Here is a 71,242-nt window from a genome sequence, read left to right as displayed (position 1 = left end):
CCATAATTACAGTAGACCCTCGTTTTAAGCGGGAGTTACGTTCCTCGGAAATGCCGCGAAAATAGAAACCGCGGAAATTGAGACTTAACAGTGGTGTTAAAATAGGGGTTAGGTTCCGTAGATTAAAAAAAAAACCTACTTCATTCTAGTGATGACTAATTGTATAATAAGTTTAATGTTTACTTATATGGATTTTTTCGCACAACATGCATAAAGAAAACATAAATTAATTTCGTGTTCTGTTCATGAAGAGGAGCTGGCAATTGGCAGTCATTAAGAATTTTTCTCTGTTATTCTTTGCAGAGCATTAACGCATCCATGGTCACTTGCGTCATTTCCATGATGTAATCTTTCTTCACTAACAAATCAGAAAGATCATTTCTATTGTCTGGGAATGGCTCAACATTTTCAATGTGAACGTTTTTGGTTGTGCATCACCGACGTCGGTATCCTAGTTGCTTTTGTCCTCCTTTGTCACTCCTAAAAGCTCTTCTTCCAGTGAGTTCTGAACTGTATGAGTTTAATAACTTTACTTCTGGAAAGAGCTCTGGAACCCATCGCATAAAATGTTTCCAGGGGTCCAAGTTCGATTATTAGCACGCCAAAATGCTGTTGATTACGCGTCATCTGCAATTTTCCGGAGTTTGGATTTTGAAAGAGAGGAAAATGTTATCTGTTTGAATTGCCGCATCCGCGTAAAACCGAAACTCATCCGCGTAAAATAAAATAAAGGTGACAAATCGCGTATAATCGAAACCGCGTAAAATAAACCCGCGTAAAACGACTGTATCTAACATTTCACCGAATAGAATCCGTGCTCCCGACTCTGTCGTCCAGTTGTTCCCGCCATTCCGTGAAATTCTCAACGTATACATTCCCAACGCAGTGAAGCATAACTGATAAGAAGCAAAACACACGAGCTTAATGACAGCGATAAAATCAGTCATTATGCGGCGTTGGGGAGGTAACTCGGCTTTATTTTTTCATATTCTATCAGGCAGACGAATAGTGGACCGCCGACAATATATTCAAGCCGAAATGGAAAGGCATGGACGTTTTCTTGGCCATTGCTAAATACGTGTCCTACGTAACTCATCACGATTTGTTGTGCGGTGGGCCTCTTCGTCGTCCTATTATCACTGCTGCGAATTTATTGCCGATTAACGTTGGGACGATGCGATACCGACCAGGATATGAGTGGAAAAACCGTTCTGATTACCGGAGCTTCAGATGATGAGAAGAAACCGAAGTTTTATTTATTGTGTTGCTATCTGTTAGTGATGGGCATAATCGAGTTCTCATAATCAAATCACTCGATTATTCAAGATCATTCGAGAAATCGATTATCACGAGTTCTCGATTGTTACGACTCTAGTTCTCGATTATCACAGCTCGAGCACTCGATTATCACAACTCGAGTTCTCGATTATCACATGTAGAGTTTTCGATTATCATATCTCGAATTCTCAATTATCACATCTCGAATTCTCGATTATGACAACTCTCGAGTTCTCGATTATCACATCTCGAATTCTCGATTATCACAACTGGAGTTCTCGATTATCACAGCTTGAGGTCTCGATTATCCGTCTCGAGTTGTCGATTATCACAGCTCGAGGTCTCGATTATCACGTCTCGAGTTCTCGATTATCACATCTCGAAATCTCGGTTATCACAACTCGAGTTCTCGATTATCACAACTCGAGTTCTCGATTATCACAACTCTAGTTCTCGATTATCACAACTTAATTTCTAGATTATCACGTCTCGAATTCTCGATTATCACATCCCGAGATCTCGATTCAAAATAATCGAGAAGTCAGTCGCTCGAGTTCTCGGTAACGGAATCTTATCGAAGATGGGGGAAAACGTATGGCAGAAGAAAAAATAAATAGTTGGAATTTTTAGCAATAGATGGAGCTGCAAGTGTCATAATTCATAAATCAAAACACCTGTCATGCGCACAAGTCATTGAAGTTGTTATAAAAACGCCAAATACACGTTTTTTTTCCTCATTTCGCATCTGAGAAGTTCACTATGACTGTCTCAATGAAAGGCCTGGCCGCCCCGATCACCTGATCTTAACACGTGTGACTTCTGGATATGGGGCTATCTGACGACTGTTGTGTTCAGTGCTCAAACTTTACTGAGCTGAAGGCATGCATCGCGCAACACATTCTAAACGTGACACGGAAACACTTCAATCAGTCGTAGAACATGCTGTTTCTCGATTTCAACTTGTTACAGAAAACGGGGTACATCATACTGAACATCTTTAGCGCCAGTCTCACGAAAATTAAAGACCGATTTGATTTTTACGGATGCTTTTTATGCGGTTTTCGACCTCAGGACAATTAAAAACCGATTTTTCCCATCCGATGTGATATGACCTTGCCGTGTTCGATGGGCTTACTTAACTAAGTATCACACCTGTACCCTCGAGCACGTTTTTTAAGTATAATTTACACCTTAGGTAATATTTTATGATTTATTTGTCATTTGTAGTCGACCACAATTAAATTATGATGCTTACAGCGCCATCTGTTGCTAAAAATGTTAACTATTTATTTTCTTCTGCCATCAAGTCCCCCCCCCCCTTCTTCGATAATATTCCGTTGAAGTTTGACGTCATTCTGACCAGTGGTTGTATTTTTACAGCGTTTTGAAAATAGAACTTTAATTATAGTCACCCTGTATGTATATATATATATTAGGGTGGTGCTTATTTTTGAAGTTGCAGATATTTTACGCGACGCCCCCTCAATTTGTTCCATTATACAAATAAATGATTCTTGCAAAATTTTAAGTCAATCCATGAATATTAACACGTGCTCCTAGGGTGTCCTTTTTTGAGTTTCGAAGAAAAAATTGCGGATTTTCTAATTTTTATGTAAAAATAATTCTAACGTTTTATATTTAAAGTAATTTTGAACCTCAATAGGTGCTGCTACTTCCAGACCGACCATTCTCTCACCTTCATTCTGTAAAATTTAACATGTTACAGAGGGTACATGTACAGCAATGGCCTTGGGTCAAGCGTACCGCTCTTCTGCGCTTGTTCGAACCAAGCAGTAGGGGAACGATTCTTCCCACCAAGATGGACCCAACCCCAGTAGCACCAGAACGTTCAAATCTGGTACAGAAATCGTGTTATTGGTCAAATGACGGTGTTAAGTGTTACTTGCACGTAAAATTAGACGTACAGCCACAGTGATATTATCACGGTGCCAGTCTAGTTCTGAGGGGACGTCATATTAGACGTTCAAAAAACGTTCTAATGCCACGGTGTTATTCCCGTGCTAAAATGACGTAATATTTGACGTTCAGATGTCACCGCATCCGAGCGCCCTCTATTTCTGTTTACCGTGGAATAGTTACAGAAACTTTCTTTGCTTGCCAACTTCAACCATTTTCAGAGCAACTGCTGAAAAACAATACGAGCAAAGGATTATTCTTTTATGAAAAGTAAGTGATTAATTTAATCATAATTACTTTTAACACTTTCACATGTAAATTTTGTTTATCAGTCGAATTTCATTTAAATTGAGTTAATTGGGTTTTTTTCTTAGCTTCGAACATTCTGCTAAACTTAATTGTTCCATTTGTATAACTTAATATCAATGAGTATTTCGCTAAAGTTTCTTTGTGCAATTTTCATTTCTGATCTGAATTCGAATTGATTGCTACATTTATTTTCCTTAAAGTGGTTGTTTTAGTTATTCTTGTTTTCGACTATGAATGTTAAGTTGCAATAAGTATGTACAGTGGCTCCCAAAAGTGTTCGTACACATTGACATTTTTTAGTAAAACCAAAATAACTCAAAACTGAATTCGAATATGGAGTCAAATATTTTTTAACATCATTCCTATATCATTCTAATTACAACCTATTGGTTTTTTTCAAAATATTGACGGATCTTCTTTTTGAAATGGGTCAGAAAACGAAGATGCAGAGAAATAACACGCCACAAAAGTCATCGTACACTCAAATATTTTCGAATAAATTCATGATTAAAATTATCATATGCCGTTTTATTAATATTTTTGCATTGTGTTGACCCTTTTAAGTCATTTGGCTTTAATTTTTTGTTTATTTATTCCTTAATAGTGTGCTTATTTGTATAAAATGGCTGGTATTCGTAAAAAACCGCAAACACCATTCAAAATTTGAATTTTTTTCCCACAGCAGTGGTAAATTGGTTTGAAATGTCTCTAAATTAGTTAATTTATTTGTTTGTATAGTAAAGTGCTTGACAAAATGCTTTAAAGAAAGGAATCGGACCGAAAACAAGGTAAGAAAAGGTCAACCGGCAAAGTTGACAAAACGTGATTGGTGATTTAAAGTTAAAAAAATTATGAAAAATACACATTTGAGTGCTGTAAACGTTTCTGCAGAATTAAATGAAACATATTACATTTAATTTTCACCTAAAATTGTTCGCCAAGTTCTCTGATTAGCTGGATTAAATAGGATCTCTTCCCGCAGAAATTTTCTTGGTCGTGCGAAAAACAGAAAACTTACGCTTTTCGTCGCAAAATCAACTATAAATAAACTAAAAATGTTTTAGAATCACGTCTTACTTACAGATAAAAATTAATTTAACATTTTTGGTTAAATTGTTATAACTGTAAGTAGAAGAAAAAATTAGACACTTAATCTTAAGAACTTATTTGGATCAGTTAATCAGGACGGTGGAGGTGTTCTAGTGTGAGGGTGCATATTAGCATCATGACTTGGAAGTTTGTAATTGTTTGATGAAATAATGAATCATGCTGTTCCTTTAAATATTTTAAAAACCAATTTTGAACTCTTAGCCAAAAATTTGGTTATTGGAAACAACTTTGTTTTTTATCAAAATAACGATAAGAAGCACACGGTTTTCAACATTTGCGTCTAGTGCCACGGAAATTGTCCTAAAGTTTAGAAAAAACCCCCAAATCTCCAGATTTTAACTTAATGTAACGTATTTAGAGGTATCTGGGGGCTAGATTACGAAAATAGGGCTTTAAAACGAAAATAGAGATAGAAACAGTAAGACTCGAAGTGTGGTAGAACACTTACTCAGAAATTACGCAAAAAAAAGAAGGAAAAAAGAATGAAATCTATTCCCAGACGTTTAAAAGGTGTTATGAATACTGTTCGATATTCTACTAAATAATAACTTAATCAAAAGTTAGATTATTCAATAATATATAGACATTTTATAAAGTGTACGAAGACTTTTGTGAGATAAAATTTCCGGCACTTTTTGGTTTTTGATTTTTAAAAAATTAAGTTTTAATATTTTTAAAAAACTTTTCATGTAGTTTTGTTAAAAATTTATCATATATCTTATAATTAAATACCTATTTCGAAATATTAATTCTAACCAATTGATTTTGGCATATTTCGTTGAAAGTCGTAGGTGTACGAAGACTTTTGAGAGCCACTGTATATATTTTGTTTTCGCTGAATCTCAGTTTTTGATGTATTTAAAATGAATATACTTTTAAGGAAGTAGACGGCTCACATAATGATTCTGTTACTGCAATTCCAAAATTTTTATTAAAAATATGTTGTTGCTGTAAAATAAGGTACATACTGCAGAGAAATCAGAAAATTAGTATTCTTAAATATTGTCGCAGAAAATGAGTAATTATTTAAAGATTTTTTCAATTTAAAATATTCATGATAAAGAATCAATTTTATCAACAGAAAAGGTCTCAATCAAAATTGTATCTAAAAAATTTATGGCGTTGAAAATAGTCAAGATTATAAAAACAAAATTCGTTTTTTTCAGAAGCAACTTGAAATAAATTGCTAGGTTATGTTTTCGGTTTTCAAAAATACGAGTAGAATGCGTATTGCTTGTTTATTTTATCGCAGCAAAACAAAATGGCGAGCGACTACCAGCTGTTAATTGTCATCACCTGGTGCTTGAAAGTTTTCTGCTTTTAATATTCCCGCACAGATTTAACAAACAAAAAAAACAACAAATGTTGGCAAAAATCAACTAATGAATTGAAAACGGATGGGAAAGAAAAATAATATTAAATAGGTGACTTTTAGAGTTAAAATTGTCTCCCAGTGTTGTCAGTATTACAGAAATATTCGCCCTGTAACGAATTGTTTGAACTCAGTTTTTTTTTTTTTTTTCCAAGTCTTTATTTCGAGTTTTAGGTTCAAGTTTTGAATTTTTAATATATTTTTGACGAAAAAAACCCAGCCTTGCTCTTGCATCAATCGGCATATTATAAGTGGAATTAAATTGTATTTAACTATGAGTAGAGTACGTTTTGTGTCATTTTTAAATGCGATGGAATGTATGTCGAATCAAGGAGCAAAAAAATCCTGAACCTGACCTTTTCATATTTTCATGAAACTTTCAAAAATCTTACTCTTCCACATCTTAAAATTGTAAATAATTCTGAGAAAGAAATTAATCATTCATAACTTATGATTTTGAAATTCGTTAAAAAGTATTTGTTTTGCTGGTCGGCAGTGCTTTCAAATGCTTGACTGCACTTCTATGGGAACTTCAGTCTTGTAAAATAGCTACTAAAAAAACCTTTTAAAGTGGTACTTTTCAAATGATTTCAAATGATTTTTCTATGCATATTTGACGAGTTTTTTTTTCACGGGGAGAGGGTGGGTAAAGGGGGGCAACTTCCAAAATGTCACAGTCTCCAGAAAATTTTACTTGAGTCTACCATCACCCCTGGTGCGAATCCCTTAACGGTTCCACTCTGAAAATCTTTTTTTTTTTTTTTTTCAAAATCTCTAAAAGACAATATCTCAAAAAAATTGAGATTTTTTTTCTAAATATTGAATTATGCGAAAAAAAATATTTTCGAAGAGTATTTAAGTTACTGAACAAATTACAGTGCATGTAATTGTCAGCTATTACACAATCCTGATACTCTCATAGTTTTAAGATATCATTTCAAAGCACTGCAGGAAAGCACATTAATAAACCTTAATATTTCATTACTCACTAGCTGCGTCGCCTGGCTTTGCACGGTCTACTTCGAAAACAAAAGATATGTCAAGTGACGCGTGTTCAACAATCACACTGGAACAAAAAAAATCAATAAAATTTTGCGGCAAATTCGGGAAAAAGAACCAAAGAGGAAACATTTTAAGTGTCATGATGACAGAAAAGCCTCAAAGCAAAACCCAGAATTTTATTTGTTCATGTTCGAGAAAAAAATGGCAACAGATCTTTCTTTTCAATGATTTACTTCACCACAAATTTCATTAAACGCATTGTTACGGAAAGTTGAGATGAAGCACTAATAATTTGAATGGAGGAAAGCCTTCGAAAAAGAGGGATTTTATGTAGAAATCTAAATATTATAATTAATAGTTTTTAATTGATATCTGCGCTAATTATTATCGAAGGATCATGTTAAATAGGCAAACATAAAGACGGGAAAATTACGAATCCATCGATACCTGGTTCGATGGTCAGTTTACTGGCGTTCGGGAGAAGTAACTCGAACATAGATAGATATATAGATTAATACATAGATATATAGGTACATACTCTCAGTTTTTAATTATGTAAGATGAATTATGAAAGATAGATTATTTTTAAAAACCATATGTATCTGATGATATAAAAGAGCAAAATTTCTGAAAGTTTCACGTTAGTATGAAATGGTTAGGTTCAGTTCCTAGTTCATTTAATATGAAGTGACCCAATACGAAATAGAACACAAACAAATTAAAACAGTAACAAATAAAATAAGCTTATTAATATGTTTTGAATTATATTATCTACAACTCCCTGACATTAAATTCAATGACAGATCTTTGCATCTTTCGAATTCTAAACAAAATAAAATAGCTGAAGGGTAAAAGCTTCTGAGTACTCATTAATGCACTTGCTATAATTCGTTACTTAATTATAAAATAATTGGAAGACAAATGTGTTAAAGTACTTTATAGCGTGAATTTGAACAAAAAAGAAAAAACTAATATTAGACATGTGTGATGCTCGTATATAATTTTCTTTCTTGAAAATATGAAAGTAAGATGCATACAAAATAATCAAAACAATCATATGTCATACCAAATAATCAAAATGACATTTTCTCATTAAACCCCGCGTATTCTCAATATAAAAAGTACAGTATGTGCTTCTCTATAGATAATGGGTCTTCTACAACTTCAAAATAGTGAATAGTATCAAAAAGAGAAAATTACTCCCTACAATCATGAAGTTTTTTAGTGAAAAGTTTAAAAGGTTTTATTTGTCTGTGTTTTATTGGGAATGTTTTTTAATTCTTCAGAAAAATTCCGGATTAATTTCGGAAAAATAGCTGACTTCTATAGAGACAAAAACTTTTCTGTTTTTTTCAGGATATGTTTCCGGAGGTAATTAGATACATTAGCTGTCCGTTATTTTCCAGAAACATTTCGTTTTTTTTTTTTTTTTTTTTTTTTTTTTTTTTTTGAGCAATCACGATTGCTTATTGCTTTCATTTGACTGTTTTTGGCGTCCGTGCCTTTTTCAACTTGGACTAGAAGCCTGTGCAGCACCACCGCCCACCGTCCTCTGCTGGCGGCGCGGCGCGGCTGCTCCGGTTTTGAGCTATCCGCCTCTCCTGGTCGGAGGCGTCCATGTCCTACACACACGCACGTTCACACACATACACACACACGACTTCACACACATACACACACACGACTTCACACACATACACTCACACACGCCTACGTGCATACACACAGATCTACGCACGCACACAACTATGCACACGTAACCGCCCAGGAGGAGAGGCAGGCTTGGGAGGGGGGGGACAGGAGCCGTTTCTAGAAACAATAACACAAATGAGTAGGGTCCTGTCTCAGTTCGTGATTGCGAAAAACATAACTTGAATTCAAAATTTAAGAATTCAAATTAATTGTTTTTTTTTTACAATGAAAAAACCAAATTATTGCACATCTCTTCTTTGTCCGACAACTTCCATTTCATCCTTTGTTATAAGTCTTAATAAACGCGATATAGGAAAAATATCAATGAATATTTTCATGTTTTGAAAATAATTCTAGTAATATCTCTGAATATATGTGTGGTACATTGATTCTTACGTTTCTTCATTACTCACTGTGAAATGTGCACAAAACGGATAATAATTAAAGGAATGCAACTAGCATCTTCTCCCGAAAGCATCAGGCCATGTTTTATATGTGTGCAAACTAGTTTTCCTATGTAGAATTAGAATCAAATTATCACACTTAAAATTATTACCCAATTAGATTAAAAATGCTAACCAATTCAAATTCCATATCAAACGACAAATAAACACGCAAAAATGCAGCGTAACTGCAGAAATAAAGTCTTCAGATCAATTTATTTTCAAAATAATGAAAATATGTTTTTTTTTTGCAGTGCCTAATGGTGGAAAAAAAGTACTATCATAGAAAATGCATAGAACTTTCTTAGTGATTTTTTCCCCCGTTTGGACAAATTAAGGGTCTTACTCGATATATAGCAGACAAGTCACAAACATGGGTACTTGAGTTGAATTTTGAAATTTTTTTAAAAGCAGCATGGTACTTCTGTGATTAATACTAAAAAACTAGAATCCTCTTTTATGTTTTTTCTTTTTACATACATCATTATATTATTTTTTTCATTAAAGAAAATTCTAGCACAAGTCAAATTGTCATTTATGTATAAATAAATGTATTGCCTCTCTATATAACTATTTCTGAAAATGATGCACATATTGGGCTCCCAAAGTATGATATTTATCAACGGTTGGGTATTGTATTATTGGAGTTGAACACTTCGGGTTACATTTTTTTTTCGACTTATTTATATAGTTTATTTTGTATCATTCAAAAAGTAAGAATGTTTATGTCAACCGATTTCTGACTGTATTTCAATTTTTTTACGCACTTAATCTTATTGTTAGCTGTAATTTTTGTCTATTTATTTGTATTTTAATTTCAGGCAGCCAAGGTCATAAATGGCACAAAACGATCAACTCCTTTCTTTTTAATTCCTTTTTGGTTGTACCTAAAACCAAAATATGTGTAAAAGTTTATCATGTAAAATGAAAGGTATTTTGTGATTAAATTTTTTATTAACTTTTATGTGTTACTTAATTGATTTTTTGTGTGACTTACGTGATTCTTTTCGCAACTAACTAAGGAATATAAGAATATAATTCACATGAGTTTTTCTGAGGGATAAGAAACATACTTGCATTTTAGAGAGAGAAAAGGGGGAGTAGGAAATTTAGGGTTTTAACCATAAAATTCTTTAATCAATCAAAAAGTTAATACCATAAAATGGCTTTACTAGGAAAGTCCATTGGAAATTTCAGGCCCTTTTCAAGTAGAATCATAAAATGATTCAATTACAGTGAATTTTTTTTATCACCCAAAAATTAGTCATCACAGACCAACTAAAAAGAAACAGGCATTTAAAAAAAAATCCCTAGCAAATTTTTACATTTGTGATAGTTGTACTAATGCTGCTATATTTTATTTTTAAAATTTATCTCTTCATATGTAGTAGACACATCTTAGCCATTAAAGAACATCATTTGAAAATTGCAAGAATTTTAAGGGGAGTCCAGTACCCTAAATACTTTCAAAAATTCGATTTTTTGATTTCTATACATTTTGAAAATCCATTTCAATACTTTTTAATGATACAAACATCTTTATCGTGCTCATATTAGAAGTAAGTTAAAAAAAGCTTTTAAAAAATGTAAACTTATTTTAATAAGGTGTGATTTTCCTCTTTCAATTGCTATATCTCAAAATGGTATTTTTCAAACTAAATGTTCCTTTCTCTCAGAAACTAAATTGTGTTAGGCTTTGAAATGTTTGCCACGAACTCCATACATATAATTAGAATTTAAAAAAAAAAAAGCTCTCTTTCTATAAAATTTTACTTCAGTATAAAGAAAAGAGTCTACTTAAGATACAGAAAAAAAATCATAATTGTATCTTTAATAGATTTTCAAAAAAAGTACATGAACCTGTGCAAATTAATATTGACGGTATAGGGGGTACTGATTCCCCTTAAAATATGTATTTTATTTATTGAATTATTTTAATTTATTAATGTACAGGATTCGCCAAACCGGGCCCAGAACGAAAAAAAACAGTAAGTTTTTTTTAGCACGGGCCACTTGAAAAAAAATGAACTATCTCGGTAAAATGGATTTTTTTTTTCGAAATTTACTGCATATTGAAACAGTTTCTTCAGAAATAAACTAAATATTAGAACTAAAATAAATAATACCAAGTACGAAAATTGGCATCTATCTTTCTGAACAACTTCTTAAGTTTTAGGAATTAAAACTGCATATAGATTTCACGATTAATTAAAAAATATATTTTTACCTTGGAAGCCAAACTAAGCAATTTACTTGATTTATTTCAATCACTTTTGCAGATTTTATTTTATCTTATTTTTTGTTTGTATTCTTGGAAAAAATGCTTTGATAAACTACAGCAGGGAATCTCTTTTTAATAAATGCTTAATGCAAGATTGCAAAATAAAAAGGTAGATTACAATAATCACATAAAATTAACCAACCTGCGTGATGACTACTCTAGATTCCATAAACTGTAATCATAATTGAAAATTTTCTAACATATTTTGAACTATAGCCTGCAAGATTCTTTTGTGACTTAATAATTACTAATTTTAATACTGTTCAAATTTTTATTTTCAACTTCTCGTGTACAAGGATATATAATATACTTGATATGATTCATGTTTATGGTTCATGCGGCTCTTTTTAACGTGAAACTTGATGAGGGGTTTTTAGAACAAACTGAAGGAAAAAAAATACTACTAAATGCCTTTTGTCACTACAAGCGGAGCATTTCTCAAAATGTGACAAACTTGTTTCCGTATGGATGAATCTGTTTTCTACTTATTGTGTGGTTATGTTTCAGAAGAATTAATTTTGATAATATTTCACCTAAATTCTAAATGTTTTCAGTTTTATTTTCAAAAGTTAGCTGGCGGTTTATGTAATGCTAAATGGTTTTCAAATTCATTTTTTTCTTCAATTTTGGCGCTTTTTGTAATAAATTTGAGTAGAAATAAATTCAGGATTTAAAATTATTCATATCTCTATGAAAAGTAAAAGTAACAAAGTAGTACAGTTTAAACAATGTTAAAATAGTGATCAAGTTTAATTTTTTTTCTTGTAAAAAAGTCCGCAATTTTCAACAATGACCAGGGTACTTGATAAAAAAAAATCAGGGTAGCTAAAAGGTTTTTAAAATTATCCCGGGTTTTCTTCAAGCCCTGTTCATGTATTCATGGGAAATTACTTCTGAAGTTATGTTGTAATACATCTTTAATAAGCCCAAGAGTCGACCCTCGAAATTGTGGTGTATCTGCAAGACGCACTGCTATTAACTGCTCTAGGGAGTTGCTTTTCAGGACAGTAAAGCCTCTACAAGTGTTCATTTAATCAAAATCTGTAAATTAATAGGTATTTTTGTAAATTTTGTGTTATTATTTAAGTCTGCAGAACAGAAAATATAAAACCCTAATTAACAGAAATTGTACATATTTAACAGAAATTGTACACATTTAACAGATATTGTACACATTTAACAGATATTGTAAACAAAAGGTTAAAAAAAACTACTTTAAAGAAAAAGTGCACAACATCTGAGCATTGTAATTCAAGGTAGTATTTACGGGAGGAGTCGAAGGACCCTGACGCCTCTCAATGTGCCAAATTTTGCAAAACGTTAAATTTATATGTATCAAATTTGGCTAAACTTTGATATTAAATGGATTTTTGTATATTTTTGCGTTTTACTAAAGGGGCGAAAACTCCTCTACTTGAGTTTTCGAGCATCAAAACACTTCTGTACTAAATTTGGAAAAGATCCGTCGTAAACTAGAATTGTCAGAGAAAAAACCCTTTATGAAGGGAGGCTAAACTCCCCCCCCCCCCTTGTAAATTTTTGCGAATAAAAGGAACTATGTGCCAAATTTGGCAAAGATCATAAACTCGATTTGTAAAACGAAAACGCTCTATGGGGTTTTTACTCCTTCAGGGTGGGAAGAAAACTCCCCTATCTGAATTCCTGAATATCAAAGGGCCTCTTAAACGATCCAACAAAAACTGAATTTTGCATAAGGGCAAACTTCTTTGGAGGAATTTCCAGCCCCATAGGGAGGCGAAAACTTCCCTATGTGGATTTTTCAGCATCAAAGAAAGCTATGTGCAAAATCTGTCAAAGGTTCAGTGTAAACTAGATTTTTGTAAGAAGGAAAACCATTTATGGAGAGTTTCGCCCCTATAGAGAGGGGCGAAAGCCTAGATTTTTGTAAGAAGGAAAACCATTTCTGGAGAATTTCGCCCCTATAGAGAGGGGCGAAAGCCTCTATGTGAATTATTGAGCATCAAAAGACCTATGAGCCAAATTTGGCAAAGATCCGACGTAAACTGAATGTGTACAAGGAAAAACCTTCTATATATTGTTTCCCATTGGCAGGGGTGAAAACCCCAAGGGAGTTCTCGAGCATCAAAGAATCTACGGGTCAGATTTGGTAAACTCGATTTGTAAATGGAAAAGTCCTGTATGTGGGCATCTGCACACCATAGAAAGGGGGCGAAGACTCCACTATGTGACGTCTTGATCATCAAATGACTTGACAAAATTGATTGTGCCGAATTTGGCGAACTTCCGAGATAAACTGGACTTTTTTGTAAAGAAAAATCCTCATTGTGGTGTTCTTTGAGGGGGGGGGGGTCTTTCTATGAGGAATTTTCAATCATTAGAAGACTTCACTACGAAATTTGGCAGAGATCTGACGAAAACTGAATTTGTAAGTAAAAAACCCCTTTATGGGGTACACCCTTAATTTTTTCGAATTTTTTTACCTGTGAAAGCAGAATATTCAGTATTGTTTTGTTAACACCAAAATGAAACGTCATCCTACCACTTTAACATAAAGTAATATTCCACGTTAAAAATTGGTGCAAAAGCGGTGGTACAGCACCAGATTTCGACGTACTATACGACATCGATCGACGAGACACATAGACGCTTTTTAGACCGTTCTGAGAGAACGTAATTTGAACGTGTCGGCTGGTGTGCCCTGAACGTGTTATAGAACGAGCTTTGAACTCCTTTGTGCTGCTTGGGAAGGGATTCTACCCCAGTAGCACCAGAACGTTCAAATCTGGTACAGAAATCGTGTTATTGGTCGAATGACGGTGTTAAGTGTTACTTGCACGTAAAATTAGACGTACAGCAACAGTGATATTAACACGGTGCCAGTCTAGTTCTGAGGGGACGTCATATTAGATGTTCAAAAAACGTTCTGATGACACGGTGTTATTCCCGTGTTAAAATAACGTAATATTTGACGTTCAGCTGTCACCGCATCCGAGCGCCCTCTATATCTGTTTACCGTGGAATAGTTACAGAAACTTTCTTCGCTTGCCAACTTTCACCACTTTCGGAGCAATTGCTGAAAAACAATCCGAGCAAAGGGTTATTCTTTTATCAAAAGTAAGTGATTAATTTAATAATTACTTTTATATCTTTCACATGTTAATTTTGTTTATGAATCGAATTTCATTTAAATTTTGACTTAATTGAGTTTTTTTTTCTTAGCTTCGAACATTCTTCAAAACTTAATTGTTCCATTTGTATAATTTAATATCAATGGCTATTTTACGGATATATTTTTCGCTAACGTTTCTTTGTGCAATTTTCATTTCTGATCTGAATTCGAATTGATTGCTAGATTTATTTTCCTTAAAGTGGTTGTTTTAGTTATCCTTGTTTTCGACTATGAATTGAACTTGCTGTAAAATGTGATACATACTGTACAGAAATCAGAAAATTAGTATTCTTGAATGTTGAGACAGAAAATGAGTCTAAATTATTTAAAGAATTTGTCAATTTAAAATATTCATGATAAAGAATCAATTTTATCAACAGAAAAGGTCTCAATCAAAATAGTACCTAAAAAAATTATGGCGTTGAAAATGGTCAAGATTATAAAAACAAGATTCGTTGTATAATGCATTCAATTTGTTCTATTCTAAAGCAATATTTCCTGTTGGTAAAGATATTATGTCTGACTATGCTTTTTTGTTTTTATTCATTTATTTTTTTTCAGAAGCAAATTGAAATAAATGCTAGGTTATGTTTCCGGTTTATAAAAATAGAATGCGTATTGCTTGTTTATTCTATATCAGCAAAACAAAATGGCGAGCTGCTACAGGCTGTTGATTACCATCACCTGGTGCTTGAAAGTTTTCTGCGTTTAATATTCCCGCACTGGATTTAACAAATAAAAAAGACTGGCAAAAATCAACTAATTGAATTGAAGACGGATGGGGAGAGAAAAATAATATTAAATAGAAGTGTTGGCTTAAGGAGTTAAAATTATCTCCCAGTGTTTTTTGTATTAAGAAAAATATTCTCCCTGTAAAGAATTGTTTGAACACAGATTTTTTTTTTTTTTTTAAAGTCTTTATTTCGAGTTTTAGATTCGGCTTTTTAATTTTTAATGTCGTTTTGACGAAAAACCAGCTTTGCTCTTGTATCAATCGGCATACTATAAGTGGAATTAAATTGTATTAAATTAAATTATGAGCAGAGTATGTTTTGTGCCATTTTTAAATAGGATCGAATTTATGTCGAATCAAAGGGCAAAAAAATCCTCAACCTGACCCTTTCATATTTTCATGAAACTTTCAAATATCTTCTCTTCCACTTCTTAAATTTGTAAATAATTTTGAAAAAGAAAAAATCCATCATTCATAACTTATGATTTTGAAATTCGTTAGAAAGCATTTGCTGGTCGGCAGTGCTTTCAAATATTTAACTGCATTTCTATGAGAACTTCAGTCTTGTAAAAAAGCTCCTTTTGAAATACAATTACGTGCTCTTTAATTCGATATGTAAATTGAAAACCTTTCAAAAATATGTTTCTTACGAAATTTCAAAAATACTTGAGATAGTGTTTTTCATCTCAAAAAATTAGTGCTAATCAGGGGTGTTTGTAATCCCAAATTTCCGAAAATTTTGGGCTGACGCAATCTAAAACTAAAAAAGTGTTTTAAAATTTTTTTTAAAGTGGTACTTTTCAAATGATTTCAAATGTAAAGGGGGCAACTTCCATACATTTCACTGTCTATAGAACAAAGTACTTGAGTCCACCATCACTCCTGGTGCTATCCCTTAATGGTTCCACTCTGAAAGTTTTTTTTTTTTTTTTTTTTTCAAAATCTCTAAAAGACATTTATCTCAAAAAAAAATGAGAATTTTTTTTTCTAAATATTAAGTTATGTGAAAAAAAAAATTTCGAAGAGTATTTAAGTTACTGATCAAGTTAAACTGCATATAATTGTCAGCCATTACGCAATCCTGATATGTATGGCTGACATTCTCCCATAGCTTTGAGATATCATTTCAAAGCACTGCAGGAAGGCATATTAACAAACATCAATTACTCATTAGCTGCGTCGCCTGGCTTTGCACGGTCTACCTCGAAAATAAAAGTTATGTCAAGTGACCATTGTTCAGCAATCACTATTGAACAAAAAACTAAAAAAATCAGTAACATTTTGCGGCAGATTCCGGGAAAATAACCAAAAAGGGAACATTTTAATTAAGTATCTCGATCACAGGAAAACCCTCAAAGCAAAACTCGGAATTTTATTTGTTCATGTTTGAGAAAAAAAATGCAACAGATCTTTTTTCTCAATAATTTTCTGCATGCTATAAATTTCAATAAAAGCATTGTTACGGAAAGTTGATGAATCACTGATAATTTGAATGAAGGAAAGCCCTCGAAAAATAGGGATTTTATGCCGAAATCTAAGTATTATAATTAGTAGTTTTCAGTTGATATCTCCGCTAATTATTATCGGGGGATTATTTTGAATAGCCAAACATAAATACGGGAAAATACATCGATACCTGGTTCGATGTTTACTTTACTGGCGTTCGGGAGAAGTAACTCGGACAGAGATAGATAGATTAATGCATAGATAGATAGATACATACGCTCAGTTTTTAATTATGTAAGATGAATTATGAAAGTTTTTTTTTCATATGCATCTTAATGATATAAAAGAGCAAAGTTTCTGAAAGTTTCATGTTAGTCTGAAATGGTCTGGTTGAGTGCCTAATTGATTTAACATGTGAGTGATCCAATACGAAATAGAACACAAAGAAATTAAAACTGTAACAAATGAAATAAGCTTTTTTTTTACAATGAAAAAACAAAAAACAAATTAGTGCACATCACTTCTTTGTCTGACAACTTCCATTTCATCCTTTGGTATAAGTCTTAATAAACGCGATTTTGGAAAAATATCAATGAATATTTTCATATCTTGAAAATAATTCTAGTAATATCTCTGAATATATGTGTGGTGCTTTGATTCTTACCTTTCTTCATTATTTACTCTGAGATGTGCACAAAATAGATAATTTAAGTAATGCAACTAGCATCTTCTCCTGAAAGCAGCAGGCCATGTTTTATATGTGTACAAACTGGTTTTCCTATGTAGAAGTCGAATCAAGTTATGACACTTAAAATTATTACCCAATTAGACTAAAAATACTAACCAATTCAGGTTCCATATCAAACAACAAATAAACACGCAAAAAGATGCATAAATGCAGAAATAAAGAGTATCAATTTATTTTTAAAATAATGCAAATATGTTTTTTGCAGTATGAAATGGTGGAAAAAAAAATACTGTCATAGAAAACGCATAGAACTTTCTTAGTGATTTTTTTTCCGCTTGGAGAAATTAAGGGTCTTGCTCAATATATAACATATAAGTCACAAACATGGGTACTCGAGTTGGATTTTGAAATTCCTTTAAAAGCAGCATGGTTTTTCTGTGATTAAAACTAGAATCATATTTTATGTTTTTTTTTACATAAATCATTACGTAATTTTTTTCATTAAAGAAAATCCTAGGTCAAATTATCTCTTATGTTAAAAAAATGTATTGCCCCTCTATGACTATTTTTAAAAAATGATGAACCACTGGGCTCCCAAGGTATGATCAACGGTTGTATTGTACTATTGGATTTGAACACTTCGGGTTACATTTTTTTCCAACTTATTTAGTTTAATTTGTATCATTCAAAAAATAAGAATGTTTACGTCAGGTGATGATTTCTGACTGTACTTCAAATTTTTTACGCACTTAATCTTATTATAAGCTGCAATTTTTGTCTTTTTATTTGTATTTTCATTTCAGGCAGTCAAGGTCATTAATGGGACAAAACGATCAACGCCTTTCTTTTTAATTTCTTATTGGTTGTTCCTAAAATCAAAATATGAGAAAGAGTTTATCATGTAAAATAAAGAGTATTTTGGGATTAAATTTTTTATTAACTTGTATGCGTTACTTCATTTATTTTTTGTGTGACTTACGTGATTCTTTTTGCAATTAACTAAAGAATATAAGAATATAATTCACATGAGTTTTTTTGAGGGCTAAGAAACATCTTGCATTTTAGAGAGAGAGAGAGAGAAGGGAGAGTAGAGGAAATTCAGGGTTTTAACAATAAAATTCTTTCATCAATCAAAAAGTTAATGCCGTAAAATGGCTTTACTAGGGAAGTCCATGGAAAATTTGAGACCCTTTTCAAGTAGAATCAAAAATGATTCAACTAAAGTAAATTTTTTTTGTCATCCAAATATTATTCATCACAGACCAACTAAAAAGAAGCAGGCACTTCAAAAAAAAAAATCCCTTGCAAATTTTTACATTTGTGATAGTTTTACTACTGTTGCTGTATTTCATTTTTAAATTTATTTCTCCATATATGTAGTAGACACATCTTAGCCATTACAGAGCAGCATTTGAAAATTGTAAGAACTTTAAGGGGAGTCAGTACCCTAAATACTTCCAAAAATTCGATTTTTTGAATTCTATATATTATGATACTCCCCATTTCAGTACCTTTTTAATGATACAAACTTCTTGATCGTGCTCATATGAGAAGTAAGTTAAAATAAACTTTTAAAAAATGTAAACATATTTTGATAAGATATGATTTTCTTCTTTAAATTGTTATATCGAGAAATGGTATTTTTGAAACTAAATGTTCCTTTATCTCAGAACTTGAATTGTGTTAGGCTTTGAAATTTTTGCCAGCCAATTCCATACATCTAATTAGAATTTTTTTAAAAAGTTTTCTTTCTGTAAAATTTTTCTTTAGTATAAAGAAAAAAGTCTACTTAAGGTACAGAAAAAATTCATAATTGTATCTTTAATAGATTTTCAGAGAAAGGTACATGAACTTGTGCAAATTAACATTGACGTTATAGGGGGTACTAACTCCCCTTAAAATATGTATTTTATTTATTGAACTATTTTAATTTATTAATGTACAGGATTCGTCAAACCGGGCCCAGCACGAAAAAAAAAAAAAAAAAAAAAACTCGTGGGTTTGTTAACACGACCACTTGAAAAAAATTGACTATCTCGATAAAGTCGATTTTTTTTTTTTTCAAAATTTGCCGCATATTGAAACATTTATTTCAGAAACAAACTACATATTAGATCGAAAATAAATAATACCAAGTATACGAAAATTGGCATCTGTCTTTCTGAACAACTTCTTAAGTTTTAGAAATTAAAACTGCATATGGACTTGATAAAAAAAAAATCCAGGGTACCTAAGGTTTTTAAAATTACCCCGGTTTTTCTTCAAACCCTGTTCATGGGAAATTACTTCTGAAGTTATGTTGTAATACACCTTGAATAAGCCCAAGAGTCGAATCTCGAAATTATGGTGTGACTGCAAGGCGTACTGCTATTAACTGCTCTAGGGAGTTGCATTTCAGGACAGTTAAGCCTCTACAAGTGTTCATTTCATCAAAATCTGTAAATTAATCAGTATTTTTGTAAATTTTGTGTTATTATTTAAGTCTGCAGAACAGAAAATATAAAACCCTAATTTACAAAAATTGTACACGTTTAACAGATATTGTAAACAAAAGGTTAAAAAAAAACTACGTGTAGGAAAAAGTGCACAAAATCTGAGCATTGTAATTCAAGGTAGTATTTCCGGAAGGAGTCGAAGGACCTTGACCCCCCTCAATATGCCAAATTTTGCAAAACAATAATTTATATTTTCCCAAATATGGCTAAGCTTTTTTTTTCCTGGATTTTTGTATAAGATATTTTTGCATTTTACTAGAGGGGCAAAAACTCCTCTATTTGAGTTTTCGAACATCAGAACACTTCTGTACTAAATTTGGAAAAGATATGTCGTAAACTAGAATTGTCCGAGGAAAACCCCTTTATGACGGGAGGCCAAATTCCCCCTCCCCTTTGTAAATTTTTTGTGCATCAAAGGAACTATGTGCCAAATTTTGCAAATATCATAAACTCGATTTGTAAAAAGGGAAAACGCTTTATGGGGTTTTTCCTCCCTCAAAAGGGTGGAAAGAAAACTCCCCTATGTGAATTCCTGAACATCAAAGGACCACTTAAACGATCCAACATAAACTGAATTTTGCATAAGGGGCAAATCTTCTTTGGGGGGAATTTCCACCTCCATAGGGAGGCGAAAACTCCCCTATGTGGATTTTTCAGCATCAAAGAAAGCTATGTGCAAAATCTGTCAAAGGTCCAGTGTAAACTAGATTTTTGTGAGAAGGAAAACCTTCTATGTGAATTATTGAGCGTCAAAAGACCTATAAGCCAAATTTGGCAAAGATCCGACGTAAACTAAATGTGTACAAGGAAAAATCCTCTATATATTGTTTCCCATCGGCAGCAGCGAAACCCCAAGGAAGTTCTTGAGCATCAAAGCATCTACGAGTCAGATTTGGCAAACTCGATTCGTAAAAGGAAAAGTCCTGTATGTGGGGCATCTGCACACCATAGGAAGGGAGCGAAGACTCCCCTATGAAACTTCTTGATCATCAAATGACTTGACAAAATTGACTGTGCCAAATTTGTCAAACATCCGACATAAACTGGATTTTTATGTAAAGAAAAATCCTCATTGTGGTGTTCTTTGAGGGGGGGGGGGGGGGTCTTTCTATGAGGAATTTTCGATCATCAAAAGATTTCAGTACGAAATTCAGCAGAGATCTGACGAAAACTGAATTTGTAAGTGGAAAACGTCCTTATGGGGTACACCTTTCATTTTTTCGAATTTTTTTACCTGTGAAAGCAGAATATTCAGTATTGTTTTTGCTAACACCAAAACGAAATGTCATCCTACCACTTTAATATAACGTAATATTCCAGGTTCGAAATTGGTGCAAAAGGCGGTGGTACAACACCAGATTTCGACGTGCTATACGACATCGATCGACGAGACACATAGACGCTTTTTAGACCGTTCTGAGAGAACGTAATTTGAACGTGTCGGTTGGTGTGCTCTGAACGTGTTATAGAACGAGCTTTGAACTCCTCTGTGCTGCTTGGGTATAGGTCATTAATGAATGGCCTAGGCCATTAATGACAGCAACAAATTGCCTCCTCCAGGCTTTGGGGTGTGTTGATTTACGAATTTCCCTGTGTATGTAATAGGTGTGGCAAATAGAGTCGCAAGGTTTCAATGATATAAATATAAGTAATTGCAATTATATTTTAATTCGCTGTTCTTTAATTATAAACATACCTAAATGCTCATACAATTTTTAATTTTTAAACTATAAATTTCGAAAAATCCTCGATTCTTCATAACATAAAAATATACCGTATTTTCCATAGCTAAAATATAAGTATTAAAAAAATATCCAGATCAGGACAATGTGGAAATCTATACCTTAAATTAATTTTCTTCTACTTCAGTACATAGTCCTTTATTATCATCAAATTCTTGCGATTCACAAGATTTAGAAACCGAAATGGATACCTATCCTAAACTGTTGAACTTTTGTTTTCTACAGCTGGTCTACCTCAATGCAAAAAAAGCTTGACAACTATTGATATCTGCTCGCCTTTCATCACTGTTAGACAAATGCCATGTTAGGGATAAAGATGTTATTCATTTATTTGCAGCCTATATAGATGCAGTAAATTTGAATCCTAGTGATCAATGGTACATTCCTTAAGAGAGCAAGAGCAAATCTTCAAGAGGTAAAATTAAATTTCATAAATTTAAATCTAGATTTTGTAGTTATTCACTGGGATACAAAGTTACATCCAGATGTAACTGGAAAAAGAAAGCCGACAGGATTACCGTGATAGCTTCAGGTCCTAATATTGAACAGCTACACGGAATTCCTTAGATATTTCTTCAATTGCTTATGATATCTATAAGATATCATAGCTAGCTAGAACAGTTAGTAATAAAGAGCTATCATATAATGATAGTTCTTTATTGCTAACTGTTCTAGCTGTAGTGTTTGATATAACGACTTGCAATACCAATGAATTGTGCATGCAATTTTTAGAGCGAAAACTGAACGGTGATAGGATTGCCATCATCATGCTCTTGAAATCGTACTGCAGAGTGTGTCCTTGAATAAGTGTTTCTTTCTTAGTTCTAGATCAGATATTTAATTATTTAAGCGCTTCAAAATTTTGTGGAAAGATCTCCATCATTCAGAACTTATAACATTTCAATCAAGTACACATACCACTCAAATTCTAAAAGACGAAGTTGATGACCTATTATTTATTGTTCGTAAAAAGCGGAATTGAGAAAGATTACAGATAATTCTCATAACTTGTAATAATATTTTCCTGGTGAATTTCCTCCTACAGGGATATGTTTTCGGCAACCTGGAGCTTATCCCTGAGCCACATAGGTGGCAAAAGGAATTTTTGTTTGAAACTTTTTATATTTAGGAAACAATTTAAATTGACCTTACATGAAAAGAATGTCCTTCAAAGCTGTTTTACAATTAAATGCTGTATGAAAATATGGTCTTTTCGCAGCAACCCAATCGAGGGTCCTTTGAATAATATAATATGTCTTAAAAAACTAGCAGCGTACAAAATGACGACAAACATGCAGCAGAAGCAGTGATTGGAAAATTTATAAATCACTTATAGTATTTAGGGGATAAACTAGTAGCTTTGTCCGTATTGGATGAAGGAATTAACTTTGAAGATAACAAAAACACTAGTCCAAAAAATGCTTGTGATAAGGAAGGCGTATCTGGTGACTGTTTAACAAATTTCAGATAACTGTAGATGATTTAAAATACTTTCTTGGTAAAGATCTTCCTCTTCATAGAATCAATTACGAGTCAATAAAACTGTTTGATAAGTTACAAATACTAAAAAAAAAAATTTTCTATTTGATCCTGATTCACGGCAAAATGAAGGAAACTCTTTAAAGGGAAGAAAGATCGTTAAAACACTGAAAATTGAGAATGATACAACTGAAAGAGGAGCACAATTAATCGAAGAACATCGCAACTAATTTACCGAATATGAGTCCCAAAAACAATTTATTTTACAGACCGTTCAAGACTATCGGAAAAAAATACATACTATCGAGATACATTGAGAAAAGCGTACGATTAAGGAAAGTTTCTAAAGCATTATTTCATTCTTATTCAACGTAAAATCTTTAGATGATATAAAGTAATTAAAAGTATTAATTTAAGTGCTACCTCACTGCAAAAATACTTTTTACAAACCTAGGAGAAACGATGTACTGGATCTGAAGTAAAAACTGGAAGATTTGAGGGGAAAATTATCAAAAGTGTTAAATAGTCCAATCACCTGGTAGTTTTACCTGGAAAGTTTTCCGGGAGTTTTGAAAATTGGTAATTTTATAGATTTTGATGTGCTCTTTTCGAATTGCCACTTTGCCACCTCGTATCTTTGCCGCTCGCGCCGCCATATTGAAAAATGGCGTCTAAAAGCGGTATTTTGAGGATATCTCCGTTCTGACTTATTTTACGATAAAAACATGTTTTACATAATTAAACTAGAGAAAATTTCCTACAATTTATGTCTTCACAATTTTTTTCGTAAAATAATGAGTTTCGACTTACGAGCGTCGTAAAGCATTATTTAACACGCGTTATCGCAGAATAAGTCGTTCCCACACTACTTCGAGGTTTAGTTATCGTAACACATCGAGGAAACGCGGAGTTTAATTAATAAGCATATAGTATAAACATAATTCAATCGATTTACAAGTTGATTTACTAACTGCATAAATGCTAACAATCCACAAACTAAAATTCTTTTTGTGGTATAAATGAGCGACGGAGCAATACAGAAGTTAAATTCTATTTCAGTCATTTCTTCCTATCTGGCACTAAAAACACCGACTCTTCCAACTATAGGCGCCACGTGGATTCGATTCCAGGGCCTGCGTGGATTCTCCCTCTCTCCCTTTCTGAAATTTCGACCGGTAGAACTCAATAGAATATTTTAGTCTGCGTCATCAGTGTAGACTCCCGATTATCCGCGAGCGGTTTATCCGCGGGGCGGATTATCCGCGAATCAATCAACAATCACGAACATGTATTTTCGCAATAAGAAGCTAATACCAGTGGCTGTTTTTTTTTTTTGAAAAATTGTAAATTTACACTCAATTGTTTTTTGCTTGATTGATTGATTTGATTTAATTTTATTATTATTATTATTATTATTATTATTATTATTATTATTATTTATTATTATTATTGTGCGTTCTTCATCGTACATACACTTGTTTGTTATTGATGTTAAGTTCAGTTGTGCAAAAATACAAAACATTTGTACTGTACTCTATATATATTTTCACTGTTTGCAGAAAGTATTATGCATCAATACAGTTAAGAATTTGAGATAGGACAATTTTTTACTAGATTTGTCCCCCATTTTAGTCTTTTTGCGGTTATCCGCGATTTTTATTATCCGCGGCATTTGTGCCACCCAATTCCACGGATAATCGGGAGTTTACTGTACTACGTAATTGTTGTAGGCGAAGATGTAGATCTTCTTATTCTTTTGACAGCTCTATCTAAACAATCAAACATATATATGCTCAAACCAGGAAAAGGAAAAATTTCGCAACAAATATATACAACTGACAGTATCATAGATAAAACAGCCGCAGATCATATTTTATTCTTGCATGCCTTTAGTGGCTCTGATTACAAACATGTGATCTTTTCAATCAAGGAAAAACGAAATTTATTAATGTACTTCGAAAGAATTCAAATTTGAGCGAGTCTATTAAAGCATTCAAAAATCCAAATGCCAGAGATCTTTGATAAAGCTGGAGAACACTTCCTTTTAGACTTACAGTGAAGTGAAAAGTAAAAAAAAGCAAGAAAACATGACTTTAAACGCCTACAGATATGAATGCTTTGTAAAATCCGCATATAAAAGTAAACTTAATATCTTGTCGCTACCTCCAAGAGAAGCAGCAGCAAGACAACATTCTTTTCGATCCTATCACCAGATTTAGCAGTGGTGTGGAATGAAAAAAACCCAGAGCTGTGTGTAGGGGTGGAATAGAAATAAGAATTGGTTAATTTTTCTGTTATGACACTTGAATACCCAGCTCCACAATCCTTACAAAGACTTATTTCTTGCAAATGCAATAAAGGATGTCAAAAAGCCTGTGGATGCAGAAAAGTCGGGTTAAAATGCTCCGTTATGTGTACTAATTCTACAGGTGGTAATTGTGAGAATTCGCAAAGTTCATCACATGATGGCGGTGAAGAGGAAGAAAACGGAGACGGTTTTCGCGCAAACGAATGATGCAATAGAAAACGAAGAAGCTCATGATAAATTTGATGATCCCATCGCAGATGATTACCGAAGAAATTGCATGACGTCTCAACAGGGGCGGATACAGGATTTCATTTTAGGGGGGGGGGGGGTCATGCTCAAGGAACGTAGTCTTAAGTACAAAAATTTCTTCTACGAACAACACCTGTAACTATAGAACATAACTATAGAACATACCTATAGGTATAAAGAATAGCTATCGATGAGAAAACTTACAAATCAGTTTATACTATTTGCAGAGCAATAAAATTGTTAGTTAAATTATAAATGCAAATTGTTGTTTCGGATTTCTGCGGTTCGGATTACTGGGGTTATACTGTAACTGACTTATTTTACTTTAATACAGTGCTTTGAAATACATAGTAAACCATTCCTCAAGTGATTCCGAAAGAAATGGTTAAGATTTTGACTAGTTTAAATTTTATTTTAAAAAACGAAATTTTTATAGTTTATTTTAAAATTAAGAAGTTTCAAGCTATTTTGATGGACTCCCAACTTTAGAAAGCATAATAGAACTCCCAAAAGAAGACACAGTGGAAATGTTTCTTAATAGAAAAAAGGAAAAGTAATTTTGGATTTTTGAACCAAAAATGGCCACTAGGGAGGGTTTTTGGGGGGATTTCGAAATGCCTTAATCTTCTAAAAAATTTTATTAATACATTGTCTACATGCATACCAAGTTTCATGATTTTATCACAAAATGCAGTTTCCGCCTGTTTTCTACCATAGCCCACCCCCCTAAATTATTAGCCCCTCTACTAAATTATTTATTTTGCAAAAAAAAAGAAATATTATGATATAAATTGTAGGAAATTTTTTTCTTGTTTAATTTTGTATGTAAATTAATATATATATATATAATGCATAAATTAATGTTGTATATGATTTTTTTTTTGTTGCAAAATAAGTCAGAAAGGAGATATAGTCAAAATACCGCTTTTAGACGCTATTTTTTCAATATGGCGGCGCGAGCGGCAAAGATACGAGATGGCAAAGTGGAAATTCGAAAAGAGCACATCAAAATCTATAAAATATCCAATTTTCAAAACTCCCGGAAAACTTTCCACGTAACTCCCTTTTTTTCGACCAAATGACTGGACTAAAAGTTCAACGGCCTAGGGGCACGAGTTATTATTGACCGATAGAGTTCAAATTTTGCACACGTTACTTTTTATTATAGTGTCACAAAACTAGGGGGCGTCACTTGTTGAATTCCGAATTTTTTTTTACCCATATAAATAAGGACCATCCTAATATATATATATATATATATATATATATATATATATATATATATATATATATATATATACTATATATATATATATATATATATATATATACAGTCCAGTCATATTAATGTGATCATCTGTCAAAAGCCAGAATAACCACCTTTCGCAGAGCGGACTGCTGCGAGACGTGCAGGAAGAGAGTCACTTAGGTCCCTGAAGGTGTTCTCTGGGATGTTGAGCCATGCCGATTTAAATGCCGTGACCAGCTGCGCTAGATTAAGCGGTTGAGGATCCATGGCGCGATCAACTCGATCGAGATGGTCCCACAGATGCTCAATCGGGTTTAAGTCAGGTGAGTTTGCTGGCCAGGGGAGGACGGTAAACTCATCCTGGTGCTCTTCGAACCACGCACGTACACTGGCAGCTGTATGGCATCTCCCATTGTCCTGCTGGAAGATGCCATCATCCTGAGGAAAAATAATGCGCATGTAGGGGTGGACATGGTCCGCAAGGACAGATGCGTACTTGTATTGATCCATCGTGCCTTTCACAATGATCAGTGAACCCAGGGAATGCCAGGAAAACATTCCCCAGACCATAATGCTCCCGCCTCCAGCTTGGACCGTTACGGCAATGGTTGCAGGGCGGTTCCTTTCACAGGTTTCACGCCTTATACGCCAACGTCCATCTGTCCGATGGAGCATAACACGCGATTCATCTGAAAACGCTACCTGTCGCCACTCAGTGGATGTCCAGCTGCTGTACTGGCGTGCAAATTCTAGCCTTCGTCGTCGATGAACAGCAGTCAGCATAGGTGCACGCGTCTGCTTCGGAGGCCCAGACGCAGTAATGTTCGCTGAATAGTAGTTTGGGAGACACTTTTGGTAGCTCCTTGGTTCATTTTGGTGGTCAGTTGCTCAACGGTAGCCCGTCTATCTGCCCGAACGCATCTCCGCAACCGTCGTTCTCCTCTGTCATCTATGGCCCGTGGTGCACCACATTTGCCACGTCGCTGATTTTGGACAGTCCCATTTTGCCAAGCACGGTACACTTTTACCACGGCGGCACGCGAACAGTTCACAAACTCACTGTTTCAGAAATGCTTCCACCCTTGGCCCGAAAGCCAATGATCATGCCCTTTTGGACGTCGGATAAATCGTTTCGTTTCTGCATTACGCCAATGATTGAAATGTTTTCCGAAGCCCTTACACACCCTTTATATACGCTCAACTGCACTGTGCTGCCCCCTGCCTTCTGTGATTGGTTATTTAACTATGACGTGGAAAGTACGTGGTGGTCACATTAACGTGACTGGACTGTGTATATATATATATATATATATATATATATATATATATACACACACACACACACATATATATATAGTTCCAGGGGAGGCAAGGGGGGGTAAGATTTTTTTTTTCTCTTTATTTATTTTTTTGAGTAACATTAGTTGTAATCAGGACCAGACTTAGACTTAACGAGGTCCCAGGGTTGCCGACCTTAGAGAAACAATTTGAGGAGCATCTGTGCCGATTTTGAGGAGTAATTTAAAATTTTGCGGAGCAGTTCGGAATTTTGTATAAAAATCAATAAAATAACCTAAAACAACTTATCTGTTTTTTTTTAGAGCTTTAATAATTATTTAAAGCACTAGTATGAAAATAATTATTTCTTAATTAATAAAACAGCTTTATACACAGTTTCAATCTTTGAATAAAAGCATCTTTAGTTTCCCATATTTACATGTTTGATATGATGAAATAGCAAAATTTAAGCTGGAAAACTTCGGCAGGGAAATGCGGAGCAAAAGAACTTCTTTGCGGAGCCTCGGAGTTTCACCAATTTTGCACAGCAACTCCGCAAAATGCGGAGCAGTTGGTAACCCTGGGTCCCTATGGTATTTCAGGTAAGAGGTCTCTTTGTAGTCCTAAAGTCACGATAGTATTAAGTCTACAATTGAGGAATTTGATGCCCAAACTTTTCCCTTTCTAAAAATTCATTTTTGCATGCGGAGAATTGGTTGTTCCGATTGGTGCAACAACGGGTCACAAATGTAAGATTAGACTTCTGCTTTGTAGTAAATAATGAGGGAAAGATATTAGCCTTTCGATCGGACTAATGTTATTGGTCTAACCAAAAATGAGTGAGTCTGGACTTACCTGGTTCTTGGTTTTTGCATCAACGCCCAAGAAGGAAATTGTGTAATACAGATTTAAAATGGTCCGGGACACATCTTGAACAAAAAATTGGTATTAAACAATTTAGAATTTTGAAATTTTTTGCACTGATTCACCATCAGTTTGATTCGCAAAATGGTAACATAAATATTAAAAAAATATCTGAATTTAGTTATTGTTTTCTAAAAAAAAATGGGATTGCTTTCAATTGCTAAAACTCAAAATATTCTTGGTCAGTTTTCAAATTTTTTTGAAAAACTATGCACAAATATCGAAGTTTAAATTTTTATTCGACGATTTAAAAAATATTAATTCAATAAAAATAGAAAATATTTGAAGAAAAATTTCGAAAAATTCAAAGATACTTTTAAAAAAAAATCATATTTTTTGAAGTAATGGTTTTTTTCAAATTTACCGTATAAAAATTAAAGTGAACCGTTTGAAAAAGATATGCTCCAAATTTCATTACTTTATCTTTATCAGTTCTTGACTTACAAGAGTTTGAATGCGAAAAATGGGGAATAATTGCATCATGGAGAAAAACGCGTTTGAAGTTTTAAAGTTAAATATAATATTAGTTAAAAGAATGCAACAAAAAATATTATATCTTTCGTTCTAATTAAGATAAAAACAAGTTCAAACGCCCTTTTAAGCAGAAAAAGACGGAGTAATTTTTTAAATGATAGGGGGAAAAATGCAAAATTTGACACATTTTGTTTCCCGGACCCCTTTAAATATCGAAAAATTGCCAGAGAAAGTCTTCGAACCTTATGCATTCCCTTAAAGTCACTAAAGATAGCTTAGAATTTCACTTATAGAATTTTTCCGTATTTTGGCACTATAGCCAAAAATTGATTTCAGTTTCATAAAAAAATGCCCAGAGAGAACTAGTGTTTCCTCCAGACCAAAAAAGGTGCAGTGCGCATTCAGATAAAAGGGACAAAAGGATAGAGAAGCTTTGTTGAATAAAAAAGGTGCTTCTTTTACTTTTTGGTATACTAGGTACATACAAAGTTCAAGTGTTTTCGATAGTAATTATTTTTAAAATATTAAAAAGCTTTTTGATGTTTAGTTTTAAAGATAATCCAAAAACATTCAGATATATTCTAATCAGATTCTTGTGGATAAATGATTGAAACGAAAGAATGACGTTTCAAGGACAGGGGTCGAAGGTTAGCTTAAAAGCGGAAGGGCAGGGTGCTCTTGTAAAAAATCTTGGGTGAAACTTTTCTCTTTTCCTTTCAAAGTTTCCAAACATATTATAAGATTATCTTTTTAAAATTTCAACGTCGGAAAATTTCGAAGGAGAATCGCCATATTCCCTACAGTAACGAAATTTAGTTTAAAATTGGCTCAAGTATACTTCAGTTTTTAAATACTTCCAAATGAGATCACTGATCCTCATATTCTCTCAAACGTGACCAAAGTTAGTTTAGCGTTTTTTAACAGTTCAAACTTGAAATGTTTTTGTAGAGAGCTCCCTATGCTGTTCCATTAATTTTACTAAGGGTAGCCTAAAATTGCATTTCTAAAACTTCCCGTTTCGGAGAATTTCTGGGAAGAGTCCCCGACATTCTATTGTAAACAAAGATAGACTAAAATAATTTCAATTTTGAAAAAAAAAAAAGTTAAGAAAACAAAATTGTGTGGGAACCCCTTGCTTTCCCTTTCCTTTAACGCTACCGAAAATTGTAAAATTGCCTTTTTTGACATCAACTTTAAAAATATCGCTTAGAAAAGAACTCCGTGTCCCGATTCTTTTCTTAGGCCTATATAAATCAACCAATTTCAAAAAAATTCCGGGGGGGGGGGGTGGAGGGGATTTATCTGGTTCCTCGTCTCTTTCCTCGTGTCCTTCCTATGTTGTCAGTATAGAAGCCTGAAAATGTGCCTTTTCAGACTTATAACCATAAGTATCCTTTCAAGGCACATAAAAAATATGTCAGCGTTAGCTATATTTTACGTTTCGCAATTTTCTATTTTAGAACTTTAAATCTTGGTTAAAGAATTTAAAGAAAAATAGGAACTAGTAGTAGTTTAATGTCTTTTGCTCAACTAATTTACAGAAGTGGGCCAAACAGGAAGACATAAGCTTTTTACCGTCATAAAAGCTATTACATTAAATAAAAATCTTTTAGCTCATAAACAGAACCCTTCAGATTCGACTGAAAAATGATTTTTTGGGGCTCATGGGGGGTTCTGACCCCCCTATAACCCCATGGCTACGCCACTGTCCTTATTCGTCGGGTTTCTCGTTTCTACAAATGAAATGAAATTCGCACCCATCAAATTAAGGCTGGCATTTTCTAGATGAGATAATACTAGGCAGATCCATAACAAACGAAATGGTAAATAGGATGCAGTAATTAATACATAGTTTGAGTGGTAACGATATAGTAAGTAAGGGGGCCGATTGGTCCCGTACACTTGTCATAAAGATTATATATGCGGCGTTATAGTACTTTTCTTTCTTATCAGTGTTAAATGATGTGAATAAGTAATATGAAAATTTTATATTTAGGTGAAGTTTTGTTATCAAGTTCATCAATATAGGTATTTTACCTGAAAGGTGTGATTTTACAAGAGAAGAAAAAAAAAAGCTCTCCGTTTTTTCAATGTAAAATCTGCTTGCGTTAAGCCTGGAATAAACATAAACGATTTGTAACCATAACGACGAAAATGAGTCTCTCTAAATAAATCTTGAAAAGAACATGTTAGACTCCTAATACTCGTGGTCATGGTAATCTGAAAAATCGAAGGAACATCAAAAGACTGTCAAGTGAGGATAAATAGCAATGGGGTCGTTTTCAAAATTTTAAAAGTATTTTTTTTTTCTGAAAGAGCATGCTTAAAAACATAGGATCTTTTAAACATAGGAACCATTTTTTTAATAATCTAAGTTTAATATTTAAAAAATATATTGTAATCGGTGCGCTTTCATGATTTACGCTTCTGCCGATGACTTGACAAATGACGATATGCCATTCACTGTTGCCACTCGCAGAACGTAATATTTAATTTGCTTCTTTACTCACGTGTACTGGAAACGATAGGGTTGATAGCAAGCATAGACAGCAATATTTAATTCGCTTCGTGATTATCATTACGTGGAATCGCGGCAGACAGATGCGTCAAAAGTACATCATTTGTGACGTCGTAAAGACCACGCCTTGTTTGAAAAATCGGACATTCAAAAAAAAAAAAGTCAAAAACTAAGCGTTGGGAAAATTCAAAATTTTCTCACTCTATGTTTTTTTTTTTTTTTTTTTTTGGCTTATTCTATCAATTTCGGCGACTAAAAGTAGTACTTTTGACGGAAGGAAACAAGCCCATTCGTTAAAAAATAAGAACCAAAACAAAAACGAAAAAAAAATCAAAAATTAATTTGAATTTTGACATCTGGAATACAAATTATGTTTTTCGCAATCATGAGTGTGTGTGTGTGTGTATGTAGGCGTGTGTGTTTGTGTTTGTGTGCAGGCATGAGTGTGTGGGTAGTTGTGGTAATGAGTGTTTGTGGTAGGGGGATGTGTATGTGTATGTAGGCATATGTGTTTGTGTGTGTGTTCAGGCATGAGTGTGTGGGTAGTTGTATTTGTAGGTGTCTGTATGTATGCGTGTGTGTGTATGTGTATGTGTTCAGGTGTACGTGCGTGTATGCATGCGTTTGCGTGTAGGATATTGACGCAACCTTAAGACGGCTTTCGCTAGAGGAGCAGCATCGTGAGGAGCCGGTTGACGGTGATGCTGCAGAGGGTGCTGGCGGGAAAATAAAATCACACCAAAACAGTCAAATGAAAGCAATAAGCAATCGTGATTGCTCAAAAAAAAAAAGAAAAGAAAAAAGAAAAGAAAAAGAAAAAAAAAGAAGTGTTCACATGCCGTGAAGGGCAAAATTCTTATTTTGATTACTAATAATATGATAGGGAAATTACATGAAACTTGTTTTTTTCCCGTAGCTTTTTTCTTACGTCCAAATATGGCCAAGCGAAGATATATGACACAAGTTAGATTTTCTCTAATCGATAAAAAAGAACAACCAAAATTGGTTCATTAGCTGAGATGCCATGAGCCTAAGAAAAAGAAATCATTTATACTTTATGAACTGATAAGCGCCTCCTTTTTGAAGTGGGTAAACGAAAAACAATACAACTAACAATAAATTATTATTAAAGGAAAAGTTTTTCAGCTTTTATTGCACATCGTCAACAATTACCATTGTTCGCCGTTGTCCTGATGCTGCATATAATGAAGGAAAGATGCTATCTTCTATGATTTCTGAGTCGAAAAACGTCGAAAACGCAATTTTATAACAAAATATATTTAAAGTATCTATCTATCTATATCTATAGTACAATCTATAGTATAATCAAATCGTGCGAATACGGAAATTCTAATGTGTCAGTAGTCGAATGTAGACACAGCAGTAGCATGCAGACACAGCAATAGCTGCAACTGAAATTCGAAGTTTGACCCTCAAAATGCTTGTGTACCCGATTTTCGTGGTTATTATTTTACTACAAAATAGTTTGAGTTTTCCGATGAATGACACACAAACTGCCTCCTTATCTGACGAATTGGTTTATCAGAAATGGATGAATATGGATAAGACGTTGAAGGGTTTCGTCAGTTCCGGACTGAAAAAGGTGTTACCCGTGATGTATGATTTTTCTAACAGGGTTAATCTGTCTTCAACCTGCGTCAAACAAGGATTAAGACTTCTCGGTGGTATCAAACGATTGGATACCTGGGCCCTTTCTTGTAAGTAAATACTGTATAGTAGGGTGTGTCTTACAATGCACTTTTTAAAAAAGTTTTGAATTTCTTATGGGGCACCCCTTTAATTGCTTCCTTTTGATCAAAAAATACACGCATAAAAGTTTCATAGAATTTGAACATAATTTAGGGATGCTACCAGTGATTAAAATTACATTCATTGTGAAAAATATGTAAAAATCAACACTTGACATATTTTTAATCAACATGAAATTAGGTTGGTTGGGTTTAACATAACACAAATACCTATTTCTTATATATACTAGAAAATAATAAGCATTTCATGGTTGTCATTTTATGTAATAATGTCAGAAAAGCATTTGAAAGTTCGGTAATGCCATTCATATCACAGGTTTACACTTTCGGTCTTTTACATTCAGCAATATTGTAATTTTTCTCTTTGTTACTTCGATGTGACAATACAAACTTTTCACTGATTGCTACTTATTATCCAGACTAAATAAATAAATTTAAAAAAAAATAAAAAAAGAGAGAGTTGACAAATTTTGCAGAAGTGGTAACACCCTCTAAATATTATTCAATTTTTATTTTCCATATATGAGAATTTTTTTTTCATCCAAAGGAACAAAATGAGAGGGTGCCTCATGAAAAAATAACACCTTTAAAAATAAGACGCACCCTACTGTATAGTAACTTTTGTCAATCGTAATTGTATTTATGTTTATATATGCTTATTGTGGTTTAATACGGCTAAATTTGCAGTTTATCCCATTAAGTTTCCTTTTAAATTTGCCGTAGTTCTAGCTACCTGTATGGTACTTTGCCTTATATGCATATTAAAATCCACCATTCGCAATCCTAGTGTATTTCCCCGGGGGTTACTATCCATTCTTTTTAATGGTACCTTGGTCAGCGGATATCCATTACCGGAAATACATTTTGATGAGCGTGCTCACCCTAAATGAATACTCAAAGGATCCTTGACATTTTGCAAAATCATATGACATAGACGCTGACGGTTTTCTACATCTTGAAAATCCACCGACTTAAGCCGGGTTTAATCCCGCGCCTCGGTTTAAGAGACCGCCGTCTAACCTGTACACGATTCTGCCAGAGTAGGGGAGAGTGGGGCTAAAAGCTCCGATTTTCAATGAAGCTCAAAATTTGTTATGGAAACTTAGTTCTGGTATTTATATTCAATATTAAAGTCATATCTGTGCCTTTGATGTAGCGATTGTATTTTGAGTTGTATTTCTTAAGATTTTTTATTATTGTAAATTATTTATTAGTACTTGAAGTCGAAAGTAAACAACTTACCTCGACTTGGGGCAAGTTGTTCCGAGATGTAAAAGGCAATGACTAACGGTTACGACTACACTGTTGAAAATTCAGGAAGCTTTCATAATAAATATTTCTGTAAAATTGAGTAGAGAAAAAATTAACAGTAAATTGTACCGAAAAAAATTGCAGTGCCAATGGGTTACACCACGTGACTCACAGTGCGAAGCAGATAGCACCGTATTCCCCCTCACTCGATGTGCCTGAATGGGTATGGTGGTCAGCAAAGTCGCCTGCCAATACGAAGGTCCCGTGATCGAACCTGCATCTCGCATTTTGGTTTTTTAACTCTCGTTTATTCTAACGTAAAATTTTGCAGTAAAACAGGATTTTACGGTAAAAGGAACTGGCAACATGGATGCCAGTAACTTTTGCCCCAAAATTTCAGGATTTTTTTTAACGGTGTAGGGGGACGAGCAACTTGTTAAAGGTATAGTATTATTTATAAAGGTATAGGTATTCTAACAAAAAATTTTGCAGTAAAATAGGATTTTACGGTAAAAGGTACTGGCAACATAGATGCCAGTAACTTTTGCCGCAAAATTTCAGGATTTTTTTTAACAGTGTAGGGGGACGAGCAACTTGTTAAAGGTATAGTATTATTTATAAAGGTATAGGTATTCTAACGAAAAATTTTGCAGTAAAATAGGATTTTACGGTAAAAGGTACTGGCAACATGGATGCCAGTAACTTTTGCCGCAAAATTTCAGGAATTTTTTTAACAGTGTAGGGGGACGAGCAACTTGTTAAAGGTATAGTTTGACAGAAAAGGGAAAAGGTTGATATAAGCAAGGATTTACACACAAAATGCAACACCAAGAAGGATTAGTCAGAATAAATCCGAATTTCACACACGTAATGGCAACATTGACATACGTACTAGAAAGGTTATACAAAACTAGTAAATGGCCGTGGTAGCCTGATCGGTAAGGCCTTGGACTCGGGGCCGGAGGGTCTCGGGTTCGACCCTCGCTGGTCGAAGACCCACCGTCGTCATTAAAGGGGACTGGGCGACGTTAAATATGCTCCTGGTCTCAATGTCCTCCAAGTGAAACGATACCTCTGGGGGTGCTAGTACTAGGTAGCAATTGGCTCCTGGACTAGTTCAAAATGCTCCTTAACTGTTCGATCCGGTGATGGTGCTGCCATCTATCGGTATATAAAATAATGGAGGCAAGGCACTTAATATGCAGTCCTCGACATAAATACAGTTGAAATCAGTTGTGACTCTGAATAGAATAGGATAGGAAAAACTAGTAAATAGTGAAACGATACCTCTGGGGGTGCTAGCACCAGGTAGCTATTAGCTCTAGTTCTAAATTCTCACTAACTGTTTGATCCGGTGATGGTGCTGCCATCTATCGGTAGATAAAATAATGGAGGCAAGGCACTTAGTATGCAGTCCTCGACATAAATACAGTTGTAGTCAGTTGTGTTGTATAGGAATAGGAAAACTAGTAAATCGCCCGTCAAGGTGTGACGAGTGAAAATTGCTTCTACATTTGAACGAAGTCATTGCCTGTTGGTGATATTCTGAGAGTTGAAACTGTTTCCCTGACTCTATTTGATAAACCCTCAACTCCAGTGGGTAGCGTTCATTGTTAAGCACTTTTTCGTTTCTTCATTCTCCTAAAATGACAATCTACCAGTAAAACATTTAAAATACCGGATCCAGTTCAGTCTCGTAACAATAAAGCCTTTTCCCTGCATGTCAAACACTATCAAAAAATATTATCAAATGATTATGCCGTGGAGTTTCATTGCTGATGACGTCAGAAGCGTTACTCGATCATTCGCTATTATGTATATGAGGATGATTCAGGTTTGAAATTATAGTACATTCAAATCGGGTAAATCAACTTCCTGTAGAATTGCAGTCAAAGCTCTCTGTTGTGCAGTTTCGGTCTTTAGTTAATATTCCTATTCCGAGTCACAACTGACTTCAACTGTATTTATATCGAGGACTGCATACTAAGTGCCTTGCCTCCATTATTTTATATACCGATAGATGGCAGCACCATCACCGGATCGAACAGTTAATGAGAATTTAGAACTAGTCCAGGAGCTAATAGCTACCTAGTGCTAGCGCCCCAGACGCATCGTTTCACTTGGAGGACATTGAGACCACGAGCATATTTGACGTCGCCCAGTCCCCTTTAATGACGACGGTGGGTCTTCGACCATCAAGGTTCGAACCCAGGACCCGCCGGCCCCGAATCCGACACTCTACCGATCGGGCCATGGAGCTATGAGTAATAAGGAGACGACATGAGCGAGATACGCTGAAGCCGTTTCGGAAGCTTAGTTAACTGTTCTTTTGACTGGCAGCCATCTTGTGGTGTTCAAAACATTGAAAGACTGCATTTCATAACATGGTGTGTTTCTGATGTTCAGGACCCCGTTGTAGGCGCAATCTATCATTTTTTATTTTATGTCAATGTAATTGCCCTTAATTTATTTTTTGTATATTTAAAATTTTTCTCAGCAAAAATACTTCTGAAAGCTGATCAATATTATTCTATTATCCGAGGGCTTCTTAACGTTATCTATGGGTAAAAATTTGGTTCTAGGATTTTTTGTTCGTATAAGCGGAGCATTCGTTTATCCTTTACCTAATTAAGCAGGCTGACAGTATTTTCTTTAATCCTAAAGTACAAGTGCTGTCCAAAAAGTATCTGACATTACTGTTTTTGTGTGAAAAGTGTAAATAAAACTATTTTTGTTTATAATATATTTAAACTCATTTCACAGCAATTGTTCAGTTTTTGTTATTGTTCTGAATCCTTTTATTTATACTTCTGTGGTACAATGCTTTTACGCAAGTCCTTTTTATGTCGAAGTGGAATATTATAAGGGTTTTGTTTCCTGTACGTTTTCAAAAAGTATTGTTGTCCTTGATTCAAACATTGTAAAATATTGTACTCCCTTTATTTTTTGGAATAAATATTCAAAAACACATTTTGTTGCTCTGGAATGTGCTTTTCAAAACTGAAAAATATATTTTATATTGATACAAGTAATATCCAGAGTAAAAATTCCTGTTTTTTTTTTTTTTTTTTTTGGAAAATAATAAAAAAAATTCGGATTTATTTGATTTAAATCCGATTTTTTTGATTCTATAGAAAAAAAATTATAACATTTGTAAAATATAATTAAATTTAATATTGATATTTTTCTAAACTTACCACTATTATATTTTGAGTATTTCAGTAAAAAGCTTTCATGACATGATGAAAAATCTGTTTAATACAAAGCATATGATTCTTGTCAAATTTAATTTAAATGACATATTAGTGCACTTTAAATTGGTAAAAAAAGAGGAAAATAAACAATTTGGCCTTATAGCATATGCCTTTTTCTAATCTTCACTAGCTTTGTTATTTTTTATTTTTTTATTTATTTTTTTTTTTGTATAAAAATTATATTTTACAATAGGAAAGAGCTGGCAATTTTATTTGCCCACTTTCTGGTAAAGTATTTCGAAAACTGGTCCCGAGACCATCTACAATTATAGTTAACAAAAAATGTATAAACTTCAATCTCTTCGATTGATGATTTCTCAAAAATAAATTTATGAGCATACTCTAAATTTTTTAACAACAATTTATGCTTGGAGCAGTATTAATAAGTTTATCTTTTCCAATGTGTACAAAAATGCACACAATATAGCAACAAAGTATGGAATTTTTCTGCACACCCATTTTATATCTATGTGCAACAAAATCCCTCATTGTTTTCATAAAAAAAGTTCCTTAATCCAGTGACTACTTATTGAAAAAAATATTGTGCAGACACAAAAAAAAAAGAAAAAAAAAATGTGGTAAAAGAGAGATAATTTAAATAAAAATGGTCAAGTGAGGAAAAACACCTAGGACAAAATCAATATAATGAAAGAGGGTTAGACTAAAAAAATTCAGAACTAATAAAATTAAAAAAATTCAGGGAGATTTTCAGGGTTTAAGTTAAAAAATGATTTAAATCATTGACACCCAGGTAATATTTTTGTTATGTAATCCTAAAGTATTCAGTAAATAAATATTTGTAATATTCATTTTGATTTGCATCTTCCCTTTTCAAAAAATGAATTGGGAATAAGTAATTCAAATCAAGTGGAAAAGGCTCTATTCATTTTCTTATTCCCATCTTTCAATTATGTTTAAAGCTCTTTTTGAGAACATTTACTTAATGCAAATTATTTCGTTGGTTTTAGTTAATTTTACTTTACATAATACTTGATGAATAAAGTATTCAAATATCCAGTGGTTTAAATTTATTTCAAACACGATACGTAAAGGATTTGTTCGAAAAAAAGTCACCGTTCTTTATATAAGAGCCTTGAAATTATTACTAGACGGTTGGAAATAAATTTTATACCCTGCTTTTAGCATTATTTTTGATAAAACCTCCTTCGCTCTGAAAAAAAAAAAAAAAAAACACACACACACCCTATACCAAAACAGAATATATGCACAGTAACAGCATTTTAATTCTTGAACTAATTGAAGAGCTCTTATTCTTAGAGCAACGATTTTCCACCATTTCTTTTCATTAAACTGACGGGAAAAAACCCTGGATTATTGCTCTTCAGAAAACCATAAATTATCTATTATTGTTCAAAAGCAAAGGCATTGAGTCAACCAGCGCATCGAGTCGAAAGCGTACGATGAAAGCCACAAGATGGCCGCGAATCTTCGCGGTTGCTTCACTTCCACTGCGGAGTTTCAGTGGTGATGTCTTCTCCTTATTACTCATAGCTCCATGGATCGGGCTACCACGGCCCCAGTAAAACAGTTAAAATACCGGATCCAGTTCAGTCTCGTAACAATAAAGCCTTTTCCCTGCATGTCAAACACTACCAAAAAATATTATCAAATTATCATGCCGTGGAGTTTCATTGTTGATGACGTCAGGAGCGTTACTCGATCATTCGCTATTATGTATATGAAGATGATTCGGGTTTGAAATTATAGTACATTCAAATCGGGTTAAATCAATTTCCTGTAAAATTGCAGCCAAAGCTCTGTTGTGCAGTTTCAGTCTTTAGTTAATAACATGTCACTAAAATATGCCAATCGTTTCAGTTATTGATGCCAGTGGGAAAAGTATTGATGGCTTGTTGAGTTCGACAATAGCTTCTTTCGGAGACTTCGATCAGTGTCTGAACAGTGTTGCCAAACGAAAGGAAGGAAATGAGGAAGTTGTCACGTTCAAAGGAAAATATTGTGTGGTAGAGTTCAAGCCGCCGTTGCCAGAGAAGAAAGACGAATATTTTAAGCATGGCATAATAGGCTTGATAAATGCCACAAAGTCTGCATCCGTAAGTAAATATTAATGACTCACATCATAAGAAGCGCCTAGAAATCAAAAGGTGTAAGTAGTGCCAGAACTAAGAATTTAGAGATAACTAGTACCAGGGGTGATTGTAAGTTCATTAAAAAATACCTGAAAGTTACAAAGCGAGAACGGGGGGGGGGGGGTAATCTTTGGCCCCTATTACTTAAGTGCACCTTTGCCATAGTATTAAATAGTTCTGAGTCAAAATATTGTGTGGACATTTAATTAAATTTTTAATGGGTTACAAAGTTACTTTTGAGTGGTGTTATACAAATTATCTTGACATTTGTCCATCTTAAGGCTCTTGCAGGTATATTTGATGAGTATTATATAATTTTAAAAAAATTGCGGAGGTAGGGAGATAAAAGCATAAAAAAAAGAAAACATAATTCCGGTATTTTCGGACATAAAAATACCGAAAATACGTCCAAAAAAACCGAGAATTCCGTAAAATACCGGAACACAATCACCCCTGTAGTATATACATATAAGAAAATCTTATATATGCTTAGGGCAAGAGTATCACTGAACATATTAAAGCCCATATAGGACATATTTTAGTCCGTTTTTACTTCCTTTTACAAAAAAGGAAGTATTGTATTCGCAAAAACATTTTCACTCAAAAATCGACCTTCATTTCCATTTTGCTCACCCCCGAATGAATATTGAGTTTCTTTTTTTCAACCCGGCTACACGTATATATGTACCTAACAACGTATAGACACGCGAACCATCCATTTTGACGATTCCCGAGTTAATTACAACGAGTTTTCTCGTGACGTCTGTATGTACGTATGTATGTATGTGCTCATATGCGTATGTATGTAGCATAACTCAGGAACGGTATGTCCTAGAAAGTTGAAACTTGGTACGTAGATTCCTAGTGGAGTCTAGTTGTGCGCCTAACCTTTTGGTTGCATTCGGGTGTTTTTAAAGGGGTCTTTTGCCCCTTTTTGGGGGAGAACCATTGTTAATATCGATGCAAACTCAAGTGGTGTTATAATTTGGCGGACACTTGGCGATATATCGCCACTCTTTTGGTTGCCAAGTTTTGTCGCTACTTGGCGACAAATTTGACGATTTTTTAAAAAAAAAATCTGGTTTTAATCGGGCCACTGTTGGTGATATTTAGAGAGTAAACTATTGAATCACATTAAAATTGCCGATAATGGGGAAATGACATTAAATTGGGGTAAAAGGAAGTCATGTGATGCACACGTCAGCTCGTTTTCTCTACTCAGACTACATTTTTTAAAACATTATTGAGTGATTTTTTTTTCCAAAGTCTTTTTTACTCATAGGTAGTAAGAAAAATCATTGCTTTCCTTTACATGTACACAACTTTGTAAATAAATGATTGTAAAATTGCACTACTATTTCTGAGAGAAGAAAAGTTGATGCAACTAAGTTTCCCAGTTTCAACTTTTTCAAAAGTTGATTCAACTAACCGCCTCGTGTCAAGTAGGCCTAACTTGTGCATTTTGACCTGACAACATCGTTCTGGATTTGCGGTTTTCTGATATCCAGGTCTTTTTTTTTTCAGCCAACAAGCCCTGAATTCTTGGATACTGCCAGTGATATATTGCACCATCTACGCTATATCACCAAAAGCATTGGATCACTTTCAAAAATGAACACTTTCTCAAGAAATAAGAGATCAGTTGTTCTGTAACTTTTGTGGCATGAAAAGTATGCTCCAGCTATCATTTTCCAATAAAACTTAAATATACTTTGCATTTACGGAACCAGCAACGAATTGTGAACAAAAAAAAAAATTATATTCATTTGAACTTTTGGCATCTTGAATTCAAATTATGTTTTTCGCAATCACGAGCGTGTGTGTGTATGAATGCGCGTGTGTGTTTGTGTAGGCGCATGTGTGTGGATGCGTGTGTTTGTGTAGGCGCATGTGTGTGGATGCGTGTGTATGTGTGTATGTATGGATGTGTGTGTGTTTTGTATGCAGTGCTGTGTGTGTACGCGCGTGTGTGTATGTGTTCGTGTGTGTGTGTATTGTATGTAGGCATATGTGTTTGTGTATGTGTATCTGTAGGAGTGTGTGTTTGTGTCTGTGCGCAGGCATGAGTGTGTGTATGTGTGTGTGTGTGTAGGATATGGACGCAACCTGGAGACGGTTTTCGCAAGAGGAGCAGCATCGTGAGGAACCGGTCGACGCGACGGTGGTGCTGGCGGGAAAATAAAATGATAGAAATTCAAAACAGTCAAATGAGAACAATAAGCAATCGTGATTGCTCCAAAAAAAAAAAAAAAAAAGGTTTATGAGCATCCTTCATCGTAATTAACTAGGAATAAACTGTAAATTCTAGAAATCAGTTTACTTTAAAAATTAATTTTTACATTTTCGTGAAAGTAGGGTAATGTCCTTTTTAAACTTAGCTTCTGTTTTCATCACTTAGAAAAAAATTCACTTGCAAATATTTTTGTATTAAAGAATGCACATCTGTGCATCTATTTAGTTCACTAAAATAAAAAAAAACATTTGAATTCATATTTTTATTTTAAAAAAATATGAATTCAAATTCCTTCTCTTTAAATAAAACTGGAAAATCACTTTATTTTTCACTTTTAGATTACATATCAATTTCATCATCTTAAGAAACATAATTAATAGTAATTTAAAGTAGGTAATTTTACATAAATTATTGCTAAATCACACATCTTGACGTTGAAAAAGTACTTCAGAGAGCGAAAAATAAATTAGAGTGTTGCGTTAAAAAAAATATCGAGATTATTCATTAGTCAGTATGCAGTTTCGACTTAACGAATTATAGCTACTTCCCCAGAAAAAGGAACATTGATCCGATGATTCTAAGGAACCATAAAAAAATGAACCGAATTCTCTAGAGTCGCAATATATGACTGATAGCCCAATATACTTGTTTTTTATTGTTTCGATTAAAAATTTTACTGTATACTAGCAAAAATACCCGGCGTTGCCTGGGTTAGCAATAATTATGAGAAACAATTGTTACTTGCATTTGTTTTCTGTTTTAAGTGAAAGAACTTAAAACACACCCTTTTGACGTGATTTAAAATCTAGCTTCTTCCTTACTCTTAAAACAAAAGTAGCAGTAAGTAAAAAGAGCAAAATAGCATTCATTTAGAAACGAAAGCACGAAATTTAAGCGTATACAAATTTGAAGAATTTCCGAAATATGAAATTAAACTTCACATGCTTAAAAAGATTTATCAGTTAATACTTTTTTTTTTTTTTTACATGGAGTCTTACCTTCTCTGTATGTCTATTGAAGAACGAACTGTTTTAAAAAATGTAGCCGCGCGCCCGTGATCCCTTTAACTTGCTTTAGTTATTTTGGAAAATTTCAATTATTGTGGGTTCTTGGTGCGATTTAGAGAGTTACCGAATTTGCGAGAATCGTTTTGGGATACCTTGGATAATGCTCCCCCTCCTTACTTAGTAAAACGGTATGTTACTAATTTTTGTTAAAGATATATTGTCGTCATATGCTAAGATACTTTTGGTCACCATAAAATGGCGCTAAACAATTTCATCCGAAATGTTTCCAAAATAAGTAGTAAAATTTGGCGATGGTTTGAATTTGTGCAAAGTCACATTAATGAAAGTTTTTGTGCTCTTTATGGATTTGCCTAATTTAGTTGCTGGGTTATTTTACAGTAAAAAAACTTTTTTAAAGATTCTTTGATTGACGATGTTTTGTTTACATGGTGAAAGCTGACAAACATCATTACGTAGTCTTTGACTTCAAAAACCGCGACAGTTAAAAAAACTGCCAAATGCATCCGTTACTGAAATCTTTCTGCATAAATTTTGGCGAGGTTTCTGCTGTTAGATTGGATAATGATTAAGAAATCCAATCAGCACAAATAATAATTAAAAAAAAAACATTAACTACACTAAAGTTCCGTTTAAATGGAAAAATAATCAACCAAATCTAGTTACTATTAGCCAATTTTGGGGAAAAAGCGTTACTTTAAGATTTGACTTGAGAAAAGCCTCAAACAGTCCGACGAAACACAAAAACATTCAGCAATTCTGACTATGAACTGGGAGTTGAGATGATACACTAAATAATGAATTGGGTTGAGAAAAGCCTTCGAACATGGAACAAAAAAAAGTTAATAACTCGTTTTTCATACAACTTAGAACTTTCTAACAGATGCCATCTTCAGCAGAAAAATAAGCGCTTTCGATGGACACATAATTTTAATATTTGCACGTATTTTTTCATCGTCATATGGGGGCATTTATGCGAAAATTTGGACAAATTAGAATAAAAAAGGAACTATCAATCGCATTTTTTTCGAACTGGTCTACAAACCTCCCCAGTACCAAAAACAACAAACGGTGAAAGTTTCAGTCAAATCTGCCCGGTAGTTTCTGAGATCTTAGGGAACAAATTTATCAACATCCAATTTTATGTATATAGATTCTGTAGGATTCAAATCAATAGTGGAACCCATGCTGCAAAAGTATCAGAAATCAAACTAGTGACACATCGCACAATACATTATTGTTTATAGGCACATGTGCCAATGACTGGAGACTAGCAAAACTGAAAAAATCACTAAATGGCATCCATCATTATTTCAAAAAGCCCAAAAAGGGACAAAAATATACTTCTACCCACTCAAATAAGTAACACCTTTCAACTAAACAAAACCTTTGATAACGAAAACTTTAAATATATATTCTAAGTCAGATTTTAATGGATTGATGCGCATGCTTCCCTTAAGCCAGAAAAGAAGCTTTTGCAAAAAAAAAAAAGACTGATTTGACACAATTGTTTCTCTTTCCTATGCACTGCTACTATTTAGTAACCTGCATTGAAGTTATAATCCTTAAAGTAAATGTACATTCAGTTGATGTATAGCCTTCTAGTTTTTAAAGATTGGATTCGAATCTTATTTTAAGACATTTTTGTTGAAAGTGCCAATCACTGGTGACCTGCCAATTACTGGGGGTGTTACCCTATCTTTTATATTTAAAAAGATATAAACATTTCTTTCAAAAATACAAATTTTGTTCTGAAGGCTTTAGCTCATAACATACAAAGTTTCCCATCATCCATATTTGACAAAATATAATATTAAAACTTGAAATTAAAATGTCGAAAATTTGATGAAATATGGACGAAATTTTTCACTGCGCATGCGCGCAAGACGTCAGTTTGTTACCTTCATATTTTAGAACCTAAGTATATTCCCCACCTTATAGTAAAATTTCAATTCAGTGTCTTAGAAATAAGAAAGATATCGGTTATCCAATGAGCAGAATTTTAGTCCTTCTTTTGGATAGGCGACAAATAGTTAGGGCTCGTTTAGAACACTGGCCTGCAATCGTTCAGTGTGATTCATGATAAAAACAGATTATTTGCAAACGTATGTAATAATATATGTGTATTAATGTACGATTTTACCTCAGGGCTTGATCCGTGAATTGGCATCTACGGCGCATGAATTCTACGCAGCTTCATTACAATTAGGCATCTGCGTTCCTTCTGGTTGTTCACTGGAAGATGTAAACCAAATCGTAAATTCTGGTGAGTTGTCACGTGAATAGATATTACGCTTCCAGAGCTTATAGTCCAAGTAAGGCCCCTATATATGAGAGCCGGCGCATCAGCTTAAAATCAGCCATTTTTGATCGGAGCGCGTGTTTGAGTAGTCGTCTTTTCTGACAAGTTATCGCTTTTGGTGATTTTTCACTGCGAGCAATAATTAGCAGCACGTGAATTGTTTATAAACACCATAGACTAATAATAAGAGTAGACCGAGCTATGGCAACCCTTTTGCTGCTCATAAACCAAACCATGTAACTGGTGGATATCCTAGCAACAGCGGGCGTTGATCGTAGCAGACGATCAACTCGAGCGAGAAATAAAATAAATAGAATTGATGAAACACGGAAGAATGATCTTTTATGGAGTCTGATTTGTAAATTTGTTATTCTAAGTTGTAAATATTTTCTTAATATAGTGAGTTTTTCGTTTAGATAGTATTGTGCATTTTCTTTATTCAATTTTAATAACTCTCTAAGCAATTAAAGATGCAAGCGCCCAAAAAGAATCGGCAAACGGTAAGATTTTCACCAACAATTTCAATTTAAGATACCGATTAGTACATTTTTGCGTTAAAACAAAATGTTTACGCCATCACGTTTACGCCAACGCTGATGTAGTAGTTCCGAATGAAATTAAAGTTACTGAAAACTGCGATAAAAAACTAATTACTAACGTCAAAATAATGCATAACTAAAAGAAAAACAGTTCAATCATCTCTGCACCTGGGAAAAAAATTATAATAAAACCACATTACGTCTTAAAATACATGCCGAGTGCCAAACTATAGATAATCCTGCCAGCTGGCAACCATGCCGCCAAAGTTTTCGCCGAGCCTTCCACCAGTCACATGATGTATCCATGAACCAATTTTTTCATTAGCAAGTCTGGGAAAGCTCGGTCTACTCTTATTATTAGTCTATGATCAATACAGTATTATTTTCGGCAAAACCCGAAACTTTGGTAACCCTAGCTCCGCAACAACAAAAGTCTGATCCAAAATGGCTGAACTGAAGTTGATGTGCCGACCTATCTATATAGCGGCTCTACAAGAAGCCATGAGTGCCAGACCTACGTCATAGTATATAGGCCTTTTTTTGCGTAAGCACATCGCAGCAGGTAAGAAAGGTTCGCAATTATTTAAGTTGAGTCGCGCTGGTTTTGGCGTGAAACAAATAGCAAAAAGCGAACAATTGCATTAAAAGCTAAATATCATGAATTTATTCCATGTCACGTGACCTGTCGGTCCCCATCCAACCGTCTTCCCAGTTGGAAGACGTTTTAGAGAGGTGCAAACATGCCTTTGAAACCAAGCTATACACATTTTCAGCTTCCAAGACACAAATCATAAGCATTCTCAAAAAAAAAAAAAAAAAAAGGTGATCTCCAAAATGGCCTCTGATGGGAGAACCGTGGTAAACATTGCAATTCGTTTCACCAAGCTGATCTGCCATTTTGGAGCCCAGTTTTTAAAATTGATCCTAGATCCTCAGGATTTAGGTCTTGCATGCTGGTAATTTGTATACTGTCCACCTCCAACAAGTTGAGCTACAGCCTTCAACAAGTCCATTTCTTTCAAGGGAGATTAATCAGTAAGAAGAGGAACTGTTAGGCGCAGAGTTGGGTTACCATTGAAACCCTTTTACTGACGAGAAAATCCTGTACCGCTTGCTACTCCTAACATGAATTTATTCGCGAAATGGGCAACACTCTGCCAACTAAATCCGCAGGTTCCTAAGCCGTTTTATCTCACCCCTATTTCAAGTAATGGAATTGCAGAAAATTTTTGGGCCTTCTCACTGTGACGTAAGCCTGGTGCTCAAGGACTCCTGCCCTATTGGTACTGCATTCCTTCATTCGTGTACTTCATGAAATTTTCAGTTGCTGCTGAAGTGGGTATGGATGCTCATGCAAGCCACTGCGAAGAAAGAACCTCAAAGCCGCTGACAGTAGGAAACATTGTTGCAATGTAAGTTCTCTCTTCAGTTTTGATATTTATTGCACCATCCCATTGCTGTTTTTCGAACTTTCTACAGTTGTCAACAAAATTCGGTGCTCAATTGCGTGGGCGGAAGAGCTTAAGATTGATGTCCTAGCTTTGATTCGCAGCAACAGTATAGGTGTTCGTTCAGTATGACACTCTTTGCGATGGGGAGGGGATACAAGGGAGGGGAGATGGGGCCCTCTCTTGGGTGACTCTCAACCGGTAATTTTTTGAAAATGAAGTTCAAAAACGGAAATTTAGATGAGTTGGGAGAAGAGAGGTTTAGGTTTTCTGACCTTATCACGGAAATGTTTCGGAATTAAAGTACAAAACCTTTGTGAACAATATTTTTTAAATCAGCATAAAATAGTAAAAAGTAAGTAATAAAAATCAATCGTCCCTCCTTTGAAAAATTACTGAATCCGTCCTAGGCTTGCTATCCCCCCCCCCCCAAGTGGTTCAAATCAAATGCTGTGAAAGCCGGGGTACCACAGCGAAACAAACCTAAGGGCATCTAGTACTCCCAAATTTAAGTGCACTAAAGGATATATCTTTTGGTTCAAATAGTTTGGGTCTTTGTGGTGTAGGTGACACAACGATTGTTTTTGTACGGGGAGGGAGGCACGTAGTTTTCAGCGTGTCTTTCCGAATTTACGAGTACAAAAGGATGTCTTCTGGATTCAAAAAGGGCTGATCTTCATGCGATTAATGACACAGCGATTCCTAAAAGTATGCAGTATTTATCCTGTCTCCACACGATGATCTGTAAAGCTCTAATAAAAGTTCCCCAGTTCCTATAATTGAATGGAAAAGAAGTGTTTTTGATTCAAAAGAGGATGAATTATACCGCTTCTGCACTGAATGAAGGGAAAGATTATATTATAACTAGAAAATCGCTCGTCATGGTATGACGGGTGAAAACTGTTTCTACATTTGAACGAAGCCATTGCCTGTTTGGTGATAGTTTGATAGTTGAAATTTTAACCCTCACACTAGTGGATGAACCCTAAACTTCAGTAGATACACCCATCACCGCACTAGAGTCACTGACTCTAGTGTGGTTATGGTAGATCGAGTCCATTGTTTTGTGATCTTCATTTTCCTAAGCCGAAAGTCTTACCAGTAAAACTGTAAAGTTACCGGATCGAGTTCAGCCTTGTCACAATAAGAGGTTTCCCTGCATGTTAAACATTACCAAAACATATTCGGAACTCCAGCGCTCGAATGCGCTACCTTGCGGTGATTTACAAAACTGCAAATGAAACTAAAACATTGCCACGTTGCATTCCACGTGTGTCTGTTGACGTAAACACAGGCAGTTTGTTCTGAGTATTTATTAACGCAATCGATGTGTCTTAGTTTGCTTTCAGCTACAGAAATTAATTCGTCATTTAGTAGTATTCTCGAGCTTCTCAAAATAATGTTAGTTTTCATTATTTCCTTAATAATTGGTGAAAGCGAAAATTCTGGATTAACAAACTTGGATAACGTTATACAAGGTAAAAAATTTTATTGTTATTTTATTATCGTAGAACAAAATGAATAACCGAGAAAGAATTTACTTTATTCCTTTTATTCTCAGCTGAAAGGTTTCGCCAAATTTGTTTAGGGTTATAGTTTTAGTATTGTGCGAGCAAAGTAGCCTTGGCGAGATTTCGCGTTTTTTGTTAAACCATTTTTAATTTTTATCACGAGTGGAATAAAATGGTAGTAAGATTACAGAATTCGATAAGTGAAAAGAAATAATGGTCAATCAACTGAAAAGAAAACTACCACCATATATCCGTAAGAATTTTGTTGATGATTTGCATAACATGACACAATTAAATCGTAACTCAGAAATTAGAAAAATCGAAACAGAAAATTTTTAAATTAACCGATTCGGGAATTCGAGAGAAATAACTCAGCTACAAATGGAAAACAAAAAGCGCTAGCCAAGCAAGGCAAAAAAGTATCATCTTCTTTCGATAACAATTTGTAATGTCATATTGAATTTTCTAGCATTAATTGTTATTCTTGTCAGGCCACAATTATTATTTAGTTTTATCAAGAATTGATAAATATCGAATTCAACATCGTGGAAATAGCTGCTTAGAACTACGAACTACGTAGTTTGCATTAATCTTTGACGTTTAGTAATGCTTCTTGAATTCTCATTTCTTTCTACGTGGGCCAGAATATCCACAAGACTTTGAAAATTAATTTAAAAAGAATAAAGCGAAAAAATCATACGTACGAACAAAAATCACAACACTTTTAGCAATTTCTTCGTTACCATGTGCGTTTGTTTTAGTTTTTAAATCCGCCATTAGACAGTGACTTCAGTGCCCCCTATAGTTCGTTGGAGTTGCGAATTATGTATCAAATTATCATGCTGTGGCGCGAGTTTTATTTTTGAAACAAGCGAGTTACTTCATCATCGGCTATTATTTATCTTAATATATAAAAATCAATGTCCTGAGATAACATATATATATATATATATATATATATATATACATTATATATATATATATATATATATATATATATATATATATATATATATATATATATATATATATATATATATATATATATATATATATATATATATATATATATATATATATATATATATATATACATATATATATCAACGCACAGCCAATATTGCTGAAGCCTCAGACTTGAAATTTGGCCGGCATGTCCACATGATTATGAAAGTATCCGCTAAGAAATTTTTTTTTCGAAATATCGATTAGTTCAGGAGAAATTAATTAAAGCCCCTTAATTTTTGTGAAATTAAAACCTGTCATTGAAATTTAAATCTCTTATTTTCGGAGGCTTTCCTCCATTCAAATCATTATTCAGTACTTCATCTCAACTTTTTGTCGAAAGCGAATTTTAAATTTGATATTGTTTTTGTTTCTCACGTGATTCTTCGAGGCTTTTCTCAAGCCAAATAATAATGTTTCTGTCTTTTGCTTTCATTTTTTCAAAACTAGAAGCGAAGTTTCTAAGAACATCATCACAGGCAGACTATTCTTTTGAATTTAGAAGAGTGTAGTTTCCTGCAAAAGTTTGCTTTACAATAACCGTTAATAAGTCACAAGGACAGACATTAAAAAGTAGCAGGGATCGATTTTAGAGAAGACTTTTTTCACACGGCCAATTTTATGTAGCTTACTCCAAAGTCAGTTCATCAAGTAGCTTAATAGTTTTAGCACCAGGAAAAAAAAACTAAAAATGTTGTATACAAAGAAGTTCTTGCTTAAACGTAGGTATAACAATAAAATGTGGATGGCCTGTGCTTGAAAAGATAATCAATACTTTAAAAAGATCGTTAATAACAGTTGAAGATCGGTTAAGGACAAGGGCATATATATATGGAGTGCAGGGTCCCCGGGATCCTCTCAAAACTAGGAAAAATTACATGCAATAAGTAATTATTATAGGGGATTTTCGAAACTAGGTGCATGAAGCACTGTTAACCCCTGCTAATTCCATTACCCGAGCAATGCCGGGTACGGGAATGCTAGTATGAGGAAATTATTCTACTGACTTTTGTGAATACTGAAATTAAAGCAAACAGCTGTTGCAAAAACACTCAATGTCCTAAGGCGTTAAAAATAACCTTTCTGATGTCATCGAAATAAACCTGAGTTGTAAGCTCCAATAGAAGAAAGGTTCTTATTTATCCTATTGGAAGGTTCCTATTTAGATTAATAGGAACCTTCCCTCCTATAATATGGCCCGAAATCAAGAACTACAGCGCCGTGCCTATGGTTTCAGTTATTTTCGATTAGCTCCGCCAGCGGAGAAACCAGATTAAGCCATGGGGCCTTACTGCCAGTCGTAACATGAATACAACAACTGATATAAAACAACCCAGGAAAAATGTCTGGGTTGTTTGATTGAGACCTTCGGTATAAAAGTCAAGCTAACTACCAAACAGCACGAACTTGAGGGTCACAGATCTGGACGAAATTCTGGATTTAGGTTAATTCCTACTTGATATGAACCCAGGTGAAGCGGTTTGACTGCATAGGCCATAGTTCGGCTGCAACGGGGGTCTAAAGTTGTTATTTGAGTCCAGAAATTCAATGGTTTTTCCTTTGAAATTAAACTTTTTTTAAACTCTTTTTTGGCATTTGCATTGCAGTATGAGCCAATTAAATGCATTCACAACACAGAATAAATCTCCCTCCCCCCTCCTTTGTGGTACTGAAAAGAGACGCCGAATGTCTTGAAAGAGTAGATATTGTCCCAAAGTTTCCAATTTCAAGAAAACTCCATTGCAATTCTTTGGAGTCCTGCCAATTGGTGTGGTTCAGATGGCGAAAACTTACAAGTCACGAATCTGGATAAACTTCTGACTTTATATCAATTCGTACTAGATATGAGCGCAGGTAAAATAGTGAATAGGCTTTAGTTCGGCACCAAGGTAGATCTAAATTTGCTTGTTTGACTCTGAATTGCGATAGCGTTTTCTTTGGAATTTTAAACTTGACGCAATATTTGCTCTCCTAACATTTATCGCGTCTCTTGTTAGTAAAACGTAGGGGCATTGAAGTTTACTCTATACTGTGAATGCTTTCAGTTATGCGATACTGCAATGCAATATCAAGAAAAGGGTGAAAAGAGGTTTGTTTCAAAGGAAAATCACTTCTTTTCTTAAGCGAAACTAGAAATTTTGGACCCCTATTACGACCGAACTAGGGCCTATGCAGTCAAACCGCTTCACCTGGGTTCATATCTAGCGGGAAACAACCTAAATCTAGAATTTCGTCCAGATCTGCGACCCTCAAGTTCGTTCCGTTTGGTAGTAAGATCGCCTTGACGTCTGGCGCTTTGACTGTCTTTCAACGATTCCAAAATGAGAAATATTATCAGTAGCAAGTTTAATCATCTCTAACCGGATTTGTTCATTGTTTCAGATCAGTGTACAGCTTGATAGGGCTTCTGGTACTGATAGGAAATGTCTTGGATTATTATATTCAGAAGAAAAACATTCAGTTAGAAAGTAAGTATGAATGTATCAGGTCCAACTTTAACGATCTTAATTTAATGAAGGAAACAGTAACTGTAAATAAAATGGACCTTCAGAGCACTTTTTCACGATATCAGATTTTTCTGCGTTCTTTCTGCTCCAAAACAGAAAAGGAAGATAGAAATAAGTTCCTAAGGAACGAAATTAGTAACCATTTATGGCTAGAGGGAGCATTAAATTATATTCAACTAGCTGCATTGCCCGGCTTTGCCCGGTCTACCTTGAAAATAAAAATTGTGTCTAATGACGTATATTCAACTATCACACTTAAGGGGGTCCGGGACACATTTCGAAATTTTTTTTATTATGTACTTTAGAGTTTTGAAATTTTTTGCACTGATTCACCAATTATTTAATAAACAAAATCATAACATAAATATGAAAACAAATTTTTTTTATTTAAATTTAATTAGTTTTTTTTTATAAAAAAATGGGGTTGCTTTAAATTGCTATAACTCAAAATATTCTTGATCAATATTCATTTTTTTAAAAATAAACTACGCACAAATATCTAAGCTTTAATTTTTATTCGGCGATTTTAAAAATATTGATTCAATAAAAAATAAAAAATACTTGAAGAAAAATTTCGAAAAAATCGAAAATACTTTTTTAAAAAAAATCATAATTTTTGCAGTAAACGTTTTTTTCAAATTCGCCGAATAAAAATTAAAGTAAACTGTTTGAAAAAAAACATGCTCCAAGTTTCATTACTTTATCTTTATCGGTTCCTGACTTAAAAGAGTTTGAATGCAAGAAATCGGGAAAAAATTGCATCATGGAGAAAAACGCGTTTCAAGTTTTAAAGTTAGGTACACATTGGTTAGGTGCATGCAACAAAAATAATTATATTTTTCGTCCTATTTAAGATAGAAACAAGATTCAAACGTCCTTTTAAGCAGAATAAAACGGAGTAATTTTTCACGTGATAAAAAAAAATGCAAAATTTGACGATTTTTGTGTCCCAGACCCCCTTAAAAGAAGAAGAAAAAAACATCCTGCAAAATTTCCCTTCCAAACAATGACGACAGATATTAAAACACTTTTAAGAAATTAAAATGAAAAAGATGAATTCAAAAAGCGGAACCATTTAAACACAAAATAAAATAACTTTAAGAAATAAAAAGATGGAAGCAAACAATGGATTCAAAAAGTGTATCCGTGGAAACGCGAATATAAAATGGTTAACAACTTGAATAGTTATGAGATTTTTCAAACTTGATTTAAAAAGTATGGTAACTTTTTTTCCTTTGGAGATAGAAGCTTACTTTTTCGACCATAGGTCGAGATAGATATTTAGTAAAAGGTGTCGCTTTTTCCAATGGTGTCAAAAAGAAAACTGGGACAATTCCTTCACTTTTTATTGATAGATTTAATGAAGAAAGTAATGACTAAATTTCTGCTAAGCCTAAAAAAATTGAGCTAAAAAAGCAAATACCTTCCGCCGTAAGTAGGTTAGAGCATTGAAAAAAAATGTGTGGAACGCGGAAAATTCTACTCTTTCCAACGATATATAATATTAATATATGCAAGTCATTTTCCACCCTCATATTCGGGAATTTATGTGAAAATTGGACCTAAATTGGAGTAAAAAAAGAAATATTTATCAAATTTTTTTCGAACCGGCCTGCGAACCATTTCCGGACTTAAAAAAATAAACTGTGAAAATTTCAGTGAAATCACTGAATTAACCCTACACGGCAGTAGTGAATGATAACACTGAATCAACCAGTGAAATCACTGAATTAACCCTACACAGCAGTAGTGAATGATAACACTGAATCAACCAGTGAAATCACTGAATTAACCCTACACAGCAGTAGTGAATGATAACACTGAATCAACCAGTGAAATCACTGAATTAACCCTACACAGCAGTAGTGAATGATAACACTGAATCAACCAGTGAAATCACTGAATTAACCCTACACAGCAGTAGTGAATGATAACACTGAATCAACCAGTGAAATCACTGAATTAACCCTACACAGCAGTAGTGAATGATAACACTGAATCAACCAGTGAAATCACTGAATTAACCCTACACAGCAGTAGTGAATGATAACACTGAATCAACCAGTGAAATCACTGAATTAACCCTACACAGCAGTAGTGAATGATAACACTGAATCAACCAGTGAAATCACTGAATTAACCCTACACAGCAGTAGTGAATGATAACACTGAATCAACCAGTGAAATCACTGAATTAACCCTACACAGCAGTAGTGAATGATAACACTGAATCAACCAGTGAAATCACTGAATTAACCCTACACAGCAGTAGTGAATGATAACACTGAATCAACCAGTGAAATCACTGAATTAACCCTACACAGCAGTAGTGAATGATAACACTGAATCAACCAGTGAAATCACTGAATTAACCCTACACAGCAGTAGTGAATGATAACACTGAATCAACCAGTGAAATCACTGAATTAACCCTACACAGCAGTAGTGAATGATAACACTGAATCAACCAGTGAAATCACTGAATTAACCCTACACAGCAGTAGTGAATGATAACACTGAATCAACCAGTGAAATCACTGAATTAACCCTACACAGCAGTAGTGAATGATAACACTGAATCAACCAGTGAAATCACTGAATTAACCCTACACAGCAGTAGTGAATGATAACACTGAATCAACCAGTGAAATCACTGAATTAACCCTACACAGCAGTAGTGAATGATAACACTGAATCAACCAGTGAAATCACTGAATTAACCCTACACAGCAGTAGTGAATGATAACACTGAATCAACCAGTGAAATCACTGAATTAACCCTACACAGCAGTAGTGAATGATAACACTGAATCAACCAGTGAAATCACTGAATTAACCCTACACAGCAGTAGTGAATGATAACACTGAATCAACCAGTGAAATCACTGAATTAACCCTACACAGCAGTAGTGAATGATAACACTGAATCAACCAGTGAAATCACTGAATTAACCCTACACAGCAGTAGTGAATGATAACACTGAATCAACCAGTGAAATCACTGAATTAACCCTACACAGCAGTAGTGAATGATAACACTGAATCAACCAGTGAAATCACTGAATTAACCCTACACAGCAGTAGTGAATGATAACACTGAATCAACCAGTGAAATCACTGGTTGGTGAGTGCTAAAAAGCACGAAACTGCTGTCCTCGGATGGAATAACTGAGCTGGCGGTGTATTTTATGCATTTCTGCCTTAGCCCTGGCTAAGGCCCCTATTTATACGAACCGACGCATCAGCTTAAGATCAGCCTTTTTGGATCGGAGCGCGTGTTTGAGTGGTTGTCTTTTCTGGCGAGTAATCGCGTTTGGTGATTGTTCACTGCGAGCGATTATTAGTGGCACGTGAATTGTTTATTAAATAAAGTATTATTTTCTGCAAATTTGGCGAAACGCGAAACTTTACTGTGGTAACCCAACCAGCGCAACAATGAAAAATCCGATCCAAAAAGGCTAAACTTAAGCTGATGCGTCGGCCTGTCTATATAGCGGCTCTAGCCCTGGCTATGGACGATAACTTATTGCAAAAATCCAAACGATCCACATGGGCCGCAACAAAGCTCCTCGACTGGGCTGCAATTTTTATACCGACTGTCAAACCTCTCTCAAAGTCGCGTAGCTGTCAGAAACGTTTTCTAACTCGTCTACCTGGCATCCTTCACTCATTAAGGTTCTCCAACAATCGGAATATAATCGTAACATTTATAACTCTAGGGCCGCGGTAGCCCGATCGGTAGAGTGGTCGGATTCGGGGCCGGAGGGTCCTGGGTTCGAACCTCGATGGTCGAAGATCCACCGTCGTCATTAAAGGGGACTTGGCGACGTTAAATATGCTCGTGGTCTCAATGTCCTCCAAGTGAAACGATACCTCTGGGGGTGATAGTACTAGGTAGCTATTAGCTCCTGGACTAGTTCTAAATTCTCATTAACTATTCGATCCGGTGATGGTGCTGCCATCTATCGGTATATAAAATAATGGAGGCAAGGCACTTAGTATGCATTCCTCGACATAAATACAGTTGTAGTCAGATGTGACTCTGAATGGGAATAGGAATAGGATTTATAACTCTTTAATTATGCACTGGTTTATGTAGCACCTTTTTCCCGATTGCACCGATACAGTGGGTAAACGGGTATGCAACAACGACTCCGAACTTGGATCTTTGCATATCAGGTCTCACTCTTCTCCCGATTCAGAGTCACAACTGACTACAACTGTATTTGTGTCGAGGACTGCATACTAAGTGCCTTGCCTCCATTATTTTATATACCGATAGATGGCAGCACCATCATCGGCTCGAACAGTTAATGAGAATTTAGAACTAGTCCAGGAGCTAATAGCTACCTGGTGCTAGCACCCCCAGAGGTATCGTTTCACTTGGAGGACATTGAGACCACGAGCATATTTAACGTCGCCCAGTCCCCTTTAATGACGACGGTGGGTCTTCGACCAGCGGGGATCGAACCCGAGCCCCTCCGGTCCCGAATCCGACATTCTACCGATCGGGCTGCCACGGCCCCTCACTCTTCTTAAATGGAAAATTTCGCGAATGTACCTTTCTTCTTTCTTGTGCCGCCATTTTTAATGTTCCTGAGCGAAAATGTGTCTAAGTTTATCCACTTATTTAAAGTATACATCGTTTAGCGTTTAAGTAAACAAAGTGGAAAATACTGAAAAAAAAAAATAATTTGAACTTTGACATCTTGAATTCAAATTATGTTTTCTCAATCACGAGTGTGTGTGTGTATGTAGGCGTGTGTGCAGGGGGGGGGTATGTTTCTTCGTGTGGTGGGGACATGTGTATGTGTGTGTTGGGTAATTGTATGTTTGTGTGTGGGGGTATGTGTATATGTGGGTAGTTGTGTGTGTATGTGTTTGGGTGTGTAGTTGTATTGTGTGTGTATGTAGGCGTGAGTGCAGGCGGGGTATGTTTCTTCATGTGGGAGGGGGGACATGTGTATGTGTGTGTGGGTAGTTGTATGTTTGTGTGTGGGGGTATGTGTATATGTGGGTAGTTGTGTGTGTATGTGTTTGGGTGTGTAGTTGTATTGTGTGTGTATGTAGGCGTGAGTGCAGGCGGGGTATGTTTCTTCATGTGGGAGGGGGGACATGTGTATGTGTGTGTGGGAAGTTGTATGTTTGTGTGTGGGGGTATGTGTATATGTGGGTAGTTGTGTGTGTAGGTGTATTGTGTGTGTGTGTAGGTGTGTGTGTAAGTGTAGGCAAGTAAGTGACGCAACCTGGAGACTGCTTTCGCTAGAGGAGCAGCATCGTGAGGCGGCCGGCCGACGGTGGTGCTGCAGAGGGAGACGGTGGGAAAATAAAATCATAGGAATTCAAAACTGTCAAGTGAGAACAATAAGCAATCGTGATTGTTCAAAAAAAAAAAAAAAAAAAGAGGATGCTGAAGAAATTTTTACAACCGGTCACTGGCGACTAAAGAAATTCCCCATCTTTTTCCTTTAGCATGTTAGAGAAGGAAGGGTTTCCACGTTTGGAGAGTTTTCTTTGAATTTTTATTCGCAGTAGTGATGAATTATACTAGTTTGTACAATGAAGATAAAATATAAAAATATGTTTTTTAATTATAAAGACTATTTCTATAAGCTTGGTTTGCTCTAAAAAGTATGAAATAAAATAAGTACATGGTATCTTGATTAAAGCACTAAAAAAGTTGCAGTTGATCTTAATATCTTTACATTTAGAGTAATTCTAAAGCAACCAGTAACATCTTATATAGTTAAAAACTGAGCGTATGTACCTATGTAAGTATCTAGGTCCGAGTTACTTCTCCCAAACGCCAGGGAAGTTGCAACCTATTAAATATTCATATTTTGGCTATTGGATATTGTTAATTGACCCTCAAAACTAAAAAATTCACCATCGCCGAATTTTAAAACAGCATGATCGTTTTTTAATGAATTTTTAAAAATCCACGCGCAAAAGTGCGCTCTTCTGAAACGTCACTAGCTTACGTCACAGGGCACTAATGGACAGGGGCCTTCTGCCGAAGATCCCTTGTTTTCGCTAGGGACAATTTGAGCGCGCTGATATTTTTATTTTTTAGAAATTCAATAATCCTTTTGAACACACTATGGATGCCGGATTCGTTAAAGCACAATCTAAATAATCTTCCTCAAGTAACACCAATGAGATATTCAAATATTTCCGAGAGGATGAGAGGTTTAATGTTCCAGAAACGCGAGGAGTTAAATGCGAGGAGAAAGCCTTTTACGTTTCGTCTTCGAAGTCGAATGCGTGACCTTCGCTTCTCCCCTATCGGAAGAGGGGATGACGTCACTTCCTATGCCATTTGATGTCACAAGAGTTTGAACTTGAAAAATTAATTTTAAAAAAACTACTTATCGTATCGCAAAATGTTTTTCACCTATGATGTTCATACATGTTACTCTATCATATAAAAATAAAATTGAAAAATCGAAAACTTCCCTATTAGGGAAGATATTAATTATTAAAAACTATTATTTGTGATACTTGGATTTCGACATAAAATCCCCATTTTTCGATGGTTCTCCCCCATTCAAATGATTATTCAGTGTTTCATCTCAACTTTCCGCAACAAAGCTTTTATTAAAATGTATAGCGGGTGAAGAAAATCATTGAGACGGAAGATCTGTTGTCATTTTTTTTTCGAATATGAACAAGTAAAATTCTTGCTTTTTTTTAAAGGCTTTTCCTGTCATCGGGGGATTGAAAATGTTAATTTTTGGTTATTTTTCCGCAAGCTGCCGCAAAATTTTACTGACACTTTTTTTTTTTTTTTAAGCCTGAGTGTTGAACACGCGTCACTTGACGCAACGTTTCTTTTCGAGGTGGACCGTGCAAAGCTGGGCGACGTAGCTAGTTTAAATTAAATAAAAATTGAGAGAAGAAAACGATACTGCAATGAAATTTTAAACTGATGCTCATATCGAGGGAGACTTAGACAAATTTGTTACCTTTGCAGACAAAGTCTTGAGGTCTTTTCTGGGATTTTCGCTCCCAAAGAATGCTGCAGATCTGCTAAAGAGCGAGCAGTCGAAGGATGACATCGCTTGCCTAAATGGAATCAGATTTCTGACGGTGACGTGGATAGTGTCTTGTCACACGCTTCTTTTTTCCAGCAGAATTCCTCAATTACACTGTAAGATTTGAATTTTTATTTTATGCTAGTGGCACCCGCACGGCTTTGCCCGTAATAGAAAAATCAAAAGGTCTTTTGGTTCGCCTGTATATTTACAAATAATGTATGGTGAATTTTCTCGCCAGTTGGCTTGTACCCATGTTACAGTTCCACGTTATGATAATTTCGTATCTCGCCAGTTGGCTTGTGCCCATGTTACGGTTCCACGTTATGATAATTTCGTAATTTATGATAGTTTTTTCTTAAAATTGGAATAAAAAAAAGAACCACATCGAATTTTCGAAAAATCGCTTCGAGATGCACACCCCCATGCTACAAACTAACTTTGTGCCAAATTTCATGAAAATCGGCCGAACGGTCTAGGCGCTATGCGCGTTACAGACATCCGGACAGGGAGACTTTCAGCTTTATTATTAGTAACTAGTGATACCCGCACGGCTTCGCCCGTAATAGAAAAATTAAAAGGTCTTTTGGTTCGCCTGTATTTACAAATAATGTATTGTGAATTTTCTCGTCAATTGGCTTGTACTCATGTTACGGTTACACGTTATGATAATTTCGTAATTCATGATAGTTTTTTTTCTTAAAATTGGAATAGAAAAAGAACCACATCGAATTTTTGAAAAATCGCTTCGAGGTGCACACCCCCATGCTACATACTAACTTCGTGCCAAATTTCATGAAAATCGGCCGAACGGTTTAGGCGCTATGCGCGTCACAGACATCCTACAGACATCTTACAGATATCCTACAGACATCCAGACATCCTCCGGACAGAGAGACATTCAGCTTTATTATTAGTAAAGAAGACTAGAAAATCTCCCGTCAAGGTATGACGGGTGAAAATGGTGATATTTTGATGGTTGAAATGGTAACCCTCACTCCAGTGGAAGAGCCCTAAACTCCAGTAGGTGGCGCTCCTTGTTTTCGTTTCTGCATTCCCCTGAAATGTCGCAATCTTACCAGCAAAACAGTCAAGTGACCGGATCGAGTTCAGCCTTGTCACAATGAAGCCTTTTCCAGCATATTAAGCATTACCAAAACATGTTATCAAATGATCATGCCGTGGCGCGAGTTTCATTGTTGAATCATGCGGGTTACTCGATCACCGGCTATTATATATACGAGGGTGTATGGTCTAAATATCAGAATTGGGTTGTTTCCGAAATTTTAATTTTTTTTTTTTTTTTTTTTGAAAGATTTTGCTTAAAAACAGAGGATTTAACCACTTCTTAAATAATTTGACAAAGTTTAATATTATTTAACTATTATTTTGATCGGTTTGCGGATTGAAATTCAATTTTTATGCTTCTGCATATGACATCAAAAGTGACGAAATGCCATTCATTGATGCTATTACCGCACAGCGCAAATTACCATGTCTTGGCAACGCGGTTGACACCACAGCGTCAACTCGCCTATGGAGTAGCGCGCCAAAGTATATCACTTTTGACGTCATGAAGACCACGCCCTATTTCCAAAATCGGACATTTAAAATATAAATAAAAAAAATAATTGTTGGAAAAATAAAAGTTTTTTCTGGCTGTTTTTACTTCCTTTTACAAAAAAGGAAGTATTGTATTCGCGAAAAAATTTTCACTCAAAAATCGGCCTTCATTTCCATTTTGCTCGCCCCCGAATGAATATGATTTTTTTTTTCAACCCGATCACACGTGGATACATGCCTAAGAACGGATAGACACCTGAAGAATCCATTTTGACGATCCCCGAGTTAATTACAATGAGTTTTCTCGTGACGTCCGTATGTACGTATGTATGTGTGTATGTATCTCGCATAACTCAAAAACGGTATGTCCTAGAAAGTTGTTATTTGGTACATAGACTCCAAGTGGGCCACACATCAGCTCGTTTTTTTTTTTTTTTTTTTGTGCTTATTCTATCAATTTCAGTGACTAACAGTCGTACTTTTGACGGAAGGAAACAACCCCATTATGTTTGTTGCACCCTGCATTGTTTTTAAATCTGCTAACGTTAAATGTTGAGCTCTTTTTTAATGCTATCGTTTTCTGACACGGAAATAAAAAATTGGTTTTTGTTGTTTTAGATCATATAATTGAACTGATAGAAGCTACAAAAGGTTTTTGGATGCAAATTGTGGTCAACTTTACTTTCTCAGTGGACACTTTTTTCTTATTGGGGTAAGGATGCTGAATTTCTTTTCGATCTTTACAGTTTCTCATTTTTTCACAGCAGAAGTTACATCACCGTTGAAGCTCTACTAGCTTGAAAAATGTTTTGCGTTGTGTCATTTAAAAGTGAATTATGTACCCCTCGGAATAAAATTTGTATTCAGAAAACCAACCTTGCAAAAAAAATTTAATGCTCACTTTTCGCTACTAGGATCAAGCATCCTTTAATCGGCCTCAAAAAATTGAAATTGAGGCTAACTAATAGATGATTATATTTTTCGTTTTTGAGCAATCACGATTGCTTATTGCTTTCATTTGACTGTTTTTGGCGTGCTATCATTTTTCCCACCCTTTGCCAGCACCACCCGTCGCGTCGGCCGGCCTCACGATGCTGCTCCTCTAGCGAAAACCGTCTCCAGGTTGCGTCCATATCCTACACACACACGCATACATACACGCACCAACACACACGCACATACATACACGCACCAACACACACGCACACACAAACACATACACACACATACACAAACACCACCATACACACATACAGAAACACATACACACAAATACACACAACTGCCCACACATTCATGCCTGAACACAGACACAAACACATATGCTTACACACACACACATACCCCGCCCCCACGCACACAAACACTCATACACACAACTACCCACACACTCATGACTGCACACAGACACAAACGCACATGCCTACACACATACACATACCCCCCCCCCCACACATACACAAACACATACACACACGCATGCATACAGACACTTACACATACACACAAATACACACAACTGCCCACACATTCATGCCTGCACACAGACACAAACACATATGCTTACACACACATACACACACCCCGCCCCCACGCACACAAACACTCATACACACAACTACCCACGCACTCATGACTGCACACAGACACAAACACACATACACATACCCCCCCACACACACACACACACACACACATACAAACACACACTCGTGATTGCGAAAAACATAATTTGAATTCAAGATGACAAAATTCAAATTATTTTTTTTTTAATATATTTTTTGCTTTTTAAGGAGTTTTATTTCTTTTATGCCTTTTTCGTTTTATCTGTTCTTTTATTGGAAGAAAGGATGTCACGAAAAAGGGGAGTTATTTGTTTTTACAAAAAGAAAGCTGCAGATTTTTAACGTTATTTTTGTCACACATATCTTTATCATTTTTTTTAAAAAGAAATATTTGGTTACAAATTATCTGGTAATTCAATACTACTTTTTTCGTACATGGCACAGCTGATCTCTCTGCTAACTTAAGATCAGCTACATCCAGTAGCTTCATCTGTTAACCTTCACACTGCAGAGTTATTTTTTTTTATCATCCTGGTCTGTTTACTATGACGTTCAACATTAGAAATTAAAAATTAAAAATTAAAGTTTAAATTTTGAGCTTGGAATTTTTATTGATCCGTTTTTACTGCACAGACTGACACATATGTTTATTTGAACTGTACTAAAAATAACTGGGATACATAAGTCTCTCTCTGCAGTATATGTACTCTAGTTGTGTTTTAAAAAGTCTTATTCAGCATTGAAAAGTAATGTCAACGCCAAGCCACATGCCATGGCTTGGCTTAATCTTTTTTTATTCGCTTTGAAGTTGATAGATAGTGTCACACGACCTATTAATTTGTGTGGCGAGTTGATCTTAGATCCGCTCATATTGGGTCGCTGCGGCAGACCTGAAGTAAGGTGTTCTTGTGTCGGGGGCGATAGAAACATAAGAGCTTTGTAATTATCTTTTTATTGAGCAATCACGATTGCTTATTGTTCTCATTTGACTGTTTTTGGCGTTACGCTGATTTTTCCCACCACAACCCTCCGCACCATCACCGTCGACCGGCTGGCTCCTCACGATGCTGCTCCTGTAGCGAAAGCCGTCTCCAGATTGCATCCATGTCCTACACACACGCGCATACATACACAACTACACACGCACACAAACACACACGCACACACACACCACCACACACAAACACACTCACACAAACACATACACACACAAACACATACAAACACTTACACACACGCATACATACAGACACCCACACAGACACACACATACACACATACGAACACTTACACACACGCATACATACAGACACCCACACATACACACATACACAACTACCCACACATTCATGCATGCACACAGACACAAACACATATGCCTACACACACATACACATACCCCCCCCCCCCACACACATTCATACACACACATACACATAACCCGAACACACAAGCACACACGCCTACATACACACACTCGTGATTGCGAAAAACATAATTTGAATTCAAGATGTCAAAATTCAAATTAATTTTTTTTAATGTATTTTATTTTATTTTATTTTTGTTTGTTTATTTATTTATTTATTTATTTATTTATTTTTGTATTTGCAGTTGGCTCTCTGTTTAACGACTTTCAAGGGACCGCAAAAAATGGTCCTTAAGTAAAAATCGTCATTAAATAGAATGCTTTTAACACTATAGTGGACCATCTGGGACCGTGAAAAACCGTCGTTAAATAGAGCGTCGTTAAACAGAGAGCTAACTGTATATTTTTCGTAAGGAAATGTCGTAGTGGGTTCTATCTACAGTAGACCTTCGTTTTACGCAGTGGTTACGTTTTACGCGTAAATCGAAACCGTGTCAATTGAGACCTAATATTAGTGTTAAAATAGGGGTTAGGTTCCGTAGATAACTAAATATTTCATTCTAGTGATGACTAGTTAGGTAATTAGTTTAATGTGTACGTCTATCGACTTTTATGCACAACATGCATAAAGAAAGCAAAAATTAATTTCGTGTCCTGTTTATAAAGAGGAGCTGGCTATGATAGTCTTTTGGTAGTGTTAAAATGGGGGTTAAGTTCCGTAGATGAAAAAAAAAAAAAAAACTACTTCGTTCTAGTGATGACTAATTGTATAATAAGTTTAATGTTTACTTATATGGATTTTTTCGCACAACATGCATAAAGAAAACATAAATTAATTTCGTGTTCTGTTCATGAAGAGGAGCTGGCAATTGGCAGTCATTAAGAGTTTTTCTCTGTTATTCTTTGCAGAGCATTAACGCATCCATGGTCACTTGCGTCATTTCCATGATAGAATTTTCCTTCACTAACAAATCAGAAAGATCATTTCTATTGTCTGGGAATGGCTCAACATTTTCAATGTGAACGTTTTTAGTTGTGCGTCACTGACGTCGGTATCCTAGTTGCTTTTGTCCTCCTTTGTCACTCCTAAAAGCGCTTCCTCCAGTGAGCTTTGAACTGTGTGAGTTTAATAACTTTACTTCTGGAAAGAGCTCTGGAACCCATCGCATAAAATGTCTCCAGGGGCCCAAGTTCGGTTATTAGCACGCCTAAATGCAGTTGATTACGCGTCATTTGCAATCTTCCAGAGTTTGGATTTTGAAAGAGGGGAGAATGTTATCTGTTTGCATTGCCGCATCCACGTAAAACCAAAACTCATCCGCGTAAAATAAAATAAAGGTGTCAAATCTCTAACCACGTATAATCGAAACCGCGTAAAATAAACCCGCGTAAAACGAGGGTCTACTGTGCTACGGCAACGTAGGAAAGAAAATAGATTAACCATGGTTTGAGCTTGCTTTGTGAAAGGAATGAGGCTTCAAAAGTTGGTACTAAATCATAGACTAATAATAAGAGTAGACCGAGCTTCCCCAGTCTTGCTGATGAAAAAATTGGTTCATGGATACATCATGTGACTGGTGGAAGGCTCGGCGAAAACTTTGGCGGCATGGTTGCCAGCTGGCAGGATTATCTATAGTTTGGCACTCGGCAGGTATTTTAAGACGTAATGCGTTTTTATTATAATTTTCTTCCCAAGGTGCAGAGATGATTGAACTGTTTTTCTTTTAGTTATGCATTATTTTGACATTAGTAATTAGTTTTTGATCGCAGTTTTCAGTAACTTTAATTTCATTCGGAACTACTACATCAGCGTTGGCGTAAATGTAATGTCATAAACGTTTTGCGTTAACGCAAAAATGTACTAATCGGTATATTAAATTGAAATTGTAGGTAAAAATCTTACCGTTTGCCGATTCTTTTTGAACATTTGCATCTTTAACTGCTTAGAGAGTTATTGAAATTGACTAAAGAAAATGCACAATACTATCTAAACGAAAAACTCACTATATTAACAAAATATTTACAACTTAGAATGACAAATTTACAAATCAGACTCCATAAAAGATCATTCTTCCGTGTTTCATCAATTCTATTTATTTTATTTCTCGCTCGCGTTGATCGTCTGCTACGATCAACGCCTGCTATTGCTAGGATATCCACCAGTACATGGTTTGGTTTATGAGCAGCCAAAGGGTTGCCATAGCTCGGTCTACTCTTATTATTAGTCTATGTACTAAATAGTTTCGTATGTGTGCGCCATTATTTGTCATGCAAAAAAGAATTGTAAATATTTGCAGCGGGCGCTAGCCAAGGATGAGAGACCCAATTATTGCAACCCTTCTGAAAGCATCACTACTTCTCTGAGCAGTAAATGCAACAAATGATGTCTTTGCCCCAATATGTGGTCACGGACTGGGGCCTAACATAGTAGTTACCAAACAACCTAAAGCATGGGGTGTGCAAATGCCTCTAAAAAACATTGCCAGCGTATATAGAATACGATTGGATTCCGATTTCTTCAATCACGCAGTGCTAGAAAACACCACCAGATGGAAAGCTGGAGCAACAAAAGTGTGTTACTGTGAATACTAAAAAAAATACCGAACAACGTTTTACACATCTATTGCTTTTACTAAAAACGCTTGTTGATTACAAATTAGGTTCAGTGGAACCATAATTCAATATCAAAAAGCTCCCGGACCTGCTCACAACCAAACGGCACGAACTTGAGGGTCACAGATCTGGATGAAATTCTGGATTTAGGTCAGTTAGCACTAGATATGAACCCAGGTAAAGCGGTTTAACTGCATAAGCGCTAGTTCGTCTGCAACGGGAATCCAAAATTGCTACTTGAGTCCAGACAGGGCCTGATTACCGCACAGGCCTACTAGGCCTGGGCCTCCCTCTTCCTAAGGGGCCCCAAATTACTAAAAGAATTATGCATAGCATTACTATACTAGAACTATACAAAAAATGCACACATTTTAAAAATAATAGCCTTCAGGGTGCCTCCAAATTATTGTGGGCCTTGGACCTCACTTTTAATTAGTCGGGCCTTGAGCACAGAAACGCAATGGTATTTCATTTGAAATTAAATTTTGCTGTACCTTTTTCTTGCAATTGTATTGCAGTAAGTGCCTACTGAATGCATTGACAACATAGAATAAATATCCCCCCCCCCCCCCGCTCCGGCTCTGCACTGTATTGATTAGAAACGCCGAATGTATACAAGGGGAAAATACCGATACGGATCCGGTGCAACTTCCACTTTCTCGAAATGACGACACAGTTCTTGAAAAAAACACAGGAGATTTATTTACACTATGTACAGGAAAGATCGTCGACAACTGCTAAATTAATCATCAGCAATTAAGCAAATATCAATCAACACCGTAAACTCAACGGTTACACACGTATTTACTTCCAAATACGAAAACAACACAGCTCAAAAGGCTTCACAAAACAGAGCAGTAAATGCTCTCCAGCGTACCGCTGCAACGATTCACAAGCAAAAACTAACTCGAGACTGACTTTTTATCATGCGGGCGGCTATTTATAGACATCGAAAAGTTTCCACAGTATTCCAAAAGATTCCAGAAAATCGTAGACCGTTATTTTATTTCTTTCCATTCACAAATTTTATCATTCAGAAATGAGGGGACCGTATACTTCAGTCGAATGTACGGGGGCTGTATATTCATTACAAAAAACTATTTACAGGTTACGTTACTACAATAATTTTAGATGAAAGATAATTTAATAAACACCAAAGCTAGCTAGATTACGACAAATTAATCACAAAAATAATTACTACTTACAGAGTTTGTAACAATACTATGATCAAGTTTCAAATCCCAATCAAATCGCCATTGCAATTCTGGAGTCTTGAAACTCAGATTGGTTCAGACGGCAAAAACTTGAAGCTTATGAATCTGGATAAACTTCTGGATTTTGGTCAGTTCGTGCTAGATATGAACCCATGTAAAAAAATTAGTGCATCGGCTCTAGTTCGGTTGCAAGGAGGGGCTAAACTTTCTTGTTTGGCTCCAGAACTGCAGTCGTGTTTTCCTTGGAGTTTGAAGCTTTGGCACAATATTTGCTCTCTTAACATCTTTCGCGTCTCTTGGTAGTACAACGTAGAGGCGGGGAAATTTATTCTAGATTGTGAATGCTTTCAATTGGATGATACTGCAATCGAATAGCAAGAAAAGCGTAAAAAGGTTTAATTTCACAGGAAAAACCATTGCTTTTCTGGAGCTAAAATAACAACTTTTGACCCCCCCCCCCGCCCCATTGCGGTCGAACTAGGGCCTATGCAGTCAAACCGCTAGACCTAGGTTCATATATAACGCGAATCAACCTAAACCCAGAATTTCCTCCATATCCATGACCCTCAAGGTCGTGCCGTTTGGTGTCAGTTCAAAAGCTTTCGGATCTGCGGAGAGCTAACCAATAAACTTCTTATTTTAGGTTGAATTTGGCATAATCTGCGAATTTAAAGGGGAGGACCGAAGAGACAGAGTAGCGCCAAGCAGGGGTGCCCATCCCCCCCTCCCAAGTTCATTGGCGCAAATTCACTCCCTACCTCAAAATTTTTCTCCTCCCTCTTTCCCTTTTTTATTTTTTAACTCTTTTTTTTATTTTATTATTATTTTTTTAAATATTTTTTACTTAATTTAGTTTTTTAAATAATTTTTATTTATTTTTTTTAAATATTTTTTATTTATTTTTTTTAAATATTTTTTTATTTATTTTATTTTTTAAATATTTTTAATTATTATTTTTACTATTATTATTATTTTATTTGAAAAATTCTGTGCTACACCAATGGCATACACACACAAACTAAATAAATAAGTGAAATAAAATATAAGAAACAGAATAAAATAAGTATAAAATAAATCAATATTTATGTTCAAATAAATAAAGTTTTAAAAAAATTTTAAAATCCACCCTCCACATTTTGTTTTGCGGAACTTGCGCCATATCCTGCCCCCCCCCCTGTAGGCACCCCTGGCGCCAAGAACAACACGGGACCTTCTTCAAGCTCTTACCGTTTTAGAGCTATGGTAAATAGAAGAGAAATAAGTCAAAAAACAAATTTACAAGAAAAGTGTCTGTTAATATGTACTCCAGGAATTTTAGAAACCAACTAGGATTGGCAATACAACTTTAGCCAAATTTTGGGTAGGTTAACCCACTTACACTCCGTTGCTACTCCCCTCTTAACACGAATTCTATCATTTTTGCTTCTAACACAAAAATTCGTCCCTTCATGAGCATGTATAAATTTATTTTATTTTTTTCAACCCCATTTTATATTTCTAGTGGACTTGTAAACTGTTATGTTTCCGTAAGAAATGAAGAAAAGAAGAGATCACGAAGTTTTCTCTACAGCATAAAGCACAGATTGTGGAGGTAAATAATAATAATAATTTTCAATGATTATTTTCAATTTGCAGTAAAAAAAAAAGTTCCCGTTTGCAATAAAAGATCAACACAAACTGGTACGTTGCGGCCATCACGAAACTTTTATGTTTTTCTAAGCAGGGTTCATGGCTCTTACGTAAAATACCCTCCCCCTCCCGCCCCCTGAGTTCTGCTATTCTCAAAAGCAGAATTAAAGAGCGAAAAATAAAAAATACTTTTAAAGCCTTACTTGAGTTAGTTACAAACATTTTATTTGTTAACAGACAGACATAAATCGCTTTGTACAATAACAGGAAAGCGCTGCCGGTTTGCGAAAGACCGCATAAGATACCTATCCAAGAATCATTGAAATTCGGCTCATGATATCGCTGATAACTTTAGAAATTTTAAAGCTACTGGGCTGGAGTTTTATTATAAGTTGTAGGATCTACTTGCTCTTTGGATTATGAAGGTTATAAATTGCTCTCTATTGCGCATGCGCAGTGAAAATTCAATTGCATTAAACTTTCATATTCCATCAAAGTTTCAATATTTTTACTTCAACCTTTGTTACTATGTTTCTCCTGTATGCTGTCAAATATTCGGAAACTTAAGTAACCTTTGATGGAAAACTCTGCGTGTTATGAGCCGAAAACCTTCTAATAAAAATTGTGTTGTTGAAAAAAAATGCTTATATCTCCGTGGGTATAACAAAAACTTTCATGAAAGTATAAAAATAAATTCTACATAATTCGTTAACTTTTTTCTGAAATTTAAATCGTATTCTCAGCTATTTACAATGAAAGATGATCAAAAACCTTTTTTTGTTTTCTCAATTTGTTGCTCGTCCCCTAAATGAATAGCAGACTTAATTTTTATTGTAAAATGTCAGCTGCACTATAACCTTTTATATAAAAAAATTACAGCGTACTTGGACTATTATTTCTCGAGAAATCTGTAAAAATGTGAATTTTCGAAAGTCCCAATACTTTTGGTCATCTAGTGCAGCTCTTCTCAAAAGGCAGAGTCGTACTGTACATAGGTTTTTTCCTTCGTGACACACTGAATGCGGGGAAAGCAGAAGTTCAGCCGCATTCTTTCAACTGTTTCGAGGCCTCTCTTTCTTTATAGCCTACTTTCCCAGTAAAAGTCAGAGAAAGAAGAAAAGACAGTCGTAATTTTGGATTTAAATAGTAGGAATTTTAGGCGGGT

General features: G+C 34.9%; 1 protein-coding gene across 1 annotated transcript; it reads left to right on the top strand.

Annotated features, from left to right (window-relative positions):
- Positions 1-33,564: 33,564 nt before the first annotated feature.
- LOC129232051 (uncharacterized) lies at positions 33,565-53,054 on the top strand (the record flags this gene model as incomplete). Its single annotated transcript, XM_054866286.1, has 5 exons — positions 33,565-33,856; positions 40,252-40,487; positions 45,930-46,047; positions 47,947-48,034; positions 52,969-53,054. Coding segments are annotated over exons 1-5 (808 nt in total), but the record flags the coding sequence as incomplete, so codon positions are not given.
- Positions 53,055-71,242: the final 18,188 nt, after the last annotated feature.

The sequence above is a fragment of the Uloborus diversus genome, unplaced genomic scaffold (assembly GCF_026930045.1).
Source record: "Uloborus diversus isolate 005 unplaced genomic scaffold, Udiv.v.3.1 scaffold_1006, whole genome shotgun sequence".
NCBI classification, from domain to species: Eukaryota; Metazoa; Arthropoda; class Arachnida; order Araneae; family Uloboridae; genus Uloborus; species Uloborus diversus.
Note: the sequence above shows the minus strand (reverse complement) of the source record. Positions and strands in the feature narration are given on the sequence as shown.